A 72,089-nucleotide genomic window follows, 5' to 3' on the forward strand; every position below is an offset into this window, starting at 1 on the left:
TGCTTGGCATTTCAAATGTTTTCTTCTGACTTGGCTTTCTAACATAATTCTTCCAAATCAACTTGGTCATTTTTAATCTATGTTAGTAGGGTTTAGTCTGGTTATTTTTGTACTGTTTGTCTTGAAACTGGTCCAAATCCCTTTAGGAATGGAAATAAAATTAAAACACAGGCGCGTATACACACACACACACACACACACACACACACACACACACACACACACACACAGAGTTGATATTTCCAGCTCCAGATCTTTTAGATCTGGTCAGGAAGCAGGTGTCCAGAAGACTGGAGGCCAAGAGACCCCTGATCCCTGTTTCTTGCTCACAGCAATGGCGGTGAGGTGGGGTCCGGGGCTGAAGGAAGAACAGAGCTACTTTTCTTTTGCTTAACACAGGAATCAAAAGCCATAAGGCCATTACAATAAGCAAGGATAGTAGGTGCAGGGTTGCAGCAGACAGATTGGGAGATTAGAAAATCCTGAGCTGAAATCTCAGCTCTGCCACCCTGCAGAAGCCTATCAGGTTAGTGTTTTCTCTCTAGCCTTCAGTTCATTTATCTATAAAATGGATCTAGTAGTTTGTCCCTCTTCGAGTTTCATAAGAATTAATTGAAAAATGAATGAAAATAGTGGGATGTTTGTCTCTATGTATTATAGCTGAATAGAGTAGAATTCAGTGATTTACTTCAAGAAGAAAATTGGGATATGAGGGCGATCTGGCTAGACAGTGTCTCCTCACTCTTCCATGTGTGTCCCTCCTGAAGCTGCCCACTCACTGCTTTGAAGACTAGAGGAGGAGTGGACAAGTACCTGTGCTCTACTGTTAGAGCCTCCAAACAAGCTCTCAAGAAGAAAACTAGAGAGAACATATGGCCAGATAGTTTATTGTTCATTATTCTGAATAATAGGCACAATTCAAATTATTCTCTTTTATGAAAAGGTATAGGGATTATTGAAAAGGTATTTTCCTTTTCAAAAGCTGACTCACTTAAAAGAAAACGTGTGTGTGTGTGTGTGTGTGTGTGTGTGTGTGTGTGTGTGCGCGTGCGTGTCTTCATATGTATACCCATGTCTTTGAAGGATAGCTGCCCTCAACTGCTAATTTATTAGGGCAGTTGAATGTCTCATTTGTGTAATATAATACATGATCCACAACAAGTCATTTCCTTTGTTTGTCTCCAAAATCACAAGTTTATAATACATGAACTCATATAACCAAGAGGTGATATTTTCTTAAATTTCCTTTACTTTTCAAGAAACAGATTCCCCAGCAGTTTCTTCTGGAAAGGTAAAATGGTGAGTTTTCATTCTTACTAAAGGTTTTACCATAAGTAGCATTTGCTTTCCACACTGTAGTTCTTCCCAATCATAAGGACAATATTCAAACCGTGATGGTTCAATTAATTCTTTCACTGGAAGACAATGAAAATAGACATATGTTCTAAAAATGAGTACTATCCAGAGCCCTAAGCTAAACCTGCAAATCTCCAGCTTCCTATAGCTACAACTCATATGGAACAGAAAGTTACTAAGAAGCAGCATCTGAAAGACAAATCAGAAGGCCCAAAGTTCTGTTCTTACCTGTTTTCTCTTGGCTACGTTATTCGTTCTAAGATGGGAATTTTACTTACCTAAGATACAAGTCAGGCAGCAGATCCTTTGCGGTGAGAAGGATGGAGTTCCAAGCCACTGTGGGAGTTTATCCCTGACCCTGGCCTTCCCTGTAGTGTTCTAATAAAGATAGTACATGATCTAGAGCTTCAGTACCACCACTTCAGTAAGACAACAGCTACTCCAACCTGCTTGGTGCCTTCCTTGCGTTGTTGTTTTGTTTGCTTCTAGTTTTTGTTTGTTTATTTTTCATTGCATAGTGAAAACACCCTCTCTTCCAGGAAGATAATTACATTCCTCCAGCCACATGCACGTTCTGAGCTGCAGTGCAGGCCCACCATAATTGGAGACAGGCAGCTATTTGCCCTTTAATTTAAACAGGTCCCGAGGCTTAGAGGCACACAGGCAAAGGCAGATGCCTACAAGAGCTAACGAATCAAGCAGAGGGGTAGTCCCTGGCTCAAGGGCAAGCTCAAGCACAGTTGAAGCCCACAAGTACAATGTGCATTTGGCCTTGGTGGAACTAATATAGAGATTGCCGGTGCAGATGCTAAAGGGAAGGATGTTACTTATACTGGGCAGAGGTGTCAATGTCAGCTACAGGACAGGCAGACCACCGTGGCTGCAAGGGAAGGCAGCATCAGGGTTGCCAGATGGTTCTACATTTTAAGAAGAGTCACAGATCTGGTGTTTATATGAATCTTCCACATTTTCAAAGCTGCTTGGCATCTAGCTCAGATTCAAGGCAACAACAAAACATGTCTATGAAGACCTGGAAGAGAGATGTGTAGGAAGTTGGTTTCCTAACTGTGGCTTAGCGGGAAGATGTCTTCATAAAATATACACTGACACAAATGCAGTGCTCTTTTTAATTGTCTCTAGATGACATACTAAAGGAAAAATGCTGGCTAGGTATGTTTGTACACCCGTTTATTTAATCCCAGCACTGGGTAAATAGAAGTAGTAGGTTTAGGAGTTCAAGACTATCTTCATATACATAGCCGTGTCAGAAATTCAGGGTTTTCCTAACCTACATATCTAGTTCCAGAACAACCTAGAATGTGTAAGATCCTGCCTCAATTTTTTTTTCTTTTACACATATCTGAATGTAGTACTGAAGGCCCATAATTCTAGCACTTGGGGCATGGAGGAAAGAGGATAAGGAGTTCAAGATCATCCACATCTGTATAGTAGGTTCGGGGCCAAGCTGAGCCACATGAGAACTTTATCTAAAAAAAAAAGAAAAAGAAAAAGAAAAAAGAAAGAAAGAAAAAGAAAAAGAACAGTCAAACAGAAAACAATAAAAAACAAACAAGCAACATCCCAAAATCTTAATGTGGGTATGTCAGGAAGATGAGTTTAAGGCTAGCCTGGGCTACAGAAACAAAGCAGGGATGGTGAGATGGCTTGGTGGATAAAGGCATTTACCATAAAGCCTGATGACCTGAGTTCTATCCCTGGCACCCACATGGTAGAAGGAGAAAACCAACTCCTAAGAGTTGTCCTCTGACCTTCACAGCCATGTCAAGGCCCACACATCACACACACACACACACACACACACACACACACACACACACACACACAAATGAAGAAATGTAAAATTAAAATAAAATTAAGAAATGTAAGCAACAAAAAGTATCTACTACTTGCAATATGGTAACCTGCATTAGACCCTGGAACAGAAAAGGACTCACAGCTGGTAAATTAGTGATACCCAAGTGATGTCCGGAGATACCTAGAGTTCCTCTGGCTCCCTAGGGTCAGCCTGCCCTCTCTAATACTAGGCACTGAGGAATCGTAAAACAAGAAAGAGTTCCATTACTTGCCAGGTTATCTTGGATGTGTTGTTGTGTGTGAGCCTGTTTCTTCATTTGAACTGGTGAAGCAATGCCTAGCAAGGCTACTGTGAGACTCCCATATTCATAAGAAAAGGAGCTTAGCACACCATAAGACCCACAATCCCTTCTTGGGGTCGCATCCATGAACAAATGAATGACTGATCAACCTTTTACTGTATTTGATTGATATGATTTCTGGCCTTTGTATTTTACACAATATGCTTTAATGGCTTTATCTGAAGCATCTGGTATTGAGGGTCTACACAGCAGCAGAGAGGAGACTGCCGATAGAAAAATCCCTGGTAGTGGCTGGCCAATTTTTCTCTTACCCATGACAGGGTGACCTTGAAGGTATGCCAGGGAAGTTAATCATTTACTAAGCAGGGCTTTTTCCCTAAAGACACTTGAGCTGAGGCTTTTCAAGCCTGAATAAGGTCACATTAATCCTTCTTTGAAAAGCTCTAAAATGAAACTACATCTTGTTTTTCAGCATCGGTACGGAGGCAGTTTTTAGTTGGCATTCATGGGAAAGCACATTTTTTGTTGTTCACAAACTGTGGGTGCAATCCAGTTCTGGTGTGATGAGAAAGCTTCAGAGAGAGTGCATGCTGAACTCCCCTGCCTCCTTCTGAGTTAATGTTTAGAAAATATTTACCTTTTAAAAAGTAATATCATTTTTATACAAATAGTTTAAAATGTTAAGAAAGCCTTGATTTTAGTGTTTCCTCGATGACTCGGTGAAAAATATTAATATAAAAACTAGTTGTCTTTTTTTTCTGGAAACAGAGTCTCACTATATAACTCAAACATAAACTCATGATCCTCCTGTTTTAGCCTCCTGAATGTTGAGATTATAGGCATGTGTTACCACTTCTGGTTATAGTTTATGTCTTCTTCTTTCTTTCCTTTTTCTTTTTTCTTTTTGGTTTTTCAAAACAGGGTTTCTCTGTGTAATAGCCCTGACTGTCCTGGAACTCAGTACATAGACCAAGCTGGCCTGAAGTCAGAGACCCGCCGGCCTCTGCCTCCAGAGTGCTGGGATTTAAAGGCATGCACCACCACTCTCAGCCAGGTTTTGTTGTTGTTGTTGAGACAGGGTTTCTCTGTTTAGCCCTGGTTTTCCTGGACCTTGCTTTGTACACCAGACTGGCCTCAAACCCACAGAGATCCACCTGCCTCTGCCTCCTAAATGCTGGGATTAAAGGCATGTGCCACCACTGCCTAGCTAAGTGATGTCTTTTTTTTTTTTTTTGTAGGCATCTCCGGTCTTTCAGTTACAAAGGATCCTGTCCACGGGCTAATAAAGAGAAACAAGGTTATGATCTCAGTTCTCACCACCTGATGATGGTAGGAAGAGACAATGACAGTCTAAGTATTTGAGTCATGAATAAAGCCTCAACAATGCAGAACTCAAACCCAGCTAGATGGGGTGCTTTTCAACACCGACCCATGCCATCCCTCTGTTTGAGATATGAGAAGAGACAGTTCAGGATCTGGAGGGACAAAAACTTGTGATAGAACTTGGCAGGCTCCTGCTGTTTTGGTTGTATGTGCCTTTTTACACAATGATCAGAAAGGTGTGCTTTGCTGCTGTTAGCACTTACTGCTCTAATGAGTTTCTAGGGATCACTCAGTCCCAATGATGCTTTACAGCTAAACTATTTATTAGTGTGGGTGCACCTGCAGGGGATGAGAAGTGGGTCTCAAAGGTTCCAAACTCCTAGCAAACTCCTGCGTGCTGCCTACATCACATCAATTGCATAAGAATCATGCTTTCGTGTAAACATGTACTATGCCTCCTCAGAAAAGCAAGGTTAAGGAGTATCTGATGGGGAGCATTTCTTATTTTTAAGCTCTTGACTACACACATTCTTTATTTTACATGATTAGTTATTTATTTATTTAGAGAAAGGGTTTTGCTATACAGCTGAGGCTACCCTAAAATTCACAATCCTCCTGCTTCAGCCTCCAGAAAGCTGAGATTACAGACATGTACCAGCCTGCCCAGATTTGTATGCCTTCTTTATTTAAAACAGAAACTACTTTGTGTGAATCTGCCTGCCAAGGTACTAAGTGAGAGGCCAGTAAGCTACTTATGGTTTACTGGCCAAATTCTGCATGTTCCACTTCCATACAGTCTTTCAGCTAAGAATAGTATTTAGATTTTTTAATGATTAGAGGAAATTCCACAAAGGAATAATACATTTAAAAAACAGATTTCATGGCACATTAAAAATGAAATGAAGTTGTAATTTGGGTATTCATAGATAATGTTAGTAACACAACCACAACCATTGCTTTATGTGTGCTAAGACCGAAGACTTGGATAGTGGCAAGAGACCCTGTAGCCTACAAAGCCAAGCATATTTACTCTCTTAACTGCCACTGTGCATGGGACTCTGAAGATCAAACTGTGTTCAGATGTACTTAATCTCCAGACTAATGCTCCCCACCTTTCAGTCACAGTGGTGAAGACAATCAATATGTGACGAAAGACAAGAGAGTCCTAACTTAAGATAACTTTTACAAAGACAATCCACACAGAGAACAATAAGATAAAGAAAAGGCGGGGCAGGAATGGGAAGAAACGAGAATTGTGTGCAGGGAGAGTAAGGACGTGACATTACTAAGCCAAGATGAGAAGATTAAATGTGCTAGAGGGGGCCAGTGAAGCACAGATTGGAAGCCTCCAGGCCAGAAAGATTTATATCCCCAACCTATCATCTCTATCCTGGTGGCATGAGCGCAGTCACAGAAAATATGTGGGTGAGCAGGTATACACCTGTGTAAAACTCTGTTTACAAAAAAAAAAAAAAAAAAAAACAAGGTAGAGGCAGGATCTAGCTCTTAGGCCATAGTTTGCTAGCCCTTGTGAGTATAGTTGTATGTTCAACTGTAACCTTCAGAGAAAAGTTGTAAGCTAGGGACATAAACAAGTAAATCATCAGGATTAAGTAATGGGCTTTGATTGCATCAAAGAGACTGTAAAGGAGCAAAATTTAAAAAACCAAGGCTAACTGGCAGTGTGGATGGTGTGGTAGTGGAGCACCTGTCTAGCATGCATGAAGCCCTAGGTTCCATCACCAGAACTTGAGAGGGGGCAGTAAAAGGGGGTGAGCAAAGCAGCGTGTTGAAACACTTTCCAGCATTTCTTGGCTTGTAGGGCAGTCTTCATCCAAACTGCATCATTGAGGACTGGGAAGATATCTCAGTAGGGAAAGTGCTTTGGATTCAAGCATAAGGACCTGAGTTCTAACCTCAGAATTTATGTAAAGAAGCTAGATGTGAGAGCTGGGAAGCTGAGACAGATGGATCCCTACCCATTCTTGGTGGGCCAGCTCAGGCTAATCATCTAATCATTGAGGCTGAGGACAGTAAGAGACTGTCTTAAAAAAAAATGAATGGAGCCTGAGGAAAAACAGCCATGCTTGACCTCTGGCCTCAACACACATGTGCACACACATGCATCCACTTGAGCATCCAAATATAACACAACACACACACACACACACACACACACACACACACACACACACACACACACATTGAATTATTAAGATTATTTAGAAGCTGAGTCCACTGCTGTGAGGCATCAGAAATCCTCTTTTTTTTTTATCTCAATGATGTCAAATTGCTTCTGTTGCTTGTACTTACAGGAAGTGAAGGAGACAGAGAGCCATAACACAGAGCTCTCTGACATCACAGGGCTCTTAATTGTTCCTCCTCTTAAAATCCACTTTATTCAAGAAAAGATTTGAGACAGTTTGTTTTTATTGGTTCTCACTTACCTTAGACCCTCCACTTCTCTATTCGTTTGTCTCACACTAAAGTTAAATTTGACCAGGTGGTCTGCACTAAGTTCATGGCAGATAGCATCATATTGGAGTGAGCCCATGTGGCAGGAAAGCCAACTCAGGGTCTCAAAAGAACCACCTTCCTCTTCCCAGAACATTGCTGCAATGACCAACCACAAGGCTCTGCCTCCTCGTGTTTCCACAGTTTCCCAACACTGCCATGCTGGGGACCAAACTTCCAACACACAAACTGGTGAGAGAGTCCCTGCAAGAACCTTCTACCTTGGCTGTTATACACGTTGCTTACACTCCCATTTGTATGCAGATTGTAAATTTCTATACTACTTGTCTTGCCTCCACTCCTCTGCGTGAATTATGCATACTGCCATCCTGTATCCAGCTATTTGCAGCCAAAAGAGGCCACCAGACTCCTTGTGTTTGACCTTATTTCCAGAAGTGCCTGACACAGCTCACATGAAAATGACAGTCTCATTAATACCATCCGATTTCATGGAATAACCAGAGATACTGGTGTCATTCCACCTTCACATTGTCTCTCAAGAAAACAGGCTTTAATGAACAATTTTCATGAAAATCCATTAGTTTGAAAGTAACAAAACTAGGTATCACTTGAATCTAATGAAAATCTCCACTTAGTTTGTTCACGTTTTTGTTTGAGTGACTGCACTTTGGCTTTTTTGGTTTTTATATATTTGGTATGTTTTAAGCAATTGCAACTTAATTTTTTTACTCTTTGAAAATGTCATACATGTATACACTTGAATTTATTTTTGCTCACATTGTCTTACTTTTGAATCATAGTAACTGACATAAACTGGCATTTTCATCCTTTTGATCTATTTCTTTTCTTTGAGATAACTAACAAAATATGTCCTGGTTCACATCCCATCCATTCCTGCCCCAGAACTTGAATCAACCAGATTTCCAAAGAAAGCATATTCCTTTAAGGAGAGCATATAAACCTTGCTGGGTTAAAAAGTAAACCTGCATTGTGCCTTTCTAATCCAAACCAAATATTAGGGTAATCAACTGTCACTAGAAGAGAAAGGGAAGCACCTTGCTGAGCAGTTTCAGCTAATACCTATAGATAGGAAGGAATGGCAAGATTAGAAAGTTTGCACTGGGGGGGTAAGGTTCAAAACACCTTCACAATGGAAAGAAACTCGTTGTCGTTACATGAAAACCAGCAATGGATTTCACTGTCTGTAACTGCAGGAGAGTTTGATGTGTTATACTCTTTGTGATCAATGGTGTTGGAGACAAAAATAATGTTTATTCTGTCTTAATTACTTTTCTATTGTTGTGACAAGACACCATGACCATGGCAACTTATAAAAGAAATGGTTTAATTGGGGGTACGTGGTTCTATAGGATTAGAGTCCATGACTATGATAGCTGGGAGTATGGCAGCAGGCAGGCAGCAGGCATGGCATGGAAGTACTAGCTGAGAGCTTACATCTTGATCCACAAGTACAGTACAAGGCACAGAGAGGAAATGATGTGGGCTTTTCCCACCCCTAGTGACACACTTCCTTGAAGGCCATACCTCTTAAAACTCTCTAAATACTTCCACCAACTGGGGACCATTTATTCAAACACTCGATCTTATGAGGACTATTTTCATTCAAACTACCACAAGTATCTTTGCTTTTGACAACTTTACTGAGATACAATTCATTTCCTGTCCAATTTACCCAACTAACATGTAAAATTTGATGGCTGTTAGCCTATTTGCAGAGTTGGCACCATGATCAATGTCAGAACACTTTCTTTACACCTCACCAAGTACTCATATCCCTTTGCTATAGTTCCACCTTCCTCGATCTTGCCAGGCTCCCAATCCTAGGCAACCTCTTATTTACTTTCTTTCCATACATTTGTAAATTCTAAACATTTGATGTAAATGAGATCATGCAGTATGTAGTCTTTGGTGTCTGGATCTTTTTTGCTCACCTGATTTTGGAGTTAACCCATACTGTAGCATGTATTGGAACTTTATTTCTTTATTGGACATGTGCATTGTTTGCACTTGTGACCATGGAGGTACCTGATGGCCACTTGACAATCTCTAGTGTCATTCTTGAGGTACCATCCAACTTGGATTTTGTTCTTCTTGTTGTTTTGATCAGTTTGATGAGACAGGATTCCTCACTTGACCTAGAATTTGACAGTTAGTCTAGGTTGGCTAGCCAGCCAGGCCTAGGGATCTATCTGCCTCTACCTTCTCAGTACTGGGATCATGTGTCACCATGCATGACTTTTTTTTAACTAGCCTGCAAAGCAGCATATTTCTTTATGGCATTCTCATACATACTTAGTTTTGGTTGACCCCTCCCCCTGCCCAGGTTTCTCCCATCTCCCTGCTCCTCATCCCTGCTTAAATCCTTCCTATCCTATTTCCCTTCCAAATTTATGTCAGAAGGATTCTATTATCTCACCACTCTCCGTGGAAGCATCTTTCTTCTCCTTTCATGAATCCCTGTTTCATTTCCTGGGTTCTATATACACCCATTCCTAAACAAATACAGATAAAAAGAAAATAGAAACTACAATCTACATATGACAGAGAACAAGCACTACTTTCTGAGCCTGACTTACCTCACTTAAAATAATATTTTCTGGTCTCATCCACTTCCCTTCTGATTTAGTAATTTTTTAAGGTCTTAACCAAATTGACTGTATATATGTATCACATCTTCGTCCACCAAGTGATGGAAATCTAGGCTGATTCCAACTTTGGTTCTCATGCTTACTTGGCAATCCCTTCACTGACTTATCCCTCTAGCTTTTCATTTATATTTATTGCTGAAGAATAGTATATTGAATGGTGTTTTAATTAGGGTTTCTATTGCTGTGAAGAGACACCATGACCACCGCAAATCTTCTAAAGGAAAATATTTAATTCAGGTGGCTTGTTTACAGCTTCAGAGGTCTAGTCAATTATCATCATGATGGGAAGCATGGTGGCACACAGGCAGACATGGTGCTGGAGTTGAGACTGCTATACCTTCCGGGCAACAGGAAGTCAACTGAGACACTGGGCAGTATCCTGAGCATAGGAAACCTCAAAGCCCACCCTCACAGTGACACACTTCTTCCAACAAGGCCATACCCACTCCAACAAAGCCACACCTCCGAATAGCATCACTCCCTATAAGCTGATGGGGACCAATTACATTCAAACTATCACAGATGGTTACATGACATTTCATTTATATGTTCATGATGGTCATTTGGGTTGCTTTCCTCTTTTTTTGTATTTTTGTATTTGAATCATGCTGCTGAGAGTATTCATGTAAAGTGTTGGAGTGCCTGCTTTCAATTATTCTGGGTATATCCCAATAAATGGATTGCTAGCTCATACAGTAACTCTGTGCTCAATGCTGAAGGAGCAGTAAGATTGTTTTCCAAAGCAGATAAACTTTTTTACATCCCTGCCAGCTGTATAGCAGGGCTCCAGTTGTTCCACATTCTCACCAACATTTGAGATTAACTGTCTTTTTGATGATTGCTACCCTACTGGGTAGCTTAGTAGTTATTTGCAGCTGTTGTTTTCAGGTCTTTTGCCTATGTATTTTCCTATTGTTTAATGGAGCTTATTTTTAGAGAAGTTTTATGTCCACATCAAAATGAAGTAAAAAGGTAGACCCCTTGCTCTCACATATGCACAGCCTTCACCATACCCAATACTCCACTTCATGATATGTACTTCTGTGGCATATCATGGTCAGAGTTGATGTTAAAATCCACTCTTGATGCTGTACCTTCTGTGGATTTAACAAATTTACACAGACATATATCCACTGTAAGAAATAGTTTCCTCACCCTAAAAACAATCCTCTGTTCATTCATCCTTCTTTTCTCTCAAACTCTAGGCAGATTCTGATTTTCCTTTTACTGTATTTATAGTTTTGTCTTTTTGAGATTGTCATGCAGTTGGAGTCGTGCACCTTGATGATATTCACTTGGTGATATGCATTTGAATTTCCTCCATGACTAATTTTTCAATACAGTTTCTCATACATCACACACTGATCTCTGTCTCACTATGTAGCCAAACCAGGTGGTGAACTTCCGATCTTGGTGCCTCCTTCTCCCAAGTGTTGGGATTATAGGTATTCCATACCATGTCCTGTTTGTGTGATGTTGAGGATGGAACTCAGGGCTTCATGCTTGCCAGACAAGCTCTCCACCAACTGAGCTGCATCCTCAACCCTGTCTTCCATGTCTTTTCATAGTTTGATAATCTATTTCCCTTTATCCACAAATGGTATTCCATCACCCGGACAAATCATAATTTACTTAGCCTTTCACCTACTGAAGAGTATCTTAGATGTTTCTGAGTTTTACCAAGTGAAACAAAAGAACAAAACTTTTGAAAAAAATCCATGTGCAGGCTCCTTTGCCCATTTTTAAACTGACTTCTCTTTTTGTTATTGAGTTGTGGTCATTTTTCCATACCACCTTGTAAATATAAATTTCTTATGAGATACAGGATTTGTAAACATTTTCTATCACACTTTGAGTTCTCTTGTGCTTTCTTAATGCTATCTTTTAAAGCACAAATTCTTCTTTATTTCAGTTTTGATGTCCAGTTTATACGTTTTTATAGTGGCAGCTGCTTATAGTTATGTAACATGAATCTTAAAAGGTCTTACAATAAAAAGCCCAGAGCCAGATACTGGGGTGAAAGCTGAAAGATCAGAGAAGCAGAACAGCCAGCCACTAGTTCTTACCTCTACAAAATCCTCAGCCTCAAGAGAGTGAGTTCCTGTTTGTTCACACCTTATATACCTTTCTGTGTCCTGCCATATTACTTCCTGGGATTAAAGGCATATGTCACCACTGCCTGGTTCTGTTTCTCTCATGTAGCCCAGTGTGACTTTGAACTCACAGAAATCCAGACGGATATCTGCCTCCGAGTGATAAGATTAAGGGTGTGTGCCACCAGTGCCTGGCCTCTATGTCTTATTTAGTGGCTGGCTCTGTCCTCAGATCCCCAGGTAAGCTCTATTGGGGTACACATGTATCACCACATAATTGTCATGCCATCAAAGAAACCATTTCTTGAGCCACAGTCATGAAGACTTGTACGGGTCTTCTCCCAAGGGTTTTATAATTTTACCTCTTCCATTGAGGTCTTTTATCTATTTTGGACAAGTGTGTATGGTTTGATGGTCTTATCCTTTTTACATACACTAATTAAAGATTAGAAGAAATAGGTGAACATCTGAAACAGCTGGAAGAAAATATGGCAACAACTTTAACAGTTCCAAAAGCTATATGTGGTGGATAGATTTAAAAACTCCATTGGAAAAAATCTGTAAGTAGTAGGTAATAAGTAAATATGTAGAAATTAAAATCAGAAAACCACTGGATTCCAAATGAAAATGTCACTAATAGAGCAATAAAGCTGAAAAGTTGAGCCTGCTTTAGGATATCCAAGAGATATGCAGGGGTGTGTGTGCAAGTGCTCATATGTGGTGTGCATATATGTGTACAGAGGAGAACTTAAGATGTCCTGGTCTGTCACCTCCTCTTTCTCCCATTGAGACAAGGTCTCTAACTGAGCCTGGAGCTTGACTGGCAGCCAACAAGCCCCAGAGCTCCTCTTGTCCCCACTCACCCAACTCCCAGAACTGGGTAATAGGCATGTGGCTACATTAGGCTTCTACCTGGCCTTTATACATGTGGTGCTGCAGATCCAAACTCATGTCTTCAAGCATACTCAGCAAGCTCTCTTACCAACTGGGCCATCTTCTGAGGCCCCACTTTGGGTTATTTTAAGAAGTAATTGTAGATAAGCTTCAGTGTTTTATAGTTAGCTGTGCATTCTTTGCTAAGAGAACAGACTTGTCAGGGAAACTTGGCTTTGATTGCTCTTAGAAATCATAACTGAAAGGTAGCAGCTGCTAGCCATCCCTGGCTGTCTGGCAGTTCAGGTGTGGGAAAGTCACATTCCACATTGCAATGTGTAATTTATAGGTATAATATATACATCACAGTTTGAGGGATTGCAACCAACAAGACAATGAAATGAACATCTCATTAATTCCTTCTTGTTAATTACATGTTGCAATAATACTAGTTTGAATATTTTATATTAAATAATGTGTATTATTAAAATGACTTCACCAGTTTCTTTGTGCTATTTGCAAAATGTGAATTATCTATGAAGCTTGTAGTATATGCACTTGGGGCAACACTGTTCTAAAGTGAAAAAGAATGTGCTGGAACACTCACATTCTGATTCCTTTGCTAACTTTGAATAGCCATGCAACTTTGAGATATTTATTCCATACATTAATACATATATTTCTCATCCTAGGTGAGAAATAAATTCATTCAGAAAACATGCAGAAAACTCACTACATGAAAAGAAATCAGATAAATGAAGTAGAAAATACAAGTTATAAACCTGTCCCTAAGTTTGAACATTTCATTCTTTTCCCATTTCAGTCCTCTCCATTCACAAGTGAAGTCACATACTAGCAATGGGAATTCTCACCATTTAAATTTTTCCCGAGAATATATCGATCTTAAAATAGTAAACGTTGTGCAATATGGGTAAGGACTAAAAGCCCATATGCACAGAGTATGTAGTCTTTGCTTGTAAATTTAAACAGTAGCAGAGGCTGTGCTTTCCTGGAGCCCCTCTCCCCACAGGAATGAAGATGATTGTGGTGGAACTTTGGTGGACATAACGTGCAACTCTTTTGTTCATTCACACCACACTGACTCTGATCTTGACCATGTGACTTGCTTTGGGCAGCAGGATATCAGCAAGCAAGATACAAGCAGAGTATTAGTGTTTGCTCACACGGATTATCTTATTTTTAATTAATTTGATGGTAGAGTACAAGATGAATCTCAATACGGTTCCATTCATGTATTCATTTATTCATTTATCATTGAGGATTGTCTTTTTGGATGACTCTTTCTTGCAACTCTGAAGCTACATTGTGAGGAAGCCTGAATGACCACCAGGAAAAGTCCACATGGAGGAGGAAAGGTCCAGGGGCTCACTCAGACAACTGGTTCTTAACCTGGGGTCATTTTGCCCTGCCAGGGGATATTTTATTGTTCCTGGAGACACTTTAGTTGTCCCAACAGGTAGAGAGGGGCTACTGGTTTATCATAGGCTGAGACCAGGGCAGGATGCTTCTGAGTATCCTGTATAGACAGGAAAGCTCCACAACAAAGAATCACCCAGTCTGTCAGTTGTGCTGAAGTTGAGAGACAGTTGTAGATGAACGTTTTTCCACAATCCTGTGGATCAAAGACAAAGGTGCTTGGGAAAGAAAGTGTTTTCTTTCTGTAGGTGTTTTCTTAAGCCTGTATATTCCTCAGTGATGGTTTTGTGCACAGCCTGCTTCTTAGGATGGCTTTTGCTAACTCCCATTAGTATCCTCATCAATTGTAAGCACAGTTTGCCCCCTGTACACTCAACACTCAAGCATAGTCTATTAACAAGCATTTTCCTCGTCATGCCAACACAGATATTTCATCTCATGCTATTATCAAGGTTACAACTTAATCTTAGCTTCTAGAATCTCATCTATGAATTAACCTAGAGACTGGGAACTTCAACATATTATTTTACGCTCCGTCAGTTTTGTTATCAAAGAATCCTAGGACCCCACACTGATCAGAAACTACTTTCCCCCTGATAGCATGTATATATTTAGAGACATGTCATGATTAATAAATTTGGTCTATGAGACAAATATTTAAGGACAGAAAAATTACAGTAACATTGCTGGTAGTAAATTTTATTAGGTGAGTTTAAGTATAATTATGTTAGCAGATTCATTCAATAAAATTTTTAGACATATGGTTGAGTATGAGTATAAATCTCATTTCTATGGCAATTTATTATACAAATTTAATTTGTTATGGAATACAGTCATATGCTACTTACCATGTGAAATGTTTTGAGAAACACATCATGAAGTGAAATCATGCTCCTGTAAGCATAGTAGAGTGTACATAAATGAACCAAGACAGCTGTTACATCGTTAAACGATATAATCTTAATGGTGTGGTCTGTCATCTGAATCTTTATGCAGCACATGACTGGGTGTAGCTTAAAACCCACTGTAGGTAGATTATTATTGCTGCAGTTGTTTTTGAGACAAAGTCTCACTATGTAGCACAGGCTGGCCTTGAATTCTTGATCTCCATCTTAACTTCCCAACAGATGTGATTACTTATATCACCATCACCTTGGCTTTAAAAAAAAAAAAAAACAATAGGACATATACACTTTTGTCAGCAGAATGTAAGGGGACAGAAATTCAACTGTAATGGTGCTTTGGAGAACTTTTTGGTAAGCAGGTCATTGGAGTTTCAAAAGAAACCCTTTTGTAAATCTAATTTGCTTCGGTTTGTGGAGGGGGATGGTGGGGAGGAGGGGCGGTAGGAGTTCTGAAAGACAAGGTTCCACTAGACCAGGCTAGCCTTGAATTCACAGAGATCCACCTGTATCTGCCTCCAGAGTGCTGAGATTTAAGGCTTGCGTCACTAAAGCAGACATCTAATTTACAAAGTACGAGGAAGGACCCAAATGAAAACAAAAACAAAAACAAGGATTTGAACAATGTCCCTAATCCCAGTAACACAGGATGTACCTTTAGAGTAGGCTACAATTCCAATTCAGCTGCAAGTGACCTTGACTGTGGATGGCAAGCCAATTCTCGGTGGACATTAGTAGTGCCCAGCTATTTATCTGACAAGGTTAATCTGTCTCTCTAGGCTTTTAAAAAACGGTAATCAGGATCACCAGTGCCCCACTCCTCCATGAGCTCAGGAGGCATCTCCTTTCCTTACATTTGGCTTTGGTTTGTGCCCATTGATTGGCTCCGATAATGCATTAGCTTCTTCCCCCTAGCCCCGGACCTCAGCTTTTGAGGAGTTAGGCTCATGAGAATCCAAGAGACAGTGTTGTGAAAGGAGCCAGAGGACTAGCCTATCTACATAAAAATGAGGACTCAGAGCCCATTGGGTAGAGTCAATGGGCCACCTGAGAACAGGCTTTCCCCCTTGCACTTGAGCTTAGGGCTCAAATGGTGGCTCACATCAGTGGTTTCTTTACGAGCAGCACACTTAACTATTAAGAACCAGACGCTCAAATTTTCAGGGTTTGTGGACCAAGAGGCAAAAGAGAAGTATGTGTAGGCATTTATATAATAAGAAAGAAAACGAATATTCAGCTATTACTGAAAAAAATCGAAAACAAAATAATACTTGAGCTTATTTTTCAAAATACACATCTAAATTTATGAGAGATAAGGAATTCTCGTTGGTGGGAAAACCTTTTTCCTAGTCCAGCTTCAAAGGTAGTGTATACCATCACATAAAGTGAAACATGCTTCACATTCGGGTGCAAATGCAGGTAGCTGTGTCAGTCTCTCCCACATGGACGCTGGGTGCACTTGAACTCCAAGTATCACCTCTGAGTTCTGAGCTTCCGGGTTGAAAGGCGGCTCTTGGCTGCGAGGCACCCCTATGGCCCCTTCCCGCAATCGCTTGCCCTCTCTCTGTCCACTCCATCTGGTTCGTTGACCTCCCCACTTAAAGGCAAGTCAGAGAGGTCAAGTGTGGAGCATCGAGCTCCCCTACCGAGCAACGGCACCTGGGTGTTTCTGGACCACCCAGAGCTTCACAACCTGCTGCCCAGCCAGCGTGGGCAGCAGCCGCTTCCCAGCACCCTCCAGCAACTAGTCGGCTGCTCCTCCTCTCTGGCTGGCTTGCTCTCTCTCTGGCTCCTCCCCCAGCTCCTCCCCTCCCCCTAAGTCCCGCCGCCGGGTTTTCCCGCTCCACCAGCAGCAGCGGGCACCGCAGCAACAGCGGCAGTGGCAGCGGCAGCGGTAGCGGTAGCGGCAGCGGTAGCGACAGGGGCAGCGGCAGCGGCAGCGGCAGCGGTAGCGGTAGCGACAGGGGCAGCGGCAGCGGCAGCGGTAGCGGCAACGCAGCAGCAGCAGCAGCAGCGGCAGTGGTAGCAGCAGCAGTCTGCGTCGCTATCACTTTCTCCTTCGCAGCGCGCCCATCAGCCACCCTGCGTCACCATGCCCAACATCGTGCTCTTCAGCGGCAGCTCTCACCAGGACCTGTCGCAGCGCGTGGCCGATCGCCTGGGCCTGGAGCTGGGCAAGGTGGTCACCAAGAAGTTCAGCAACCAGGAGACCAGGTGGGAGCCACACCAGGGTTGAGGCAGGAGCCAACGCTTGCCCGGGCAACCTCCGAGGGCGCTGTGCTCTCCCTTCCGGGGCGGGACGGCAGCAACGCGGCTTCAGAGCCACCGCGGCTGCGCCCGGGGAGAAAGAAGTCCAGCAAGGGAGCCCCCCACCCCCACCCCCCAGTCACCCTGGAGTCTTTGCGCGCTGTTGTCCCTCTAGTGGCTGGGCCTCCAGCACCCGGACTTCGGCGACCTATGGATCCCTAGGCACCCCAGGCCCCTCTTTTTGCACTGCCTTGCCTGGTGTCCTCAGTCCGGAAGGGCGACATCGGTGCAGTCACTGCGCGTCTGAGAGAGTGGGCGAAGCTTGTGGGCATCACATTGGTGCCTGGAATGGTGGGGGTAGGGAGACATCTGTGGATCCGCCCGCCCCAGTTTCCGAGTCTCTGCCAGGCGGAAACCCAGACTCAAGCGTGGTCGGAAAGGTTTTGTACAGGTCCCGGGCACTGGGTTTACTTGGGGAACTTTCGAACGCTACTTCCAGCGGCTGGCGATCAGAGTGCTGCCAGCCGCTCAGGTGACTCTTCCCAGCAGCTTGGGTGTTGAGTACTGCCTTATCCAGAAGGGTGGGTTTGTGTGCGAGTTGGAAAGAGCCTGGGAAGCTGGACGCACGTGTTGAGCGCTCCTGGGCTTCCTTTAACTTCGCTGCATCGAATATTGCGAACTAATAGCTTCTTTGTGTTTATGGAGCTCAGCTGCGCACAGCCGCAAGAGCCTAGTTTGGCAAAAATTCTACCCATTTCTCTCGGGAGCAAGAGGTGGTCACCAGCATTCAGTGCAGCCAGGCAGGAGGTAGCCCTCCTCTGAAGTTGGACTGGGAGCGCTCCTTATCCCACTTGCCCGAGGCCAATTACTTTTCCTCATTCTGTTTAGTCCAGTTAACCAGCTATACAGTCCACAGTGACAGATAACCATTCTACGTTCGGCAGTGTGGCAATTCATCCAACAAGTTTACGGGACGGGGGGGGGGGGGGGGGGGGGCGGTTATCGACCCTTCTCCATATTCACAAAAATTAACTTGAAATGGATCATAGACAGAAATGTCAAATCTAAAACTTTTAAATTTTCAGAAGAAAGCAGAAAATCTTGACAACTTTGAGTCAATCGAGAATTTGTGAAGTTAAGGGCATTTTTTTTTTTTCTTTTTGTTGTTTTATTTTGGTTTTCTGAGACAGGATTTGTCTATAGTATCTAGGATCTTATTGAATTCACTGTGTAGCCCAGGCAAGCCTCAAACTCACAGGAGTACTCACCCCTACCTTGAAAGTATTAGAATTACAGGTGTCACCAGACCCAGCTAAGAGTTAGGTTAATGTCGATGACAAAGATTATTTTTCTAAAGGCTATGCGCATCCCATGTGACCTTTTCTAGGTGGTAAACTCCATTTATACACCTTGGATGATAATAGGAGAAACAGATGGCAGATAGTATTACTGTATAGACAATTCAGGCTAAGAATGCCCCTTTGGGGTTGGGGATGTAGCTCTGTTGCTAGAGTTGCTTGCCAAGCATGAATAAAGCCCTGGGTTTGGTCCCCTGTACCACATCAAAACAGGATATAGTCGCATACACTACAATCCCAACACTTGGGAGGAAGAAGCAAGAGAAGCAGGAATTCAAGAGCATCCCTGGCTACATAGGAAGTTTGAGGCCAGCTTAGCTAAATATAAAACAATGTCTTTTTTTAAAAGATCACTTTGCCTTTGTTTGTTTTCAGTACTGAGGATGGTTCTCAGGTCCTTGTGCATGCTAGACAAGTAGACTGGACTACTGAGCTACATCCACAGCTCCCTTTGTAGAGTTTAATATATGGAGGGTGCTCTAGGACTTTGGAGAATAGATCTAGGTTTGACTATTGCAGAATTTTCTCAGTCCTGTCCAAGCTAAGAGAACACTAGTAGAATAAGAGTCTTTGTCCACAAGGTGTTGTCATGTAAATAAAGGAGACATTTCTGGACCTTGTGGGTTTTGAAAGTAAGTAAAGCAACTCTTCCTTGTTATCTTGGTGCAGAACAATTCTTTGCTGCAAAGCATAGCTAATCTAGGTGAAGTTCATTGCTGGGTTAGTATTGGATTTCTGCTACAAGTCCTATATGGGCTGTTGGGTGAAACTTACTGGGATGTTCAAGTGTAATTGTTCATACATTTATTTGAAATGGAAAGCAGACTTGTTTTTATTTCATTTGGGTTCTCTTTTAACCACTTTTGACCATTAGAAATTGTAAGGTATCCAAGACCCCTCAGCTCCATGTTATGTTTCTTGTGTTTTGTTGGTTGGGCTGGGTTTTTGTTTTGTTTGTTGTGATTGTTTTGTTTGCTTTTGCTTTCTTTGAGTCAAGGCCTCATGTAGTCTAGCCTGGTCCAGAGCTCACTGAGTGAGTCTAGCCTTGAATTCCTGATCCTCCTGCCTTCACCTCCCAAGTGCTGGGATTACAGACATGCACAACACCTAGCTACATTTCATGTTTCTGTCACCTAGAAGAATTTACAAGGTTAATGTGCTAATTCTTTTCATGAACTACAATGGGACAGAGGTCGATTTTTACACACAGTCCTCAAATTGGCTGTAGAGATGAGAAAACAAAGGGCAAAAACAAGAGAAAATGGACTCAGTTTATGTAAGGTACTGTTTCCTCAGTGCCTCTTGCTGAGTGAAGAGCAGAAGTCTGGATGCTGTGCCCTGGCCCTCAGCACCTGGATTCCTAGTTCCTCTTAAATGCTACTTAATGACACAGGCACTCTTCCACTTTTACCTTCACATCTCTGAATTGCTTCCATTTTTCAGGGAGAAGTATACTCCAGCTTCTCTTCTGACCCCCACAAACCCTCCATGACTTGGAGGGCAGTGTTCATGATGGTATCTCAGGTCTCTTGTAATATTTTACCCTGGTTAATTTACTGCTGTCAGGGTCCTTACCTGTACCATGGGACCCAGTGTTCTGGTTGCTGACATTTAACAGATCACCCAGAACTCAATGGCTTAAAGCAATCTGTTTACTTGGTTCCCAGACCTGAAATTTGTGCAAGTCAGAGCAAGGAAGGTTTGTTTCTGTCTCCACTGGTGGCAGCTAGGGTGGGCACTGGGACCTTAGGACCCATTTTTGAAGATAGCTCACTCATGTGGCTGATAACTTTGGCTAGCTTTTGCCTGGATGCTTGTCTAAGAACTACTCCACAGGGCTGCTTAGGTTCCCTTCTAGCACAGAAGCTGTGTTCCAAGAGGGAGAGTTTCAAAAGACAGGAAGTAGTTAAGTACCAGTCAGGTAAGACCTGGGCTTAGAAGCTGGCGTATCATCACTTCTATAACATTGTATTGGTCAAAGCCTTCTTAGGTCTAGGGAAGGCATCTAGATTCTAGGGAAGAGACTTAAATCCTATGTCACAATAGAAAGAAATGTTATAAAATACGCAGCCACCATTTAAGTTGCTATGGCCATTCAGCATTGCTTCAGTCTTTTTGTCTGAGGGTCTCTTGTCCTTGAGCTGATCCACACAACCCATTAGAGATCTGCACTACAGATTGGGGTGGGGATGTCTTCATTGTAAGCAGAAGCAGAACTGGCTTTGGAAGAAATGTTGCCATGGTGTTTTCTGTGCTCCCCTGGACTGCTAGTCATAGGATTGCAGTGCCTTGGTGAGGAAAAGCAGGCCAAAGAATGTGATCTTGTGGGGATAAACAGTCATAAGACCAGGAGATCGGAGACTTTCTGTAAAGAGCCAGATCGTAAATATTTTAGGCATTGCTGGCCACATGCCGTCCCTGTTACTGCTATGTCTTACATGTCTATCCACTACAAGTCCTGCATAGGTCAACAGGGCTGGCTTTCCTCCTGAAACTTCATAGGAAACTCTATTTATTCTCTTGCCTTTTCCAGCTTTCTGTTCTTTTGCTTACAGTCACATGTAGCCTAGGCTAGCCCTGAACACTCTCAATATTGCTGATGAGGACCTTGGACTTCCGATCCTCCTGTCTCTACCTCCCAAGTACCAGGATCACAGGAGTGTGTCACCATACCTGCTTTTACCTACTGGTGGGGACCCAACTCAAGGCTTCATGCATATTGGGCAAGCACTCTAGCAAGCTAGAGTCCCAGTCCCCTTTTCAGTTTTGTAGGCACCCCACAGCCCTGGGATCTGGAGACCTTCGGCAGTAGAGGATCTCTCTGGTTTGCTTTAGTCATCATATCCCTTCTTCACTCTCATAGTCTTCCTCTTTCAATTTGAAGGTCAGCTCTGATCATCTGGGACAAATTTAAATAGTCCACTATAACCTTTCTGTTTTAAGATCAGCTGATTAGCATGCTTGATTCCATCTGCATATATACATCCCACTTGCCATATAATCTACGATATTCAAAGGATTCGGGTATAGATGTCTTTAGGGGTATTCATTACTGGGACTACCAAACCATTCTTATTGTGTGTGGGGGCTATACGAAAAGAGGTTGTGTGCTATATTCTGTCAGCCCCTGAGCTAGGTAATACTTGCTTTCCAAATTAAATTAGTCCTATACTTGATGTAATTGTGTTACATTTTAAGTTATTTGTATGTATGTATGTGCACATGAATGCCACGACACACTGAGGAATCAGTTCTCTCCTTGCACTTGTAGAAGTAGTACCTCTGTGTAGGAGGAGTTCTGGGGTTGCAGATACATGCCAAATTAAATTAGCTCTATACTTGAAGTAATTGTGTTAATCCAATAGTTGGAACATTCAGCTTCTTATGTGGATTTCAGGGACTGAACACAGGTTGTCAGGCTTGGGTAGCATCTGCTTTTATCTACAAAGCCACCTCATTGGCCCAAGAATTGTGTTCATTCTTTAGCACTCAAAATAAGGAGATAGATTTCAGTTTCTTTCTGTTCCTTTCATTTCTGGGTTTACAGTGCACTGTTAACATCCATAACAGAGAGCCTTATGCAGGAGGACTGTGAAAAAATATCAAAACTCATTTTCAGAGCCCAGCATGGTGGCACATGCCTGTAATTCTAGCACTTAGAAGATGGAGGCAAGAAGAAGAGTTCAAAGTCATCTTGGCTGGAACTCTAAGTGTGTGCCATCACACCAGATTCTGATGATGTACTTTTAAGTAGCTGTATTCAGGTGGGCTCAGTGAAGTTTTCTATATTCGTTTTTCCAGTATAGGGGGTGGAACCCAGGGTTTCATGTTTGTTTATGCAAATACTCTACCATTCATAGCCCCAGTTTTCTGAATCCTATCTTAAGATAAGTTACACAGAAACAAAATTCACATGATGTACATAGTGTCCCAAATATATCAAAGTTGGCTAACACTAACTCTCCAGGAGTACAGGATGACAACTAGCAAAACAAGGAAGTATACCATAATAGGATACAGAAAATGACCAATGGAGTGTGGCCAAAAGGTGGAGAGAATCCCTATGGCATCTGGGCCATTCAAGTCATCCAGCTGTGGGTAGGATATTGGCAAAATGGGAAAGTGGAGATGGACTTGAAGGCTGACACTAGGAGATTGAAATTGTTAGTGGACTATGTGGGGTGAAATGTGAATGTGTAGTAAATAGAAAATTCACCAGAGGAAGGCTAAGGTAAAAGATACATACACACATCGAAACTTGTGCATAAAAGAAAAATACGAATGTTTGTTTTAGTTTACTTCACAGCTCAGCTCTGATCATGGACAGAGTTCAAATGTAGCAATCAATCTTTAGCTTGAATACTGATCTGTATTGACATGATGGTGAGGTTGGAAGCATTCATCTGTATGATGGAGTATCGATGAAGAGATGTTAAATCCTCATCTTCCATAGTGAGAAGTCAATACCTGATGCCTCATGAAAAATCAAGACTCAGGTCTCACATGGTAGCTGGAGACTTGAAAATAAATCTCTATCTAAAAAGCCATCAAAGATTGAAATTGGTTGTCTCCAGGCTGTTTAACTGTTAGAAGCCTTAGAGAGAGACAGAGACAGAGACAGAGAGACAGAGACTAATTCTCCCTCTGTAGTCCAGGCTGGCCTGGAATTCAGGAATCCTCTTATCTCAGCCTCCTGAGTACTGGGATTACAGGCTGAATCATACTTTGATCATGATTTGATTGTGTATGTGGTATATGTACATGCTTCTGTGGTCATGTACATGTAGAGTCCAGAGGTCAGAGGTCAGTATCAGATGACTTCCTCCATCCATCTCTGCTTTACTCCTTGAGATAGGATTCTCACTGAACCTGGAGCTCATTTATTCAGCTGCCTGGCTGGCCAGCCAATGAGCTCCAGGGATCTGCTGTCTCTGCTCCCCCAGAGCTGGGGTTATAGATGTGTGTGCCACTGTACCTGGCCTTTTTTTTTAAGTGTTGGTTCTGTGGAGCCAAACTCAGGTCCTCTATGCTTGTGCCAGTAGGCACGTTACCAACTGAGCCATCTGTTTAGCCTCTGTGATTTGAATTATCCATGCTTAACTTTAATAATAGAAAAATTACCGCAAGGAATTCTCAGAGAAGGCCTGGCACTTACAAAGGTTCTTTGCGAGGTCAGCTCTTGGCTGGCCTATGGGAACTTAGCTCTTACAGGGATTCCCACACCATTCTTTGGTAAGAATGGCTCGTTGTATGTGAACTATTAATGACCAGGAAACAATGTGGCTTGCACTGAGCTCCCGCCTGCCTGGTGCAAAGCTAGCATTTTGGTATGCACTAGGCAGTGGGTGACTACATTGACCAGCTTCCAATAAAAAGCCTGGGCTCTAAGTCTCTATGTCCACCCTAGTAGGTAACCCTTCCTTCCCAGTTGTCACAGTTCATTGCTGGAGACTTTGAGCTGAACTTCTGTGACTCCCCTGGGAGAGAATGCCTGGAAGTTCACACCTGGATTCCCTTGTGTACTTTTCCCTTTGCTGATTTTGTTCTGTGTTCATGCCATCTCATAAGTCACAGTCAGGATAGAGACTCTGTGCTGAGTCCCATAATTGGACCCGCTGGATTGCTGAAGTTGGAGGTGGGTCTCAGGGAGTCTTAGAGACGTTGACATTAACCAATGTTGTGATGTCTGATTGTTCATTGTCAACTTGACAGAATCTAGGATCACCTGGGAGATGGGCCTGTGAGCCAGCTTGTGGGAAATTATCTTACTTGTGTTAACTGAGGCAGAAAGGCCCACCCACTGTGTAGCGCCCTTCCCCGGACTGGGCCCTGGACTCTATAAGTGGGAAGGGAGGTGAAAAGCAACATAAGTTCATATTCTCTGCTTTCCTATTGAAGAATGCAGCATGCACAGCTGCTTTGCGGTCCCTCCATTTTAACATCAGCCATAATGGGATGTACCTTGAACTATGAGCCAAAATAAGCCCCCATTCCTTAACTCACCTTTCTAGAGTGTTTTTAAACAACAGGCAAAGAAAACTAAGATGGCGTTGTTCTTTTGTAGCGTTGAGATTGGTGAAAGTGTGAGAGGGGAAGATGTCTATATCATCCAGAGTGGCTGTGGGGAAATTAATGACAACCTGATGGAGCTACTCATCATGATCAACGCGTGCAAGATTGCATCCTCATCTAGGGTAACTGCTGTGATACCCTGCTTCCCGTATGCCCGGCAAGATAAAAAGGACAAGGTAGGCGAGGTGTGTCTTGCCCTAGAAACCTGTTGTGCTCACCACAGTTTCTTTACTACTACCTTCATTAGACTAACCAGAAATATTGGTTTTCCTCCTCAATGATCATGTAAATATGTGCCCTCACCTTGTCTATTTCAGATCTGTCATTGAACTCACCATATGTATCAATATAGGCAATGTATGTTTTCAAGGCATTCAAATACCATTATCCTTGTCATGATAGAGTTTTGTAAGGTGGTAGACAGAGCTAAATATACACATACACACACACACACACACACACACACACACACACACACACACACACTCCTCAATGAGTACAGGTGAACTGAAGACCATCCAAATTAACTCACAGCTTTGCATCAAGGTGAGGACTTCAGTTTCAATATTATGTTCTTGCAAGTGGCTTCCATTGTAAAGCAAGGGGCCATAAGGACATCTGCATTGTTGCTTCCAACTGCATGTGAATCCACAGTGCCCCTTAAAGTTTAATTAAAATCAATCTTCTATCTCTTTTTAGCCTTGTAAGGAGAACAGCATTAATATTGCTAATTATTTTAGCGAAATTCCCATTAGTGGAGGCTCTGTAAGTTTCTAGGAGAAGTTGAAGAAAATACAGTTGTTCTGAGCCTTTATGACACATTAGAAAAGTTGGAATTGAAACAAGCATTGAAGGAACTTATCTTGGTTGGTTAGGGGCACTATCACAAATTACCATGAGCTGGACAGATTTACAGAGCAGGAAATTATTCTTTATAAGTTCACAGGCCAGATGTCTGAGGTCAAGATGTGTCAGTGCCATGCTTGTTCTAGGGGGGAATCCTTCCTGCCTCCTGCAACTCTCCGGGCATTCAGGCTTCTCTTGGCCAGTGGCCCCATTGTTTCAGTCTCTGCCTTTGTCTTCAAGACACTTCTCTCTATGTGTGACACTGTCACTGCATTTAAGGCCATCATCACTCAAGATGATCTTATCTCATGATCCTTTACTAATTACGTCTTCAAAGATGCTACTTCCAAGTGGCATTAATTGGTTCTGGGAGTCAGGACATGGACATACTTTTTGCAGGTCTCCACTCAGTCTACCACAATTTCATCTAGTTTCCTCTAAGACCCTAAGGGAGAATCTTCCCCACCTTGCCTACTTCACTGGGAGTTTTAGGCATCCCTTAATTCTGGCTACATATCCCAGCCTCTGCCTGTGTCTTCCATGCCATGGCTTCTCCTCCAGTTCTGTGTCTCCACTTCTATCCTCTACAAGGACACTATCATTGGATCTGGGGCCACTCTTATCCAAAATGACCTCATCTCCTTTTCTTTACATTAATAGCATCTGTGAAGATCTTTCTACAGTGAGGTCCCATTCCAGACTTGTAGGCAGGTATGAATTTGGGGAGACAATATCATTCACTTCATGACAGTGATGACTTGAAGCTATTGTTTCAAAAAAAGTACTCAGGATTTCCATGGATTTGAAAAATAAAAACAAAATAATAACCTGTATAAACATGAATTCATGTCCTAAGATCTCCTTGAATTTTAATCCCATCATCTTTAGGAATGGTTTCCAGAGTCTGTACCGAACACAGCTAGTCACTCAGTGCTCATTAAAATGTGATATGAAGAATTACATTCAGCACTCAAGACATGATTTATCATATATGGATAGAAAGAGTCAGCCAATTTTTTTCTGTAAATGACTGATTTTTATTGCAGCTACCCAACTGTGTACCTCAAAAACAGAGACAGAGGACAATATGTAAGTGACAGATACAGGGAGGAGGAGGGTGGACACCGGTGGTGGGGTAGGTTTCAAGGTGAGAGTGGTCAGTATGTAAAGCATGCATTGTGAAACTGTAAAACAAATCAGAATTAAAATGTGTAGACACATGTGACTTACTATTTTATATGCCATGAAATACTATTTTCATTTCCTCCCAATCATTTAAACATGCAAAAGAAACTTAATAGCTCATAAGTAGTACCCAGACATGTAGCAGGTTTGGTTTAGTCTAACAAGTCACACTTTGCATTGGAGTGCTGCTTAGTTTTATAGTCAGTTTTATGTTACTGTAACTAAAGGATCTGTGCTGAGTAACTTATAAAATAAAGGGGTTCATTTAGTTAGGCTGGAAAATCCAAACAACTCAACTCTGGCATCCTGGCAGGTATTCACAATATGGCAGAGAAAGGAACTAGTCACACGTAGAAGGGATATGTATGAGCAAGGAACAAGAGAATGGGAACGGGCCAGCTTCATTCTTTTCTACCAACCCACTCTTGTAGGAAGTTGCTCACTGAAATGGTTAATTTTATTTGTCAACTTGACACAACCTAGAATCACCTGAGAAGAAAAACCTAATGGCGGATTTCTAGGTCAGGTTCCTTTGTGGGCATGTCTTTGGGAATTATCTTGGTTACATTAATTCATGTCGGAAGACCCAGTGTGAAAGTGGGCAGCACCATTCCTCTGGCTTGGGTTCTGGGTTGAATAAAAGAAAAGTGAGCTGACTATAAGCATTCACGCATTCATTTTCTCTGTTCTTGACTGGGGATGTGACTAGCTGCTTGAAGTCCCTGCCCCCTCAAGTTTTCCAGGATGATGGACTGTATCCTAGAATTGTGAGGCAATTAAACTCTTTCTCCTTTAAGTTGTCTTTGTTTTAGCACAGCAACAGAAAAGAAACTGACTGGCAAGGCATTTGTCAGTGTAATTAATTTGAATCAAGTTCATGTCTTGTAGGTTTTACGTTTTGTGTTTGGCTCAGGAGATAGTGTTATGTTGTATCTTCAGTATTTTCTTTAGTTTTTTTTTTTTTCCTTTCAAGGGTCCTGTCCACTTGGAGGGGTAGCATTTATTGGAACTCCAGATTCTTCTTTAAGGAATACAAATATTGAGACACATTTGGTGGTGGTTGTTGACATAACTGATACATGATCGCATTTTCTAAAGTGGTATTTACTAATTTCTCTTCTTACTTTTATTCTCAACTTACGATAGAGAATCTAGTTCTGCCTGCCACCTGCCCCTGGCATTGCAAGAGATGTGTTGGTCTTTTGGTCTGTGTCCCCTGACTGCCATGCACTATGCCAGCAAAAAGAGCTCTATGAGTTTCTCAGTACATCAATGACTATGTTATATTTTATTATATTTAGTGTGGGGGGTATGTTTGCTTGTGTTTGGGTGTTTGCGTGCATATGTGAAGGTAAGAAAACTTGTGGGCATTGATTTTCTCCTCCACCATGTGAGTCCCAGGGATTGAAAGAACATGTCATTAGGTTTGGTGGCAAGCACCTTTACCAACTAAATCACCTCACCCCACCTTCTCCCGCCCCCAGGGGCTCTGTTTTTCCAGAACTGCATTGTGTGGCCAGCTAGCTACCAGTTTCCCTGTTGTTAGACATTTAGATATGTTTTCCATATGGGGCCATTTTGAGCATGTGTCCCATGCCTTTCCAAACTTAGCTGCTAATAAGACCGTCATCAAGAGGTGGGGATATGATGACATTTGAGAGACGATGGGTACAGCTCTGGAAACTGACGCTTTCTGTTAGAGACGAGAAACAACCACAGCAGTGTTTTATTTCTTCACACCCCTGCAATAAATGACTACAAACGGGAATGGCTTTAAAAAGCAGCAGTGTATTCTCTTTTAACTCTGAAGTTCAACAGTCCCAAATCAGGCACCAACATTCCAGCTACACCAATGGGTATTAAATGAAGTCGCTGATGGATGGGGTGAACATTTTTCAGGCTTGGTTAAGCTTTGACATAGTATAGGTTCCCTATCATTGATCACTTCAGACAGGACACACTAGAGCAGTGGTTCTCAACCTTCCTAATGCTGCAGCCCTTTAATATGTTGTGGTGACCCCTAACCGTAAAATTATTTCCGTTGCTGCTTCATAACTGTTATTTTACTACAGTTATGAATCATAATGTAAATATCTGACATGCAGGATGGCCCTAGTGACCCCTGTGAAAGGGTTATTTGACCCTGGGGGGGCGGGTGGTGGTGGTGGTGGTGTAGCAACCCATAGGTTGAGAACCACTGCTCCAGAGATTAAAAGGAAGCCCAAGGCTGATTGTGCCAGAAAACAAGTGTCCACTCCTCACACTGTTCTCAGCAAGTCTGATACATGACCACTCTTGTATAAGTATGTAGCCTAAACTGACCTTTAAGGAGGCCAAGACCCATGGATTGTTCTGGAGCCATGACTTCCTTTACTTTTAATCTTACTTTTTATTTGTGTGTGTGTGTGTGTGTGTGTGTGTGTGTGTGTGTGTGTGTGTGTACATGCCATGGCACACACATGGATGTCAGCAGGCACCTTTGTGGAGTCAGTTTCTCTTTCCACCTTTATTTGGGTCCAGCTCAGGCTTGCATAGCAAACACCTTCACCAGCTGAGCTACCTGGCTGGCCCCTACAGCCATGACTTCCGATGGATCTGTGTAGTCAGTATGACTCAAGCTATCGTGAGGAAACAATTTTGTTCTCTCATCTGGTTTAATCTGTTCACCTGTCCTTTAAGGTGTACCAATTGCATTCTGTAGAGTTCTAACAATTCACTTCTTCCCTTGGGCCATGCAGCTTAGCTTTGATAATTTGAGATGGAGGAAGGTACTTCTATTTTTTTTTTTCTTCACTTAGGCAGACAGAAAGCAGGTGGTGTTTGAATGTCATAGAAAGTCATGTGCTGCAGTTAGTCTCTGGAGCTAGACAGAGCATTCTTGTTGGCTACAGGAGGAGCTCTGGGCAGCCCTCCCAGGCGGCCTATTGTTCTTTTCTCTTCCTTTGGGACTGTATTGCCCATAACCTCTAATGGCACAGAGAAATTCTGTGTAATTGCCTCTACCAAGAAGTACCTGCTGAAAAAGTCCAGAAAAATCTTGGGGCTTTAAACCATCTTCCAAACTTGTTTCATGTGTTTTTACCCTTTGCCCTGTGTATGTGGAACAGTTTATTTAGCTTTGATTTGTAAGTACCAGAAGCCAAGGGCAGCTTCTCACAGGAAAGAAACTGTTTCATAAATGACCACTTAACACAATGGAATATTCACACAGGAAAGTGACGATGATGTCACCGTAATTGTCCAAGGCGTGATGTGAGCCCTGGAGTTGCAGCTTTACAATGAAGCGGGCTCAGCTTTGAATTCCAACACCATGATTCACCCAGTTTGCCCTTCGTAAAAGCTCCTTAAACTCTGCACCTTCAGTGTCCTCACCTGTACACCAAGGACCGTCTGAGCTACTGTGGATGAAGCTCCTGGCCTTTCATACACAAGAGGACGAGCTTTCTGAAAAGAACCAAGTGTTAATGTTTGGGGCTTTGTAGCCCAATTGGATGGTTGTTGTGACAGCTCAACTTCTACCATTTTAGTGTAGAAACTGCCATAGTCAATATGCAAACAAATGGGTATGACTATGTTCCAATGGAGCTTTATTTATGCTCACTGAAGTATGGATTTTATGTCATCTGCAAATGCTACAAAATCTTATTTTTGTCTTTTTCCCAATGCTTTTCTAAGTGTGGAGACCATCCCTAGCTCCAAACCAGGTATCAGGCAAGTCTAGCCCATAAGCTGACGTTCGCTGGCTCCTGTAGTAGACACTCAGTAATTGCTAGTTCTCTTCCCTGGAGAGAACAGTGGGTTATGAGCCAGGCAGGGCATAATTACTTCTGAGAGAGTGAAGGGCTGTCAACTTGGATTTTTTTTCTTCTTTTTTTCAGAATCATTTGTAAGGCCATGTTCATATTTGAATGATAAAGTAATTGACACAAGTCTCTGTAATCTTGTAGTCTTTGTATGTATATGTGTGTTTCTGCTCGGGGGAACATGTATGTGTGCAATTCCTGTACATTTATGTGTGCATGAGTAAGTGCACAAGCTCAGATGTCATAATTCTGGCGTTCAGTGCTGTCTTTTTGCATTTGGTTTTGGTTTTGGTTTGGTTTGTTTGTTTTTGTTTTTATTTTTGTTTCGATGAGGTTTCTCACTGGCCTGAAACTAGTCAGATAGACTAGGATGGCCAGTGAGCCCCAGGGTATATGCCAGTCCCCGCCTCCCCAGCACAGGGACTATAAGCACCTATCACCACACCACAACATTTTGATGTGTACTCTGTGCTTGAACTCATGTACTCATGCTTGCAAGGTAAGCACTTTATCTGCTTTTTAAATGCCACACTGATTTTTTTTTTCTGTATAGACTTGTGATGGTTTAAATGAGAATGACCCCTGTAGGCTCTTATGTTTGAATGCTTGTTCTGCAGTTGGTGGAACTGTTTGGGAAGGATTAGGAAATGTGACCTTGTTGGAGGAGGTGAGTTGCTGGGCATGGACTTTGAGGCTTTAAAAGCTCATGTCAGGCCAGGCCCAGTCTCTCTATACCTCCTGATTGTGGGGGAGGTAAGCTCTCAACACTGCTCCAGCACCACACCTCCCACCTGCTACCATGCTCCTCACCATGATGGTCATGGACTCACCTCTGAAATTGTTAACAATCTGCCAATTAAATGCTTTCTCTTAGAAGTTCACTTGGAAGCCATAATATATATGCTGAGGACCTGGTGCAGACTCATGTTGGCCCTGTGCATGCTTAAGTCTCCGTGAATTCATATGAGCTTTGCTCATGTTGATTTAGAGGGTCTTGTTTTCTTGGTGTCCCCTCTGGCTCCTAACACTCTCTCTGCCTCCTCTTCCATGGGGTTCCCTGAGCTCTAAGGGGAAAGAGTTGATAGAGATGACATTCCATTTAGGGCTGAATGTTCCAAGGTTTCTCTCTCTCTCTCTCTGCATAATGTCTGGCTGTGGGTCTCTGTATTTGTTCCCATCTGCTGCAGGAGGAAGTTTTTCTGATGATGACTGAACAAGGAACTGATCTATGAGTACAGCAGAATATCATTAGGAGTCATTTTATCACTGTATATTTTTCTTTAGGGCTATCTAGTCAAAGGTTCTTGATCAACCAAGTGTCACCTCAGAAGAGAGGGATTATTTCTGTAATTCTTATGGGCACTTAAAATTGCAATACTTGAGCCAGACCTTGAAGGATCAAACACACAGGTATAGATGGAGTGAGATAGGGGCAGTTGAGTTTGTAACACAAGGCTATGGCAGTCTCTAGAGAGAGTGAACAGACCCAGTCTACTCTGCAGGGAAGGGCGCAGGAGCAGAGGCAAGGGAGAAGAGTTAGGAATTGGCTACAGCCGGATTGACCAGAGTCATTTGGATATTAAAGATGAGAAAATTTGATTCTTTTCCAAAGGTAACATGAAATACCATACAGGGGAGTTAAAAAAAGAACCAAAAATGTAAGTTATGATGTATAGTTAGTATAGAGAAAAACAAAAAAGCCACCTTTTAAAAATAAGAAAAAGAGAGGCTGGAGAGATGGCTCAGTGATAAAGAGCACAGGCTGCTGTTGCAGAGGACCTGGGTTCAGTTCCTAGCGCACACAAGGTGGTTCACAGTCATCTATAACTCTAGTTCCAGGGAATCTAATGCCCTCTTCTGGCCTCTGAAGGCACTGCATGCACATGGTGCTCAGACATACATACAGGCAAAAACCCCACACACCTAAAATTTAAAAAAGAAAAAAGAGAACAACAAAACAAAAACGCTTCCCCCTGTAACCTCAGCACTCTGGAGGCAGTGCCAGGTGGGTTTCTGTTAGTTCAAGGCCAGCTTGTTCTACAAAGCGAATTCCAGTACAGCTAGGACTCCCTAGCGAGACTCTAGCTTAGAAAAAAAGGCAAGAAATACTTCCCCATAGTTTCACTTTCTAGGAAATCTGCTGGTAATGTTAGGAATGTTTTTTTCTGATTTTTTATGTGTGTGTAATTAATGTAAAATTAATGTATAAATGAATGTTTATATATTAATAACATACTATTAATATTTATTGATTATATTTATAAATGTATAAATTTTATATATATTTATTATAAGGTGATATGTATTTTTTAAAAAACAAAATGGTGTTTGAAAGGAAATAAATGTAATAATATTTTCCTTTAATTTTAAGATTGTACTTTCTTTTTGTGGCTTGTTTATAAGCATGCAATGCTGTTAATAATTGATCTCCACCAACGTCATGTCTGAACTATGGCTAATGATATCTGTGTAGTCTCTTTGGTTGCTTTCATGTGGGCTTTTTCATTGCCTGTGATTTATGATGTGGAAATTAAAGCTAAAAAGAAGTTAGGTAACTTTAGAAAAATCATAATGACAGTAACGACAATGAACTTGTTTTGATGAATGTTGAATTCTTAATCACCTGTAAGTGTTCTTTCTTTATTGGCTTTTTGTTTGTTGTTGTTGTTGTTGCTGTTGAATTTGTAACAGGGTTAGCTTTCATCTGTCAGGACATGGCACTTCTTTTGTAGCTGGACTTCTTTGGGGCCTTAGATGAGTTGTTTTCATTGTTTCCTTCTAGAGCACTCTTCTGCTAGCATTGGCTGGCCTTGCCTTAAAAGTGATCTCTTAAACCATCTTGTTGAACCTCTTCATGCTTTCTTACTATTTGAATCATAGAAATTGTGACGTCACATGTACACAGTTTGACTTTATTCCTTTGATATTTGCATTATACTGTAGTGTCAGGTACATGGCCTCACAGTAGGTTACATAAGGCTAGAAATATAGTTTAGTTGGTAGAATGCTTGCCTAGGATACAGGAAGCTCTAGGATCCAGCCGTACTACCACAGAAATTGAACATGGTGGCACATGCCTATAATCTTAACATTCAGGAGATGGAGGCAAGAAGATCAGGAGTCCAAGGTCATCCTTGGCTATATAAGTGAGCTTGAGACCAATCTGGGCTTTATGAAATCCAGGCTTAGAAACAAACAATGCCAACCAATAGTAAATATTTAGTAACCAAATGCATTTAATATATCTTTTGTTCTCATAACTTGTAATTTTCCTTATTGGTTCCATCCATGATTTGGTTTCCTCATGAATATCTTTGTGAGAGGAATCTAACAGTTTCCATCTTTTTCTGATATTAAATCCTTGTTTCTAATTTTTAGAGTCGTGCTCCAATTTCTGCTAAACTTGTGGCCAACATGCTGTCAGTTGCTGGGGCCGATCACATCATCACCATGGACCTGCATGCCTCTCAGATCCAGGTACCAGCACTGTTACTCTGCCCATGGTTAGGTCCTAACTCTCTGTAACTAATTTTGAAAGGTTTGAGTCTGCACAGCTCTTCTCTGGACTGTTTGTCTTTCCTGCTGATGCCTCTATCCCTAACACACTTTGCCTCCAATTCATTTCAGAGAAACAGGAATGCTTTTTTTTATGTGCTTTATGATTCCATCTAAACTTGTGTAAAATAGTTGAAATGGTAGCATTGTAGTATGCATTATGTGTGTTTGTGTGCACAAAGAGGTGAAGGCCAGGGGTCAACACTGGATGTCTTCCTCAATCACTCTCCACCTTAGTTTTTATGACAGGATCTCTCACTGAACCCAGAGCTCATCAATTCAGGTAGGTTGGCTGACTAATGAGCTCCAGGGATCTTCCTCGGCACTTGTGTTATAGAATGTGCACTATCATACCCAGCTTTTACATGGCTTTTGGGGATTCCAATTCAGGACATCATGCTTGTACAGCAAGTACTTTATATATTCACACACTGAGCCATTCCCCTGTTCCTGCAATACGCATTTCTAATTTCTTCATAACTTCCTTCTTTTTCACTAAAACAGGCCACATTTCATGGTGCCTACTTACAATATATTATGAATTTGTGGTAAGTGCTAAGACAACAACAGCAACAAAGCCACCTGCTTTCCCCTCTGTCCTGCAGTGCCATTCTTTCCTTCGGGGCACTGGCCATCACGTAACTATCAGCATACCCAGAAAATGGATTGGACCAAAAGATGTCTTATGACCTCTGTATCATTAGATTTAATTCTGTTACAAGTAGCCAAGGGGAGACTGTTATAGAAAGGTATCTTTTGAATAAATAAGTCAAGTATTATTTAGAGATTGCAATTATCTTTTTAAAAATCTGCATCCAATTAAGCTAAGTTCCTTTCCTCGTGGGTCCTGGTGTGCCCTGGCTGCAAATAGCATCCTACCTGGGAGGCTGCTTATATGGGTTTCTCTAAGGGACCTTAGAAACAGAATTTTCTGGTAGATAGTCATGTCTGTTATCTCATGTTGTCTCTAGTCCAGGCTTCAGATGGGTGTATGTATCACCTTAGAGAAGCTCCAGGGCACAGTGGCCAGGCCATCATGTCTATCTGTACCAACCTGCAGAAAAAGGAACATGTGATTGAGACCCTGCACAGGGTCAAGTTCAAGTTCTCTGGCTGCTGGAAAATCCACATCTCGAAGAATTGAGACTTCACCAAGTTTAATGCGGATGAATTGGAAAGCATAGTAGCTGAGAAGCAGCTTTTCCCTGGTGAATGTGGGCCAAATACTTCTCCAATCATGGTCCTTCAGACATGTGATGGTTCCTGCACTCCTGGGGGTTTCCACTGTGCTGAACCACTGACCTCACCAATCATGTACTCTAATAAATCTCATACTCAATCAGAAAACAAACCTGCAAAGTGACATTGATTTCTCTCCTTAGGGATTCTTTGATATTCCTGTGGATAATTTGTATGCAGAGCCTGCAGTTCTTCAGTGGATTCGGGAAAACATCACTGAATGGAAAAACTGTATCATCGTTTCCCCAGATGCTGGAGGAGCCAAAAGGTACCATACAAACAATACCATGCAGATTTCTCTCTTTCCCTACTGCTTTCCTGCTTTCTGTATTTCTCTGTGTCTCAAAGGAGAAAGCATGCTTTGTGCACTGGTGAGATAGATCAGTGGTTAAAGCTATTGCCCCGCAAGCATGAGGGCCAGAGTTGAGTCTTCAGAACTTATGTAAATGCCGAGTGTGCTCAATGGTCTGCCTGTGATTTCAGCCTTGGAAGGCAGAGTCGGGAATCCTCAGAGCTATCTGACTAACTCAGGGTTTAATTGAGAGACACTTCCTCACTGAATAAGGTAAAAGAACAATCAAGGAACACTCCTGACATTAACCTGGGACCTCCACGTATATGTGCACACCACACATGAAGAACTTTTTATAAAAGTGTGCTCTGGCCGGGTGGTGGTGGTGCGCGCCTTTAATCCCAGAACTCAGGAGGCAGAACCAGGTGGATCTCTGTGAGTTCAAGGCTAGCCTGGTCTACAGAGCAAGATTCAGGACAGGCACCATAACTACACGGAGAAACCCTGTCTCGAAAAACCAAAAAGAAAAAAGAAAAAAGCATGCTCTGTGTGTGTGTGTGTGTGTGTGTGTGTGTGTGTGTGTTTCTGTGTGTGTGTGTTTCTGTGTGTGTGTGTGTGTGTATGTTGCTGAGGATAGTACTCAATGCCTCCTAGATGGTAAGCAAGTACAGTACCATTGAGCTATATCCCTGCCCCCAGAAAGCTTGCTTTTAATTATATAACACTTTATTATACAAATGAGCCACTAAGTAGGTCTCAGGCTTTGCCTTCAGCACAGAAGCCCATCACTCTCTCAGCATTTCACATCATTCGTGAAAATAAAAAATGAACACACATATGCACTCTCTGTAAAAAGCGTTTTAATTAACACAATTGACTGAGTTTGTCCTTCTAAATCCCAACACTTGACTGGAGTTGCCAGAATAGAACTCAGTTTTTCAAAAGAAATACATGAATGTGGAACGACAAGAATGGGAGCTAGCTAAAGCCTGCCTGCATACAGACGGTACTGAGAGCTGTACTCTGATGGTCTAGGGGATGGGGCTGGGATGGGGAAGGGCTGGCAGCTTGGCCTCTCCCACCTATGCAGGGGCCTCCATAAAGCAGGGTGCTAAAATCCAGACCCTGGCCAATAAGCAGAGCCTTTGGATGAGGGAGAAAGTATTCACCCGTGAGAAATCCAGCCACAAGCCATGCCACAGGCGGGTGAATATGCAGTGTCCCTGGGGTACTGGACTCCCTGGACGAAGAAAATTAATGCAAACATTAGTCCCAGTCTACAGTTCATTCCCCTATGGAGAAAGACATGCACAGTTTGAGTTGGTCAGGGAGCAGTCACTGAACCATGTGACCTGACATCTGATCATCCAATGCCAGCCAGCCCTGAGGGCCTAATATGCCCAGACTCCGTTCTGTATAGCCATCAGGACACAGCTAGCCAGTACTTAGGAGTGGCAGAATGACTGACAAATGAGCAAGTTTACAGACAAACTGGCCGGTGCCGTAATGGCAGCCTAAGAAAGTAGCACTGAGTGGCCAAGTCACGCAGCTCTATGGAAGAGTTTCAAGGAATGTGCGAGCCATTAGAGCATGTGGTGTTGAGGCTGCAACAAGAATAAGAAGGTAGTGCTGACCTGACACACTGCGTTCTACAAACTGAGGCTAAAGACCCTGAACCTTGTAGACCTTACCAGCTGCTATGTGGGAAGACAAAACGTAGTAGAGTGGTGTTGTATTGCCAAGGTATGGAAAGGTAAGCGAGACCTCTACCCATCAGCTAAAGTAAAAGAGAGTAAATGTGAGTCAACTGTTTGAATCCAGGGTCAAGGGTCACCCTCGGGCTTCAGAAGGACTCAAAAGTACAGTGACCTTGGCTGTGGCTCAGGGGTAGGACATTGCTAGGCATGCCTACTGCCCTGGGTCCCATACACACACACACACACACACACACACACACACACACACACACACACACACATACACACTTGAGTATACACATACACACACACACACACACACACACACACACACACGTGTGTGTGTGCATGCATGCAGCTTCTCCCCATTTTTTGATATCTTCATCCACCTGCAACTCAGCTGCAGACCTAGAGTCACAGTCCTTAAAAACTTAGGAGTGGCCCACAAAGCAGTCCCAAAGCCCATCCAGAACAATGCAGGCCCTGGTTCTCAGAAGAGCACATTTTTTGTGCTCTCAGCTGCTGTCCAGTAGCCACTTTGGCTCCCTGCACAGAAGAGGAGGAAGAATGAGGGCCAGTAACTGGAGAGGGGCCTCTGACGGAAACCAGAAGTGTCTCTGCACAGGAAGGAGACACACAAAAGACAGTAGCAGTTAGGTTATCAAGTCCCCAGCTAGGCAGGGATGGGCTTGGAGCAGCACTGCATTATCTAGCCCACAGTTGTGACCTTGGGCAACACATTGAGGCTTGCCCATGTGATGTTGCCTTTTTAACAGTGTGAGTGACATTGCAGAGTCACTTCTTCCGGAAATGCTTGCAATTAATATGGAAGCTTCCCAAAGTCATGAGGTGGAACATACATTTACATCTATCAGATGTCTCCTAGGCCAAGGGGTCCAGGAGTATTAGATACCTTGGGTTATAATATCAGGTGTAGGTTGTAATTCATATGACTGTAGTTCACCCATGTAAAGTACAAAACTCAGTGGTTTTCAGTATATTCTCAGATGTGTGCAACTCTTACCATTATCCATCTCCAGAATATTTTCATCACATGAAGAGGAAACCCCATGCCCATTAGCAGTTGCCAGCCATGTTCCCAAATCAACCTTTGGCTACACCAGTTTACTTGTATGGGACTGCTGTTAGAGACATTTTCATATCAATTGATCATACAGTGAGTGACCATTTTGTCTGGCATTAAGAAAAAAAATAGAACTTTGGTCCAAGTAAATCTAAAGAATAATAGATTCCATAGTTCTTTTGGCCATTTCCTTTTTCTTATCCCAACTCTCTATATATACATATATATCTATATATATATATATGTGTGTATATATATCATTCGTGCTTTCAGAAAAAAAATCAAAGTAGGATTAAGTGAGATGGCCCAGCAGCTAAAAGTTCCTGCATCCAAGCCTGACTACAAGAGTTTGATACCTGGGACCCTCATGGTAGGAGGAGAGACCTGACTTCAACTTATTCTCTGATGGCCATACATCGGCCCTGGCATTTGTGCATGTTCATACACAAACATACACACACGTATGCACACAGTAATATTAAAATAAATTGAAGGAATGGTACAAAGCATGACTCAGCTTTGTTAAGCACTGTTGTTCCTTCCAGTGTTAGGATGGCGTTCAAACACAGATCGCCCCTGTTTCATAGACACAGATGATAATGCGCTGCTATGGATTGAACATGGAATGTTTCCCACAGCCTCCTGTGTCTGCACACTTGCTCTCCAGCTGCTTTGGGAGGTAGCGTGAGACTAGAAGAAGTGGGTCATTGTGGGGTGGGCCCTGTAGTTTATAGCCCAGATCAGCTTCTGCTTGCTTCTCTGCTTCCTGTTCCTCTAAGATGTGGCAAATATGAGCCACCTGCACCTGCCACCAAGAGGCTGCCTGCTACTAGCCATTTCCCACCATGGTCTGCTTCATTTCCTCAAACAATGAGCCCAAGTGAAGCCTCTCCTCTTTGAGTTGTTTTCTTTTGGGTGTTTGATCACACCAGTAAAAGTCACACAAATGCTGTACACATTTCCCCACTGGGATTTTTAACAAGGGTACTTGCTATATTTTAGCAGCAATCCCGTAGCTATATAACAGATATTCTTGATGATTTTTTAAGGGAGGAGTGATTTAGTTTGGCTTGTGATTTGAAGGTACAACCTATTATGGCCAAGAAGGCGTGGCAGCAGGCATGTAAAGCAGCTAGTCACATTGCATTCTTGGTCGGGAAACAGACATAAATGCTGGGTCCTGATATTCCTTCTCCTTTCTATTCAGCGAAAGAAACCACTCCATGGGATGGTGCTGCCTGCATTCAGGGTTACGTGGTTGTTGTTATAGCTATGTAATAGTCTCTTGTGTGTATGTATCATCATTCTCATCATTTCTCTTGCTACTCATTCATAGGCACTGTAGTTTGTGAAGTCCAGAGGCAGCATACTTGCTTGGACATTTTGCACACTTATCTAAGAAAGATATACTCCTAGAAGTAGAACTGCCAATCCAAGTAGACAAGCCATTTGAATTTTGATGGACAATGCCAAAAGCAGGTCTTTCAGAAATGATACTCCAGATGGCATTATCCAATATGGCTGCCAGTATCTGGGTACGCAGCTTTGCTCACATAGTGTATTATTAGTTTCATTTGACATATCAGGCAGGCTACCTGTGGTATATCTTCCTGTGAGCTCAGGTTGTTGGAAGTGAGAGCAGGCATCCTTTCTGGCATAATGGGTTTTCCATGACAACTGTCCTTGTCTTGACTGGAGACTTTTACCTGTGGATGGGCAAAAGTAGGAGATTAGGAGCTCCGCTTTTCATGAATGTCTCAGATATTTTCTCAGAGTTTAAATGTCCTTCCCCTTTTATATTCTTATTCCCTGAAGGACTTTGAAAATCATCTTACAGTTATGCTTTCTTCACATTCTCGCTTCTGGGCTTATGAAGCACTTGGCTTTATCTTAAAATTTTTCTTCTCTTGTGATTTTGGATATTTTTAAAGACCTCTTTTTCTCTTTTAATGTTCTGATTTTTCTTGCATTTGACATTTATTGAGAAATAAAAAGTAAAATAAAAATCTAATTCCCCTCTCCTCTACCAGCTATCTAGTCATTCAAGAACTATTAAATTATCCATCCTTTCTCTATTGGTTTAAAACAACATCTTTTATTATATACCAAGTTCTTCTATTTACTTGCTAATTCCTCCTTTCAAAAATCACAGAAGAGGGCTTGGGAGATGCTTAGTGGGTAAGCACTCTTTCTGCTCAAGCATGAGGACCTAAGTTTAAGTTCCCAATGCCTGTCTAAAAATCCAGGCATGGCTGCATCCCCCTGTAACCTTAGCATGTGAGGGGTAGAGAATAAATAATCACTGGAGTTGCTGGTTGTCAGCCTAGCTCCAGGTTCAGTGAGAGACCCTGCCTCAAAATATAAGGTAGGAATTGATAGAGCAATAAATTTGATGGCTGTCTGTAAGCACTAGGCATGTATATGTACATTACATCACACACACACACACACACACAGAGAGAGAGAGAGAGAGAGAGAGAGAGAGAGAGAGAGAGAGAGAGAGAGAGAGAGAAAGAGAGAGAGAGAGAGAGACTAGACCAGAGTAAATAAGTGTAAGTAAGTGAACAAGTTTAAAATGCTCTTTTGTTTACAACTTCCCAGAGCATTCTCATCTGGCCACCCCTGCTCCCTCTGCTGGGAAAGACCAGTTCTTTAGGAGGGAATTTGGGTCACCTCCTTTTTCTTTACCTTAAGTGTCTGCTATACTTCTTTGTCATCATCCTATTTTGGAATGAGCTATTCTCCAACTGACAGTCCTGTTGGAACACCCTGGCAGGTAGTGTGTGATATATATATTTATATATAGTGGATGATATCTTTGGTTTCTTTGCCTAATGCAAAAAGTCATATTTCACTAGAGAAAATATCGTCTATCTGGGAAATCTAAGGCTGATGTTTTAAAGAAAGCTTTGGGGCCAAATTCTTTTCAAGTAAAGCTTTGTCTTTGTCTTGCCACAGGAGGTCACTCTTGGGTAGTCTTTGGAGCTTTATTGAGTTGATCACCTATAAAGCATAGACCAATAAGAAAGAAGCATCCCATATATATATATATATATATATATATATATATATATATATATATATATATATGTGTGTGTGTGTGTGTGTGTGTGTGTGTGTGTGTGTGTGTGTGTATATATGTGTGCGTGTGTATATATATGTATGTATGTATGTATTAAGCACCCAGTTTCATCCACTTCCTACATCACTTTACAGTTAGTTGTATTACTGGGTGCTTAATATGTAAACGTTTTCTAATTATGTGCTCTTTGATCATGTGCTATACAAATTTAGAGTTGGAAGGAAAAAACAATTTAACTATTTTATAACCTTAGGGACACAAGTATGAAGAATTTAGTGTATTAGCTATCCTGAAAATTCATATGCACACACAAAGAGAAAAGAGTAGAAATATGTGACTAGAAGAAATCAAAACCACATATATGGGTCTGGAAATGGTAGTGAAATGGCTCAGCAGATAAACGTGCTTGCCATGCAAGTCTGTCTAGTGACCTGAATTCAATCCCCAGAATCCACAACTTCCAAGAGTTGTCCTGTGACCTCCACAGGCATAGAGTGATCTGTACATGCCTGTACTCACACTCATACTACTAATAAATAACATTTAAATGTGTATATGGAAAGATTACTCCGTGAATAAACGTGCTGTGTAAACATATTTCCCTGAGTTTGTATCCCTGGCACCAACATAAAAGCTTAGGTGTGGCAGTGTGTGTCTCAAACACTAGTAAGGCAGAGACACACAGATTCCAAGGACTTGCTGGTCAGGCTGTCTAGCCAAAACAGTGAACTCCAGGTTCAGTGAGAACCCTGTCTGCAATGATAAGGTGGAGAATGACAAAGGAAGACATACCCAACACCAACCTCTAGCTTCCACACATACATGCACCAATCAAACATAATGTTTATCCTAACTCTTTCCACCTAAGATTTCAGTGTGATTTGTTGTATTAACTTATTAGGGGCATGTATTGAGTCTCCATTGTGTGTATGCAATTAGTTACATGTACCTATCTCAGGAAATGATAATATTACAGTGACCCACGGGATTGGGGGCTGGAATCTTTCCCTTTCTCTTATGCTACATGAACCAGCAACTAACCTACATGGCTGGAACTCCACCCAGATCCGATGTCCATGTGCCCCAGTGCCAAGAGCCACATAGCTCACTTTCTTTCCCTGGCCTCTCTGTCTTTCTGCCTGCCTATTTGCAGTGGGATTCTGAGCTTATACCTGGACTTCATGGGCTTAGAACTTCAGCCACAAATGGTAGTATCTCCCATTTCTATACTGTGGGCCAGGGCCCTTCCTGTTCCTTATGAAATAAATACGAATTACTCAGTATCTACATTTTACAGAATCTGCTCAAGTGCCTTTTAAAAAAAATGCTGTCTTGTGTTCTGAGAGACCACCTTTCCCTAATCCGAGTTTAAAAGGTTTATCATGAAATTGGCATGTGCATAGTATATACTTGAAGATGATTATGGGGCAAAATTTTTGCCTGCCTTCAAATTACAGGTTTCTTCTTCCAAGCAACTGTTTAAGTAAGGAAACTGTTGGTAGATGGACACCTTGAGAAAGGAAGGATGTCTGCTGAGATGACTAGAGTTTTGGTTCCTATTGTGGACTTTTAGAATTGAGTTTTCAGGCTGTATAGTTTGCCTGAATATATCTTCATGCTGCCTTTACAGTGAAGTACAATTTTAATGTCTATAAACTCATAGCCAGACTTCGTGGTAGATGCTGAGAATTTGGCTGCTAGTCTGACAGCTATTCCTTTCAAGGGGACCAATTTTATCTCTTTTAAGATGTCTGTTCTTCTGTTATTACAATTACTTGAGAATTCATTTACTGCATTTATTTATTGGTCAGCGTAGCATGTCTTCTAGTAGTTATGGAAATTTCTCAGGTGTTATTTTCTTGAAGTGTGTGTGTGTGTGTGTGTGTGTGTGTGTGTGTGTGTGCACACGTGCGCGCGCACTTGAGGTCAGCCTTGAGTGTCATTCTTTAGTAGCTATCTGCCTTGGTTTTTTTTTTGTTTTTTTGTTTTGTTTTGTTTTTTTGAGATAGGCTTTTTCACTGTGACCAGGAGTTACCAGTTAGTCAGCTTGCCTGACCAGTGAGCCCCAAAAATCCTCATCTCTACCTCCCCCAGAACTGGGATAACAAGCACACACCACCATATCCACCTTTTAGGTAGCTGCCGGGGCTCAAATTCGGGTCTTTGTGTATACATGGCAAGCACTTTACCAGCTAAGCCATCTCCGCGGCCTCCTTTTTTTCTCTTGACAGACTACAGCTACTCCTGTCACATTGTCACTCTGCTGTTCATGACTTTGAGCTCCGTTTACATGTTTCCTTCCTCTTTTGTTTTTTTTATTTTTGTTTTTGTTTGTTTTGTTTTTTTTGTGTGTGTGTTACATTCTGGACTATAACTTCATCTCATCTTTAATCTACTCTATCTTAGATATTTTCATTTTGTTAGCTACTGTGTTTTGATATTCTTGGATGTCTTATGTCCCCCTTTTTTGCAGAAATTTCTTTGTAATCCTGAGAGGACTTGCACATATTTCTTTTGGTTCCCTTGGAGAACTACCCCTCTGCTTGAGGGTTTTCATCATATGTATAATGGGAACTGAAATAAGCAACCGTCAGGAGAGTGGAGATGTGGTTTAGAGTGTTCTAAAAAGAACTGACCTTCACCCAGAATCGGAAATGAGGCAGGGCTAATGTCCTTCCTGTTCCCACTGAGGTAGCCGGATGGGATTTCATTGCTTGCTATGCTGGATGGAAAATGGGTGGCATCCCTGTATTACACGGGACTTTCCTGTTAGATTCTTATTTCACCTGGTCCTAGGTTTATTCTCTCAACACCACCACCCCAACAATCCCAGCAGCGAAGCAGAAGCTTAAGATTATTAGGGGCCTGGAGAGATGGCTCAGTGGTTAGAAAGCACTTGCCATTCTTACCTGGTAGAGGACCAGAGCTGGATTCCCAGTACTCACTCGTGTCAGGCAGCTCACAACCACCCGTAACTCCAACTCCAGGGGATCTGATGCCGAATTTTGGCACCTGTGAGCACTTGTGTGCATGAATGCATGTGTGTACACACACACACACACACACACACACACACACACACACACACACACACACTTGTTTAAAGACTATTAAGTCTCCTAGGAGAGCTTCAGTGGTCACCTGCTTCTCCCATCTCTGCCGCAACTGTTTTGTTCTACCATTTCAGCTTCGGGATACATTTGTAATGATAGTTCCCTCAAATTCCTGCATTATCTACCTTTGTGGTTCTTTCCATTAGGAAGGATAGTCAAGCTGCCTAATCTTCCAGAGGGCCAAAATGCAGCCCCAAATGTCATGGAGACCTGAGTTTAAATCCTTAGCACCCAAGTAAAAGTTGGGCATGGCTGCACCTGTGTAATCTCAGCACTAGGAAATAGAAAGAGGCAGCTCCGAGGAAGTTGCGAGCCAGGTACCCTAGCCAAAGTGGCAAGCTCTAGGTTTAATGAGAACTCTGTCTCAAAGTGATACAGTGGAGAATGGTAGAATAGGACACTCCATATCCTTGTCTGGCCTCTGCACATGCATGAGCATGTGCACCTACACACATTTACACACACACATACACATACACATACACACACACATAAACACACACACACACACACACACGCACACACACACACAAAAGCAAAAAGAGGTTGTCTCATTTTCTTTGGTCATATTGAGTAAAAAGTATCTTGAGGCTGTGAAAATATTGACTGAATAAGTTGTGTAGAGTTCCGTATGTTCAAGCAATTCTACTCTCTGATTAATGCTCAAAAGATTTGAAGAAAGATACTCAGGGCATAGCAGCACGAGTTAATAGGTGTGGGGTTTCCTTTTGGTTTTGTGGCATGTTCTGGAACTAGACAGAGCTGTGTATCATTGTGAATACACTTAATGCCATGAAATTGTACACTTTAAGTGGTCTAAAAGGTAAAGTCTATGTTATATGTATTTTACAATTTTCTGAACTACTTGCCATGTTGAAAGTCTTCAGACTTGGGGCATGGTGATCTGGATAGAGTACCAACTATGTCTGCTTCATGCTGCCTTCTCAGTGACAGAACGTGGCTTTTCTCCGACAGTTATCCACTTACTTTGTCCTGATGCAAGTCCACACTCCTTTCTTGGTTGTCATCTGAGGATGACATGATGAATAGCCCTATATTAAAAGGATATCCTCCATGCACTGCTTCCTAAGTTAGGGTGTATTTGTGTTAGTTCTTCCATTTTTTTTTTAGCCTGAATTGTCTTGTGACTGATTATTATTATTTAATGTCACATTGTATTTATGCATTGTTTTAAAAGAAGCTTCATCATCAAAGTTTATTTTTCACCGACAAATCCAAAATCCCATGGGCTCACTCACTATCACTTCTCTTTCTCTTGTATACTCAGGTTCTCCTGAGTTGGCAACAATGAACAGTCACATTAGATGGCAGAGGAACTAGATTTTAGGTGGGCGTGGCCAGCCTTCTGACATTATAGCACCTCATTGTCATATAGAAAGTTTACACTTAAGAACCGTGCAATGGAAGATTATTTTTAAATCTCATTTTTGTAGTGTTTGATAATTCCACACATGCATATAAGGTTTTGATCAAATCCTCATTCCCCTCACCTCCAATTCCTGCCCCATTTCTCCCACCACTTTCCCCTCCCAACTTCATGTGCTCTTAAAAAATATCTCAGACTTGAGAGATGGCTTAGCTGTTAAGAACACTGGTTTCTCTTCCAGAGGACCCAGGTTCTTTTCCCAGAACCCACATGGTAGCTCATAACCATCTATGAGTTCCAGGAGCTCCAGGACCCTCTTCTGGACTCCATAGGCACTGTATGCACATGCTACACCAGGCAAAACATCCATATGAAACAAAAATAAATAAACCTTCTTTTTAAATCTCATGTTTTGAGTAAGTCTACAATTTTGTGTTGGGCCATATTCATAGTTGTCCTTGGAAACATGCAGCCTACAAACTTCAGGTTGAGCACACCTGGACAGAGTCTCCTTACGTCTCAATGAAGCCCCTCCTCACAAGCCTACAAATTGCGTGGATATGCTAACAAAGACTTTTGTCCCTACCTTCATTCCAGAAACCAAGCAAATAGTTAAGTCCTGAGTAACTTGTCTTAAGTTGTGCCTGTGAGTTTTAAATGGACTCCCAAATCCTAACAGTTCGAGGATCAGTTTCTTAACCAGCAGTCTTAGTCAACTGCCAGGGTGCCTTGACATTTGTGGCAAGCTATAACAGAGGCAGAGGTCATCATTGGTGTCTTTTTCCACATGGATTGTGCAGTGTATAGTCTCGACTATGCCTGGTGTCACAAGTGTGACCTAATCCTTTTCAGTGAGTTCCTGATTCTAATTTCATTATCTTGAGTATCCTGCATTCCTAAAATATTTTTTCAAATACAGATTTTATTATTTTTGCACTGCTAGAGATGAAACTTTGGGGCACATACTTGCTAGGGAACAGTCTATGACAGGGTTTCTCACTGAGGGCCTGCCTGGAGTTCACTAAATAGGCTGACATGCTAGCCAGCAAGACCCAGGAATCTGCTTATTTCTACCTCCCAAAGGCTTTTAACTTGGGTTCTAGGGATTGAACAGGTTCTTATTCTTCCAAGGCAAACAATGAAAAATTGAGCTATTTCCCCAGCCTAGTGCCCAATAATAAATTCTTAGATGGATGGTGTTGGCATGTTCCTTTGCATCTTTCCACAGGGTTACATCAATTGCAGACAGGCTGAATGTGGAATTTGCCTTGATTCACAAAGAGAGAAAGAAAGCAAATGAAGTGGACCGGATGGTTCTGGTGGGCGATGTGAAGGACCGTGTGGCCATCCTGGTGGATGACATGGCTGACACATGTGGTACCATCTGCCATGCTGCAGATAAGTAAGTGATCCCAAGAAAGACAAGAAAACATCTCAGGAAAAAAAAATCATCCATGTAAAATTTTATTGTATTTATTTCTGTGTGTGTGTGTGTGTGTGTGTGTGTGTGTGTGTGTGTGTTTGTGTGTGTGTATGTGTGTGTGCACGTGCGCGCGCACATGTGCATGTGTACACGCATGCGCACACAAGTTGAGGCATGCATGCTATGGTATAGTAGTGGAGGTCAGAAGACAACTTTCGTGCCTCAATTCTCCCTTTCCACAATGAGTCACAGGGATTGAACTCAGCTTGTCAGATTGGTCACAAGTGCATTTACCCATGGGGCATCTATTATTTGAAATTTAACCTATTTTCTTAATTATTGCTGACGAGTTGACAGTAGAGTTTTAGGCCACAGGAGACTCTAGGCTCATTTTTTTTCTCAGTCCTCTTTCCCTGGTAGGAAAAACAAATACCACCAATCCATGGGCATTTTCATTTTCTAGGTTGGACTTTCAGGTCATTTTTAAGAGGATCGGAGAAGGTGTTTCCCTAGAAACTCGGCCCAGAAAAACAGGGATTTTGTTTGTTTGTACCCTTGCTTCTTACAGCTCAACGTTTGGGTTAGCCTCATAACTCATGTGGCTTTCCATAGGCTATACTTGGCAGGATAGGAGCACCCCACCCACTCCCTTGCCCCACATAGCTGTGGAATACAATTGGAGATGCTCTCATTCTCACTGGTAATGTTCTGACTTGATTACACATCACATGCTTTGGCACTATTGGTTGAAATCAGTGGTTCTCAACACAAACAGTTCTTTCCCTAGACAGTGTTTGACATTGTCTAAAAATATCATTGCTTGTCACAATTAAGGACATGAGAATGTTGCTAGTGTGTGAACCGGGGATGCTACTGAACTTTCCCATGATAGACAAGATAGCCCATATGACAAAGAATTATATAGATCCAAATATCAGGGTTGATAATCCTGATTTAATGGAACACAGAGCATTTTGCTAACACATACATTTAAAAGACCCTAGTTTGGGCTAATAAATGCAAATGGATTTTGTCCTATTTTTTTTTATAGGTCACACTTCTCACTAGTAATGTAGAGTATTTCAAGAATATTTGAATATTTGTGGACACTTCATTTTTTTTTTGAGACAAGACTTTGCTCAGTAGCTCTGGCTTGCTTTTAACTCACAGTCTTCCTAGTGCTAGGGTTACAGGTATGCAATGCCCCTCATAACTTTTTGTCTTCTGTTTTGAAGGTTGCTCTCAGCTGGTGCCACCAAAGTCTATGCTATCCTTACCCATGGAATCTTCTCTGGGCCAGCTATTTCCAGAATAAATAATGCTGCCTTTGAAGCTGTTGTTGTCACCAACACAATTCCACAAGAGGACAAAATGAAACATTGCTCCAAGATTCAGGTACTATCTATATACCACAGGCAGAACCATGCATCAAGGCACCTGCTTCAGACCTTTAACATAGTATCCAGCTTTCTGTTTGCTAAGGCAGATGCTAATAGAAACTGAAGCTTCTCGTTACAGAAGGGCTATCAGTCATATTAGATCCGTGAGAAAGGCCAGGATTAAGAGGTCAGTGGTCACTATTTGGAAATAGCAAAAAAGAAGGAAGGAAGGAAGGAAGGAAGGAAGGAAGGAAGGAAGGAAGGAAGGAAGGAAGGAAGGAAGGAAGAAAATGGAGGATAGGGAAGGATGCTAGGGATGTAATGCTGTTGGTAGAGTGCTTGTATAACATGCATGAGTCTGGGGGTTCCAGCCCCAGTACTGAATAAAGTAGTCATGGTACATACCTATAATTCCTGTACTTGATGAGGTAGATGCAAGAAGATCAAGCACTCATGGTCATCTTCAAATTCAAAGCTATCCTAGGAAGGATGAGACAGTATCTCAAAAGAGGATTTAAAAAAAAAAAAGGAAATGATCTATGTATGGTACTTGGAAGGTAGAAGCAGGAGTATCATGAGGAAACTAGCCCAAGCTGCACGTAATCTTGTCTCACAAACAAACAAAAAGAAAGAGCAAATAGCACCCATGAGACGGCTCAGTGGGTAGAAGGACGGAAACAAAAGAAGTAGCAAATGAATAAAATCACAATATAAAACATTAAGAGCATTGGGGAAATAGCTTGGTATAGCACTTGCCTAGTATACTCAACACTGAAAAACAAAGTTAAACACAGAATTACTATGTAGCACACTCCACTCCTGCATCTATAATCTCCTAAAATGGAGTAGGGGAGGCAGAAGGCTCTACTAAGCATATTTGGGGACCTACTTCTTCATGTCCCTCCTGAGAGCTGATGGTAGACACTTGACACAACTGCAGCTTCGGTTTTGAATTGATCTTTCAGTGACCCCTGGCCAGTCACTGTGGTCTTAAGAGGAAGCCCTGGTTCCCTCATTAAGCTTGAATGTGGAACACAGTGGTGCTTTTCACAATTTCTGATCCAAATGAGAAAAAAAAGAGGTCATTTGAGCACAAGGAGACAAGTTTGAAAATTATCAGAGTAGTCATCCCTTATGTTTTTATGCATGATTAACAGTAGTGTAGTAGCTGCCATCCAAAGGCCAAGTCTAGCCCACTTCTATATTTTAAATAAAGTTTTATTGACACATACTCATGTTTCATTCCTATGTTATCCATGACTGTCTTTGCACCAACCACAATGCAGAATTGAGTGTTTGATACAGAGATAACTCCAAACTTTTAACTTTGTGATATTCTACAGGAATGTAGATAGGTAGGTAGGTAGGTAAAATGATCATGGATATGCTTTTACCATGATAGACACTCAATGTTTTTAAAATTCTTGGGGTCAGTGAGATGACTCAGTAGGTAAGCACTTATTGCACAAGTCTGGTGATCTGAGTTCCATCCCTGAAACCCACTCACCTAAAGGTAGAAGAAGAAAACCTGAATCCACAAAGCTGTCTTCTGACCTCCATATATATGCCATGGCACATGTGTGCTTACCCACACATCACACAAACACAAACACATACACACACATAATAATAATAATAATAATAATAATAATAATAATAATAATAAATAAAAGAGTTTTAAAAATCATATTGGGTTGGCATTCCAAATTGAAATGTAGCCAAATAGAAAGATAGGTCATATAGGATTTGCCTTATAATATTTTATGAAAAACATTGCCATGTTTTATAAATGGATGCTTGGATTATAGCAAAAACTTTAGAAGTAAAATGAAAGTTGTAACTTAAAAAAAAGATTATAGTCGCTATCTTTTCTAAATAGGGAAAAACCTCTGCCAATGAATAAAGAAAACTAATTAAACAACCAGTGTCCCAAGAAGGGACCATCTGTGGGTAACAGCAGCCCTGAGTATCCATGAAAATCTTCCTAGGAACTGATAGTAGTCACCTCAGCTGGTTGTGATGTCTGTAAAGCTAAACTCCACAAACAGCTGAAGATTTTCAGTGTGGACACTCCCAAAGAAATGGCTGGAGGAGGTTTGACCAAAATATACTGTATGTGTGCTGGAGAAAACATTTGTAGGCTTTCTAGCTTTTTGACTTTTAGAGAACTAGAACTCACTGCTGCCTTTTGTGTTTTCCCCTTGCAATTCAGGTGATTGACATTTCAATGATCCTGGCTGAAGCCATTCGAAGAACCCACAATGGGGAATCGGTGTCCTACTTGTTCAGCCACGTCCCACTGTAGTCCAGATTGGAATACTGAAGGTGGAGCAAGCCTCCTCCAACTTCCTACTGTCTTTGTCTGCCTGCTGTTTTAGTGTTAGGACTCAGCAATTCTAGGATGATCACTGGCAAAAGCATCCGATCTATGTACACTCTGAGATTCCTTGTCTCCCCTTCTAAAGTTCATGACTACTTCTTCTCAGTTTTGTGGGGGCAGGGGAAGGTGGTGGTTACTTGGTCTTTAAGTGAACTGTGGTCAATGAGAACTAGTATTCTCCCTTATTCTTTTTAGTACTTTGAGGCAGCAACTTTTAAGCCTAAAATCCCATTGTGGAAATTTGTCATATATATATTTTGAGGTTGCGAATGGTGACTTCAAATGAAAGCCTTCTGTGTAAATATATAATGACAATGCCTGTGGACATTTGGGTAAAATCCTAAATAGCCTTTACTTCAGAGTGAACCTCAAAAAATTTATGCTATCATGCATTTTGAATTTTTGTTTCTTGTTTTTTAGGGAAAAAATGATAACTGAGTTTATTTTATTATTGCCCTTAATTGGGACTGAATTTTATTGAGCCTAAGATGGTCACTGATATATTGACTTTTCATAGTAAACATTAGACATATTGAAGACAACATAAGGCTATCACTTTTAATTTCCACTTTGAGGATATGGCATAACTGTTAACTTACCTGAAACTCCCAAATGATGATCAGTGATCACTGTGATTTGGATACCACTTGAGGATGTAGTCAGTGAGTTCATGGTCACATTGATGTGCATCTTTGTTTATCCCAGAGGAATTATTATTATTTAGGATGCACCTCATCTCCTATCATCTTATTCCCAGACTTTTAGCACTAGCTTTTACTTTTCATTTTTTCCAATAATTTCTTGGTGTAGATATCCACCAAAAGAAAAACTCCTTGAAATCCCCTCACATTTTTTAGACTGTTTATTTTTTTTTTTGTTTTTCACATAAATAAAATGGGGAAGTTTTAAGAGTACCACCAAATGTGTTTATTCAACCACTGTTTAATGAGCTTGGATTAAATGTTCTTGGCCCTTTGTAAGCAGAAGTACTGAATCTCTAATGGCTATTATCATCTCTAAAGTTGTTAAAATGTAGAGATAGAAGAGGCCTGCAAATCAACAGATGCAAAAGTAAATAGGAGCCTCTTGAAAAAATGGTTCCAAAAGCATCGTGAAGAAGAATTTCACTGAGGGTGGTATTCTTAATAAAATTGTCTTTTAGCAAGGTTTAGAGGTTCATGCCTGTAATCCCAGCACTCAGAAAACTGAAGCAGGAAGATTACCACAAGTTTGAGGCCAGCCTAGGCTATATAGTGAGTTCAAACTCAACCTGAGCCCATGTGTCATGAAACAAAAACAAACAAAAGGCAGTCTTTAAAAAAGGCATCATTTAAAGTGGCAAAGGTCACCCATTCACTGACTGATTATATGCATGTTGGTGGACAACCTATCAAATTTGCCTGACCCCAAAGAAAAGGATTTGCCTGTGTAACTAAAGATTTGGAATGCTAAACAATCTCTCTCCCTTGCTGAATCTTAAAAGTGGTAGATAAATTCCTAGCCCTAATTTTTTTGGCTAGAAAAATCTGATCCATCTGAGCAACATACTTGACCAGCACTCTAGAATATCAAACTTCAGGGCAGCAGAAGTCAAATCAATGTTAGAAAGTATCAGTTATGTTATTATGGAAACTAGCATTTTGACGATACTTTATTTGTAACTGTTCTAAAGAAAGTGGTCCAATCACCTGGGATGCTCGGATCTATGGTACAAACTGTAAAGTCTTGACTAGACATGTGTAAAAACCTTATTTGACACTATGCAACTGTTATTTTTGATAAATGTGTGACATATGTATTTCTTGGGGTTCATGTCTGTGCTGAATGAAGATATCCCTGTGCACATCCACATGGAGACAGCTTGATATGTGTGTGCACATGTCTCAAAGCATTGGCATGATAAAAGGCAGTGGGTAATCATTTTATCTAAGGTATTTAAAGCTTAGGAGTGTGTACAGTGGATCTTACAATAATGATCTTCAGATTTAATCCCCTATATAAAAGTCTGCCTGGCTGTCCTCTGAATTGAGAACTGATGGTTTCTGGCTTTACTTGGCCTGAGGAGGTGTTTTAAAGGACCTCTGAATACACTAATGAACTGATTAGACTGAATTGAGCCTTATACAATAGAAATACAGATTTTAAATTTGTGATTGCTCCAGTTTGGCCAAAATGATGAAAGCTGACTCATGAGCAGTCTAGACCCAGGACTTCCCTGTTCCTTGCTGCTTGCAGAAAGGAAATGAAGGGGAAATCACCAACAGATCAGCTCTGTCCAGCTCTACGACAGGAGGGCTAGAAAGGGGAGTCAGGGAAACAGGAATATACCAAAGTTGTTTAGCCTCCAGCTAAAATTTTCTTAGTCAACTGGTAGATGTTAATATGCTGACTTTCCTTTGTTAGAGACAATGTCAACTAAGTTCAGGAGTCTGTTCTTTGCAGTGCTTGCCCTGGTTTTAGAGACTAGAGAATTTTGAGATCCTGTGACATTTACTAAGGCATTTCAATAAAATCATGCTGACTACTTTGTTTCATAGTTCCTATCATGATTTTAGAATAATTTGTTTTTTGACGAAGTGACCTATTGATGATGTAGCTGAGAATGTGTGTTACTATATCATTAAGACCGGGTTTGCAAAATTAAAGGAAAGCCAGAAGCTAATTAAAGTGTAGTCTTCACCATTTTGAAGGCTTTGCTTTGAGAAGGACTCATTAGCTATCTTCTTTCAGAAAAAGCATCATAGCTCCTCCGCATAATGATCAGTCTAGATATTAACCTTTCAAAGTAAAAACCAAGATTGGTGAGATGGTAAGTGCCACCAAGTGACCTGAATTCAATCCCTGGGAGCCACATGGTGGAAAGAGAGAATTGTCCTCTGACCACCACATGCAAACTGTGGTGTGCAAACATCTACCCCTACATACATACCCATAATCATGACAATGTATTATGCATCAAAGTAGTGAAATTCAGTACCCATGTATTGGAGCAGTCCAAACAAGTACAGGCTAGATAGAAGTTGTTCATGTGCTTTGTTTTAAAGAATGCCAGAAAGGGTTCCTGTCCCTTTAGAACACCTCATCCGCTTCAGTGATGGTTTAAATTATGCTTGTGGGAACAAAATAACTGCATGTCTGTGTTGTGCGAGTGTGTGTGAGCGTGGATATGAACACCAGAGGTTTACACTGGGTATCTTCAATTGTTCTCTGCCTCATTGTTTTTTTGGTTGGTTGGTTGGTTGGTTGGTCGGTTGGTTGGTTGGTTGGTTTGGTGGTTTTTGTTTTGTTTTGTTTTTGAGATAGCATCTCTCACTGAACCTGAAACTCACTGGTTTGGTGGGACTAGCTGGTCAATGAGCTTCAGGGATCTTCCTGTCTCCATCTCCCCAGCACTGGGATTACAAGCAACCGCTGCCATGCCCCACTTTTTATGTGAATCCTGGAAACACAAACTCAGGTCTTAATGCTTTGGAGCAGCAAGAACTTTATAGGCTGAGCTACTTCTCTAGCCCCAGAACAAGATATATCCACAATTATTCTCTTGTAGTGAAGCTCAGCTTTAAAGTATAGAAAACACTGCGTGAGAGTGACAACCAAAGGCCTTAAAATCCCCGTGCAGCCAGGCATGGTGGCACATGCCCTTAGTTCAGGCACTCAGGAGACAAACGCATGTGGATCTCTAAAGTTTAAGGCCAGCTTGGTGTGCATAGTAAGCTCCAGGCCAGCCAGAGCTACACAGTGGAACCTGGTCTCACACACACACAGACACGCACAAAAAAAAAAAAAATCACCATGCAATGTCAAGAACTTCAATGTGTCTGAGGAAACTGAGGAAGAGCACAATAGGAATGATGGGATTACTTGAAAGGAAGAGTGGAGCAAAGGAGAAGTACAAACAACACACCAGCTTTACGGTGGCACCTGATAATGCTGTACCCTCTTGGAAGTGGTTCTTTTCTCATGTATGTCCCCTCTAATCCACCCATGAACTACACGCACCAGGCCAAGTGGGGAAGAGAAAGATGAAGGCAGAGAAATTCAGAGCATTGAATCCACAGGAGCCCACAAAGAGCTTAGTGAAGGGACCACTGCTAGAGGTGATAATTCACCACAGAATTTTCCAGAATGTAACAGCCATCCTCCAGCACATACTTGTTGGTCCATCATATGTCAGAAGGAGGGTAGTCAGTGCAGATGGGGGATCAGGATAGAAACATCACCATACCCTCCATCTAAATTGTGTTCATAAATCATCAGGTTACCTAGAACTGATCACTTGTGGGGCTTTCGGGGCTAGGGAGATGGCTCAGCAGGGAAAACATGCTAGGCAAACAAAAACCCAAGTTCAAATTCCCAGCTCATATATTAAAAGTCAGAGGTGGCTGTTCACATGTCTGTAACCCCAGCACTCTGAGGAATGGATACAGGAGGGTTGGTGGGGCTTACTGGCTGCCAGCCTAGCTCTAGCTCCAGATTCAGTGAGAGACACTGTCTGGAATAAAGAGGAATGATACAGCAGGACACTTGATCGATCTCTCTCTCTCTCTCTCTCTCTCTCTCTCTCTCTCTCTCTCTCTCTCTCCCCACAAATGATCAGCTTATATGTTAACTTTAAATCTTAGAGCAGCCATTTTAAGTATTCCTTTCAAATGGATGTAAGCCAGAAGACACAAGACAGTCATGAGTTTTGCAGGTGTTCAGCCTTAAGGGGGATACAACTTCTTTGCCTACTACTGTAGAAGGAGTAAGTACATGTTCTTCGCACATGCCTGTCTGAGTCAAAGGTAGCACTGAGGCAATAACACACAGATGCATGTAGGACATACTCCGAAGTGGGCTGCAGAAATGGCAGGTAGGAATGAATGCCTCATGGCCATGGTGATGTTGCTCCACTGAGGCCTTGTTGGGCTCCAGCCCTCCACCACAGTCCCATCAGAAGTATAGTTGAAAGTGGTGCCCAGTTGAGTTCTGTGGCCAAAAGATAAACCAGCTGAAGTCATTTTAAATTTTAAGGGCATGATAAAATAGGAAATGAGAATGCCCCAAAATGGAAAGCAGTGGGAAGTGCCCTCAATCAGGAATGTGGCAATCTGGAGTCTGGTCCTGACATGCTATAAGCATATTGTGACCTCGTGACAAATGTCTGTACTTCTGTGAGGTTTAAATGTCTCTGCAAAATTCACATAAGAGAAAATAGTTACTGTACCAGGCTTTTTCTTTTGGGCCACCAACCTGCGCCCAAATCATGTCACAGAAATGTATTATTAGTTTTGAATCCTTGGCCTTAGCTTAGGTCTTATTTTAATCTTTCTTTTTATCTATGTTTTGCCTCAGGGCTTTTTATTTTTCTTTCCTTCTGTATATCTTACTTTCCTGCTGTCTCCATGCCTGGCTTCTTTCTCCCTCATTCTCTTCTCCTTTCTTCTCTCTGCCTAGATTTACCTTCCTACTTATTCTCTCTGCTTGGCAGCCCCACCCATCCCTCTCCTGCCTAGCTATTGGCTGTTCAGCTCTTTGTTAGACCAATCAGGTGTCTTAGGCAGGCAAGGTGAAACAAATGCAACACATCTTTTCATAATTAAACAAATGCAACAGAAACAAATATAGCACATCTTTCCACAGTTAAAGTAATATTCCACAGCATAAACAAATATAACACACTTTTCACTAGTTAAAATAATATCCCACAACAGGCTATCAATGTTCCAGCAATTTTATCATTCTATATTTACCTGAAATAGTTGGACCCATTGTTGACTGTGGTTCCAATGAGGGAATAATAGAAAGTTGCTTGTCTATCTTCCTCTATTGAGTGGCCAACTTATTTTGGTTTGCCTGGGACTTTTTTTTTTTTTTTTGGTTTTCCGAGACAGGGTTTCTCTGTGTAGCTTTGTGCCTTTCCTGGAATTTGCTTTGTAGACCAGGCTGGCCTTGAACTCACAGAGATTCACCTGCCTCTGCCCAGCAACTGAAACTTATTCTTAGTCTCAAAAATGGAGGTCTGAGCCGGGCAGTGGTGGTGCAAGCCTTTAATTCCAGCACTCAGGAGGCAGAGGCAGGTGAATCTCTGTGAGTTTGAGGCCAGCCTGGTCTACAGAGCAAGTTCTAGGACAGCCAGAGCTACACAGAGAAACTCTGTCTCAAAAAGAAAGAAAAATGGAGGTCTAACCTCTGGAAACTCTTCAATCCTGAGCAACCAGGGGTAACCATAGTTCCCTGTCTTCTAAGGCAGGAAGTCATGGACTCCCAGCCCTATTGTTCAGATATGGAAGTACATGTAGCTGATGCAGATGGAAGCTGGAGGGGATTCTAAAGTTGGAGGAGGATATATGTGCACAGCACATGTAAGTGAAGGAATTAGGTTGTCAAATGTGCACTTACAAGGAGTGACTGTGTGTGCGCGTGTGTGTGTGTGTGTGTGTGTGTGTGTGTGTGTGTGTGTGTGTGTGACTCAATTTGAAAAAGGAGTCTGAGGTCACCAAACTCTCCTATGTTTGCATGGCTCAGTAGTAGGCCTTGTGGTGGTTTGAATGAGAATGGCCCCCAAAGGCTTATGTATTTGAATGCTTGGTCCCCAGGTGGTGGAACTGTTTAGAAAGGAAGAAAAGCTCTCTCTCTCTCTCTCTCTCTCTCTCTCTCTCTCTCTCTCTCTCTCTCTCTCTCTCTCTCTGTCTGTCTCTCTCTCTCTCTGTCTCTCTCTCTCTCTCTCTCTCTCTCTCTCTCTCTCTCTCTCTCTCTCTCTCTCTCTCTCTGTCTCTCTCTCCTGCCTTCATAATGGTCATGGACTCACCTCTGGACCTGTAGGCTCCCATTAAATACTTTCTTCTACAAGACGCCTTGATCATAATGTCTCTTCACAGCAATAAAATAGTAACTGAAACAGCTTTCAGTAATCATATTTTAATAAATTTGAGGAAAAGTAATGTAACAAATGAGCAATATTAACAGTGACAAAAAGATGATTTATATTGAGATGAATACTTGTTCTAGAGCTTTTTCTTTCTTAGCATATTATGCTTTTTAATGCCATTTAATATTCTAAAACTATGGACTGTAGTATTGTTCAGTTGGTAGGTGTTTGCCTAACATGCACAAAGCCCTGGGTTCAATCTCTATAACTGCACAATCAGGTACAAAAGGACATGGGAAATGCTTTTAATCACAGCACTTAGGAGGCTAATAAGGGGATTAAGTTCAAGGTCATTTTTGCTTACATAGGAAGTTTGAGGTAAGCCCGGACTACATGAAACCTTGTCTCAAAAAAAATTCTAATAACACAAAATTTAGAACTGTAGTATTCTTAAAAAGAAAAAAATTCTACATAGCAAGTTCCAGGATAACCAAGGCTACATAGAAAGACCCAGTCTCCAAAAAATAAAAAAGTTCAATTTTATGTGTATGTGTGAGTGCCTGCAAATATGTGTGTGCACCAGCTGCCTGATGGCCTTGGAGGCCAGAAGAGCTCATCAGATCCCCTGGAACTGGAGTGAGGGGCAGTTTTGAGCTGCCTGATGTGGGTGCTGGAAGTTACACCCAGATCTTCAGCAAGTGCTCTTAACCACCAAGCAATCTGTCCAGTCCCGCCACAGTATTCTTCTGCTTTATTTTTGTTTCCTGAGAAAAGGTCTCACTATGTAGTCGAGGCTAGATGTGGACTAGTGAACTTCCTGTCTCTGCCCAGCCCAGGCTTCATGATGTTTGCAACCCAACATCCTTCAAAGAATCAGAAACAAGCAAACAAACAAACAAAAGAATCAGAAACAACAGATCTTGACCTACTTATTCCTTTACAAGGACATTGTAGCAACCCCAAGAGATGTGCTATTACCTGCATGTCTCCTAATGGATTATGCTTCTCAGTATTCATGTCATTGTGGACTGCCTTTCCATGGTGAGTTTAGCCTTGGGCAACAAATGAAACACTAGCAAGAATGAGGCAAGCAAAGACTTAGTATGTACTGGTCTACCAGAGATGGTTTCTCTTGAAATGCTTGCTGTTAGGATCTAGCCACCATAAAAAGAAGTCCAGTTAAATCACATGGAAAAAAAGAAAAGTGATCGTGTAGACCAACCAGGCCTCAAACGCAAATAGCTGGAACTTCAGGTCTGCCCCACCAAGCCCATCTCCTTGCTTCTCAAATTCCTGCACAGAGGCAATAGATAGAAGCAAAACCATCTGATTGACAGCCTTGTGGGAGAGGGTCTCCTGAAAGACCACAGATGTGAACAACTGAGAAGCTCCCCAGCAGAACTGCAGCCAACCCTGTGGGATTAACAGCAAACTGGTGCTGTGTTAAAGACACTAAGGTTTGTGTTGGTTTTTACACAGCAATAGATAAGCAAAACATGACAGTATCTAATATGAGTAGAAACATCAAATATGGGGCAGAAATCCATAAAATCATAACTCAGGATATGTCAAGTTGCTAAAAATCCTGGCTGATTTCATAACTTATAGTAAAATACGAGGGTGAGAAGTTAATCAAGACTTGAGGTCCTGGAGAGATGGCTCAACACTGAAGAGCACATATGGTCTTGGCTGGGTGGCTCACAACCACACATAACTCCACTTCCAGGAGATCAAATGCTCTCTCCTGGCCTTCACACATACTGCACTCATGTGCACAAACTTGACATATATTCATATATACACATATTTAAAAATAAAAAAGAAGCCGGGCATGGTGGCACACACCTTTAATCCCAGTCCTGGGGAGGCAGATGCAGGCAGATCTTTGTGAGTTCAAAGCCAGCCTGGTCTACAGAGTGAGTTCCAAGAGAGCCAGGGCTGTTACACAGACAACCCTGTCTCAAAACAAATAAACAAATAAATAAATAAAATTTAAAAAGCCAGGAGTCTGACTTATTAATAAATATATGATTTTTCAAGGGTTAGCTCCCTTGTGGGTAAATTAAGTTTAATATAGCTGCCTCCCAGGTATTCTGTTGTTAGATTTACATGGGTGATGAGGTACCTCTAATTCTATGGAGTTGTCAACAGAATAAACACATTGCTTGAAAGGCAAACTGAGGCATGACAAAATTTTCAAAGTGTTTATGTCACCAAACAAGATTTTGTTCATCAGAAGCTCCAAACCAAAGTGACCCAGGAATGTAGATGAATTTCTAAACAGTCTTAGTAAATAAGAAACACAGAGCCAGATACAGGGGTAATAGCCAAAGAGATCAGAGCAAGAGCCACGACTACCTTATCTTACCACCAGCAGTAGCTTCCCCAGAGAGAGAGAGCTCCTTCCTGTCTGACTTGTCTTTTTATTGCCTTTCTGTTCTGCCTTCTCATTGGCTCTAAACCCAACCACATGACTTCCTTGTCACTGCCTGTCTATACAGACCTCCAGGTCTCTATGGTTGGTACTGGGATTAAAGGTTCCTGTCACCATGCTTAGCTGTGTCCTTGACCACACAGAGACTCTGCCTGCCATGTGATCGGATTAAGGGTGTGTGCTACCACTGCCTGACTCTGCTTATGGCTTACTATGACCTCTGATCTCCAGGCAACTTTATTTATTAGCATACAAATAAAAACACATTTCAGCACAAATAAAATATCACCATACAGGAACTCTGCTGAGGAAACACAAAGAAAAGATGAACCTTCTACAGGATGGCCACCAAAGGAAAGGGAAGCAAATGGTTGACTGCTTATAACAATGTGTTAGCAAGCCCTTGCATTAATTAGAAATGTGTTGACTACTTCTGACTGTATGAGCTTAAGTTCTGAGTTTGGGGATTGTGGCTCTGATCAATCTAATCCACATCCATGTTCATGTTAGACAATTGTTCTGTCACTGAGCTATGGCCCCAGCCCCTGATTTTCTTTAATATATGCATTTTCAAAAACTGGCAGCTAAGTTTCACCTGTTTGTGATTTCATCTCAAAATGGCCTTTCCTTTCTTTGAAACCAAGTCATCTACCCTATGATTTGGATGAGGGGCCTTCTTTCCAAACATTTGCCCCTTCAGACTCATACGGTGAACTCCAGTGTGTATTTTGGACCAACCTTCAGCCCTAAAGAAGATGTGTGTCACATTAATTTGCATGCTCTGCCACAGTTGTCTTCACAGCACTTTCATTTCTTAGTAAAATGAAACTTACAGAAAAACTAAGCAGCAGGGTATTTCATATTTCAGTTTAAAGGGGGAATGAAAAACAAAAGAAAAAGTTAATTATGGCAGTGGGGCTTTACAATGCTAAAAATGCATTATACATCAAGACTTTCATAGTTTGTGTTTTTTTCCATATGCTAGCTGCAAAGAGAATGCTCAAGGTATCTGCAGATATATCACATAGAAGATTGTTATGTTTTAAATGTCCAAAGTTATATCTAACTAAAGAGGTCAAAACTCTGGAACTGTTGTAAAAGCACTGTGATGTGTGTTTTTGTTTGTTGTTGTAGATAGACCCTCACATTGAAACTCAGGCTGGCTTGAGCACACTATGTTGAAATTAGAGGAGAGCATCATCATGCCCAGGTCTGATATTTGTCAACAAACATCTGGCTTATATCATCAGAGAGTAGAGACAACTGCAGGAATGGGAGATCATTAAGAATGTTACCTGCCTCTCACAGGCTTTCCCAAATCAGGCAAGGAGTGTGTGTGTGTGTGTGTGTGTGTGTGTGTGTGTGTGTGTGTGTGAGAGAGAGAGAGAGAGAGAGGGGGGGGGGCTCCTATACATTGGAACACAGCACTGAATGAACTTGAGCAATTGAATTAGCAAATTTATGTAGTTCACCATCAGTAAAGAATTTCTCTAGCTTTAAGAAAGCATGTATCATGGTAGTTCTTTTCTTTCTTTTTCAAAATAATTTTTAATTATATAACATTTATACAACATTTCCTCCTTCCCTTTCCTCCCTCCAGCTCCTCCATGAACCCCCTGTTGTTTTCTCTCAGATGCAGAGTCTATTTAAAATTCTTGTTACATATATACCTAAATACGTAAATACAACCTTCTCAGTCTATAATGTTACCTCTATGTATATAATCTCTGGGCTAGCCACTTGGTATTGAATAACCAATTAGGAGGTTTTTCCCTGGGGAAGACCATTTTTCCCACTCTTAGCATTTCCCAGTTGCCCATAGTTTTTGACCTAGGGTTGAGGCTCCACAGTTTTCTCCTTTCCATATTAGCATGTCTATTGGTATCATCGTAGTTGTTTGGGACTTATTTTCATCTCTCTCTTTTCCATCCAATGACTTCTTTTGAGTTAACTTCACTGCAGAGGACTCAGCCAATGATACAGAACCCATCATCATTCAAACTAGGGGTACCAGTTCACTCCCCAGAAGGCCTTCCCCATGCCTAGGATTTTTGTTGCTGCTGTGAACTCTGTCTTCCAGGCATGACATGTCTGCTGCTGTCTTGAAATCAGAGCAGATGTAAATACCCACATGATGTTCTCAGAAGACTAAATCCATTGTAATTCCCTCATCAGAGAGGGAGGTTCATGAGGTACACAAGGCACTATCTTCCTCAAGGACCTGTAAGTGATTAACAATTGCTGGAGGAGGGGAGACACTGTAGCTGGAAATTTTCTGTGTCCCACCTAATCCACAGCTGCTCAGACCCAAGTAAGCACACAGAGGCTTATATTAATTAAAACTGCTCAGCCATTAGCTCAGGCTAATTACTGACTAGCTCTTACACTTAACCTCAGCCCATTTCTGTTCATCTATATGTCGCCACATGTTTCCATGGATTTACCTGTGTGCCATTACATGCTGTTCCCTGGATGGCAGGATGGCGTCTACTGACTCAGCCTTCCTCTTCCCATAATTTTCCTTGTCTGCTTATCCCGCCTATACTTCTTACCTGGATACTGGCCAATCAGCATTTTATTAAACCTGTGTACAAAAGCATTATCCTACAGCATTTTCTCTTTTCTGCTTAATTAAAAAGGAAAGTTTTAACTTTAATATAGTAAAATTATATATAACAAAACAGTTATCAAGCAAGAATTACAGTTACAATATCTAGTCTCTTTATTTGTCAAAATTAAAAAATATATTTTATTTATTATATATTTGTGAGTCCAAGGTTTCATATCTACCTTATCTCTTATCATTACCAAGGAAAACCATAATTATAACTATCTAGTCTTCAACTACATCTAAGACCTCAGAAGGATATAATATTACCTAAGTAAACAGGAAGAGCATTGTAAGAAACTTCCAAAACTCTGCAAACAACAGAGACAGCTGCCTGCCTAGACAGTCATCCAAAGTTCCTCTGCAGTATTGGGGCATCCATCTTCAGCCCATAGGCCTAAAGTCTCTCAGTCACTTTTCTCTGTGTCCTGTATAATGTCTGGCAGTTTGTTCTGTGAAGCAAAAACCTGAAGGACCATTTTGCCTTGCAAAGTTCAGTGGTCACCTTTCTATGGTTCCTGCATGTACAATCGATACAACAGTTTTTCAAGCAGTCCAGGCAAGAACGGTTTCTTGCCCAAATGGCTGTTTTTGACAAGAAGAAGATAAAGTCCATATAGAGTGTTTTTGATGCCCATCTTTCTCTCTGAAGTAAATCAGTGCTTCCAGGAGCAGACATGTCTCATTGTCCAGAAAAGTCTAAGTTTTTAAAACATTTTAAATGCCATATTCTGTAGGTCTTTGAAGTGTTTGAAGACTATCTACCTAATTGAAATGTATCTATGTATACCTAGAAAACTTAACTAACATGACTATAAGTTTGATTATCATAGATGACTAATTATTAATCTTTATTTCTCAACTATACACTACAATTTCAAATGAGTTGCACAAAGAAAATACTTTTAAAAAGAGTGGAAATATACATACAGTATAACAAAATTAACTTTAAATTTGTATCAATAAACTAAAATCTATACCAATGTAAAACATTTTAAATAAGTTGCTCTTTAAATGTAGGTTCAACAATCCACCCTTTTATCCTATCATATCTATATCCTACATTTTCATATCATATCCCCCCCCCTTTTTTTTTAGAAAGAGATTGACTGTGACCAATAACAATTCTTAACCAACGACTTAAACAAAGACAAACATCCATAATCTATTTTTTTGGGTGGGGTATAGGCATAGTTTTCTAGACTATTTCCTGCTGATAGAGGGTGCTGGTAGTCTTATGGGGATCCTGAGAAAATTAAGAATTTTGGTCAAGTACTGACTGGAATAGTCTGTGAGCCTGTGTTCTCTGAGCCAGTTGCCTTGAAACCATTCTGGATGTTGGATCATCTGGGCCATGGTGTCATCAGAGACCTTTCGGGGGGCTTGGCTGGTCAAACCTGATTCATCTTAATCTGGAACAAATCCAGAGCTTCCTGTGGAAACAAAAGCAGAGCCTCCTTTCCAAAGCAATATATCCTTAGATCGAAATTTTGAAGTCAAGATATCTTTCAAAATATACATATTGGTTTAACTAAGCACGCTTTACAATCAAATGTCTCTCTGTAGTTAAAAATCCCAAAGACAATATAATCCAGACTCTCTGTGTGATTTCCATCTTTATGTGGCTTATTTTTTATAATACCTTTACTGCCTCTTTAAAGACTTTATTTTTTAAAAACTATTTCTTTATATAACTGTCTTTATTTATTTTCTTCTCTCTTCCAAGCCTACGTACATTTTTACATACACTGTAAACTATCCCATCTGAATCTGTCTTATTGTGAACCCATTGCTTTGAACTGCAGTATTACTAGGACTAAAATGGCAGCTTTGGCTGCTGGCTCCACCTACCTCAGCTTTCCAACATGGCAGAACTAGTTTACCACCAGCTCTGGCAAACAGGCTCACAGCTGACTATGGGACGCAGTGGGTCTATGCTTCCATCCAGCAGCGTGTAGCCCAGAAACATCTTTTTTTTCTTTTCTTTTTTTTTTCTGTACTAGCAAAAGCTAAATCTGTCACAATGCAGTACACTGTGCAGCTTGGAGACGCCACTGTGTACCATGGCAGAAATCTGCCATGCACACTCAAGCCCACATGCCACTGTGAACCCACCATACTGTAGCTCATGACTGGCCTGAGAGACACAACTAGGAAGCCGTGTTTAGCTCTGTTTTAGAATCTTTTTTTAAAGGTTTCTCAGGTTCTAGGTCCCATGTTTTGGCACTAAACACTTCTTTAGTAGTATAACTAGAAGTTGCCTGTGCTCTAGTAAGAAACTCCTAACCCGTGTTGCTGTATGTAACCCATTACACTTATTCATTCACCAGGGTGGACTTGAGTTCAGTGGTTGTTTTGGTCTGACATCAGTGCCCTATCTGGAGTGGCTAAACTTTTGTGCCTAGCTCCCCAGGAAAAGCCATGCGATAGTTGTACTATGTGATTTGTAATACCAATCATAATTAACTATCTGCTCTAGCTCCTTTTCTGTTGCTGTGATAAAACATTGTGACCAATAGTGAGTTAGGGGAGGACAGGGTTTATTTGGCTTAAACTTCCAGACCACAATCCATCACTGAAGGATGACAGGGGAGGAACTCAAGTAAGTATTTGAAGCAGAAACCATGCAAGAATGCTGCTGGCTGTGTTCTCGCAGGCTTGTAGCTAACTTTCTTATATTAGCCCAGGACCACATGCCCAGGGAAGGGTGCTGCTTACAGTGTCCTGGTCCCTCAAACATCAATTAATAATGAAGGCAATATTCCACAGACATGCCCACAAGACAATCTTATCTAAAAAAAAAAAAAAATCAGTAGAAACTCCCTTCTCAGATAACTCCAGGGTGTCAAGTTGACAGTCAAAGTTAACTAGAACACGACCCATATGGCCATACTAGAGGAAACATGAATTATACCGTGGACTACTCACGCCAAGGAATATTTGGTGGCTGTGAGGAAAGGCTATATATAATTTGCAGTATAGATGCTCTCCAGATTGAAGTATGAAAGGAGTTTCAATTACAAAGCCAAGGACAGAACAAAGTATGTATTAACAAATGCAGTTGCTAGGGGAAATGGAGCTATGAATACATCTGAGGGGCTGGGGAGATGGTTCAGTGGGTAAGAGTGCTTGCTCTCCAAACACAAGGACCTGAGCTTGAATCTCCATCACCTACGTAAAAATTCAGGCATGGCTGTGCATGCCCATACCTGCAGAAATATGCGACCGAGACAGGCAGGTTCCAAGAGCTCCCTGGCCAGCCTGATAAGCAGAAATGGTGAGCTTCAGGTTCAGTGCCTTATCTCAGGGAGATATGGCAAAGGGAAACTGAGGATAACAGCCTATGTCCTGGTCTGGCCTCTGTGAAAAAGGTCATTGCCTTCTTTTTTGCCAAAAGGTCCCATTCAATCTAGTATTCTTTCTGTCTCTCTGTCTCTCGTTTCTTTTTTATTGTTTATTTACTTAAATATTTAACTGATGTATTTACTATGAAAGAGTTTTTATGACTATTTTCTATTAAAACAGACACAAACCAATAGAATAGAATGGGAGACTCAGAAATAAAGCCACACAGCTACAACCACCTGATTTTGGACAAATATACCAAATACATGTAGTTTAAAAATACCTCTCCCACAGATGGTGCTGGGAAAGCTAGATCTCTATCCCTCACCTTGTGCAAAAATCAACTCCAAATGGGCCAAAGACCTTTATGTAAGAGCAAAAATTAAAACTGGTAGACAAAAAAGTGAGGGAAAAGGGATTAAAACATCTTGTTTGTTTGTTTTAATTTTTGAGACAGGATTTCTCTGTGTAAAAGTCCTGGTTGTCGTGGAACTCACTCTGTAGACCAGGCTGGCCTTGAACTCAGAGATCTGCCTGCCTCAGCCTCCCAAGTGCTGGGATTAAAGGTGTATACCACCACCGCCCAGCTTAAAACATCTTTGTAGTCAAGAAAATGACAGAGTGGTTCAGAGCACTGGCTGGGCTTTCAGAGGACCCAGATTCAATTCCCAACACCCACATGGCAGCTCACAACCATCTGTAACTCCAATCCAGGGGAATCTGACACTCTCTTCTAGACTCTGTGGCCACCAGGCATGCATGAAGTATACAGACATATAGGTAGACAAGACACTTATATACATACAATAGAATTCCAGTTGATCAAGAAATAGAGCCAACAACTGATAAACAGGAACTTGTGGAATTAAAAAAAAACTGCACAGCAAATGAAAGAATGAAAAGACAAAACAGCCCATAGAACAGGGAGAAATCTTTGCAAGCTAAATGTCTGACAGAGGATTACTATCCAGAATACACATAAAACAAGAACTCAAACAAGCCACGAAATAAGTGCGCTAATTAAATTAGAATACAGTTCTTAAGAGCTGGAGTGCAAACAGCCAATCAACGTATTTTTTTGAAAAAGTGCTAACCTTTGCTAGCCACCAACCCCCCCCCCCCCAAAAAAAATAGGATCCCATCTCACGCCTGCCAGAACAGCGACTAGCAAGAAAACAAATAAGAGCAAATAGTAGGGAGAAGAAGGGCAAAAGGGAACCATTATATACTGCTGACGGGGATGTAAACTAATACAATCACTATGGTAGTCACTATGGAGATTTCTCAAAATACACTAACTAGAACTATCATGGGGCCCAGCTATACCACTCACTCCTGGATATTTAGCCAAAAGACTTCAAGTCAACATATTATGGAGATACTTGAACATCAGGACTTACTGCAGTACTGTTCATAATGGCCAAGTTACAGAATCAATCAACATGTCCAACAATAGAGGAGTGAATGGGTAAAGGAAGCATGGTATATATGTACAGTGGAATTTTTTCAATCATAAAGAAGAATGGAGTTATGTTATTTGCAGGAAACTGGATGCAACTGGAGATCACCATATTAAGAAAATTGTATCAGCCTCAGAAAGACTATTATTGCTTGTTTTCTCTCCCTTGTGGGTCCTAGACTTTATGGACACACAAAATCGCATGTGTACAGATAACTGAAATGTAGAAGTGAAACTATCTGAGGAACAAGGGGAATAACAGGAGGGGGAGGAAGGAGAAAGGGGAGGGTGATGGAGGGTGAGTGTGAGTATGATCAAAGTACCTTACACACTTGCACCAGAAGTGAAGAAGAAAATAGAGTCCTTACTGAATATGACTGAGTCATAAGACTGCACTTGACTCAACTAGTTAATTCAACCAGGTAGTGACTCCAAGAAGATTACTGGCCACTTCAATCAATGAATCTGCCTAATGCTCTTCTTCTCAAAATTCACCTAATTAATTGAATTGTTTTGATTTTCACAGTCACTTCCATCATCAATAAAGAGAAAGTTCTTAAGTACCCACAATGAACAAGATTTGGGGTTCTGCAATGCCATTTGGTTAACTAAGAGATGTGAATCAAGGAGAAATAGCAATACAAGAAAACAGAATATAATATCATAATCTCTCATGACCTTGGCATGTAAGTCCTAAACACATCTTTTCTGATTGTATGACATTATCCTTCCCTTTGTGGATAAGGAATTAGATTTGATTTTTAGTCATTTATAGAGTCATTTTTTCTTCCTTCCTTTCTTCCTTCCTTTCTTCCTTCCTTCCTTTCTTCCTTCCTCTCTTCCCCCTCCCTCCCCTCCTGCCTTCCTCTCTCCCTCCTTCCAACATTCCTTTCTTTTTTGAGACACATCTTTGCTATGTAGCTCTAGTTGGCCTAGAACTCTTGATCCTCCTGCCCCTGCCTCCTAAGTGCCAAGATTACAGGAATGTGCCACCAATGTCCGGCCACTCCATGTTTTCATTAAGACACTGGAGAAGAACTTTCACACTTTAAAATTATAATTTCTCTCTGGTTTCATTTTTATTTTATTTTATTATTTTATGTGTATGAGTGTTTTGCCCGCATGCACGTATGTGCACCACATGCATGTCTGGTGCCTGAATAGGTAAGAGAAAAGCACTCTGGATACCCTGGGACTGGAGTTACAGATGGTTGTGAGCTGCCATATGATTACTGAGAATCAAACCCAGGACCCCTGAAAGAGCAGCCAGTGCTTTGAATCACTGAGTCAACTCTCCAGCCCTCCCTATGGTTTTTTTCAGCACTCTCAGTGTGCTGTGTCTTATGTTTTGGATTCTAAGAAAGTAATTTGAATGTGATAAATATCTTTACTGTTTTCTAAACTCCAAGCCAGTTGCCCAAGATTATTTGAATGATCCCTTTTGCCACTGAAGTGACTTTCATATCCCTGGGAGTGTTTTCACCTAATTCTGACTTTTCTGTTTCCTTGCTAAGTTTGGTGTCATGCTGCTTCGGGACTGCAGCATTGTGGAAATACATTCATAGATCTAGGGGAGAAGCTTTTGCCTTGACCCTTCTTTATTCACAATTACCTGGCTGTTCGCAAAAGTGATCTTACCCTATCAGATTCAATGCAGAGCGCTTGGTAATATGCCCTTCATTATTCAAAAGCAGATGACATTCATGGATAATGCTGCCCCATATTATTGAATAAATAAAGAGGCTTGATTTCCCAAATGTCCCCATTTCAAGTCAATCTGGCAAGTTTCTCATGAAACCCTGTTGGTATTTGACTGAGATTGCATAGCAACTACAAATCAATTTAAACAAAACTTACATTTTTTTTTTACAGTGCTGTCGCCACTGTCTCCAACACCAATATATTTCATGTCACGTAAGTGTTTTCAGCTTCCACAGCCCTGACAGGAAACAGATACCACGTTCATCTTAGAAACTGATGAGTTCAGCATAGTGAGTGTATATTTGGACTGGATTTAAGGAAATCAAAGGGATGACACAGCACTTCAGGGAAGAGCATTCCACAGTTTGAGCCCAAAGGGGCAAGGGAAAGGAACAATTACTAGAATTCAGTGGGGACAATACCACCAGAGGGACCAGAGCATCAGGAGATAAGAGTTACAACCAATGCCAGCCAAACAGAGGGAGGAAGCCACAGGGAGAAAGACTACCCTCCTGTGCACAACCAGGGCCTCTCTTTGCCCAAACCCAACCAGAAGGCATCAGCTAGCAAAGTGATGTTATTTGTATGGCCCAGGCTCCAACTCCCCAAAGCCAGATAGAAAGTACTGGGGGTGCAGGGTAAATAAACAGTATGGTAAGTATATATTGTGGTAAGCACTTTGTCATACCACCTGAGTCCCTTGCATTTCCTGTCAGTTTTTTTTTCCTCACCCACTTTAGATTCTACTGTTTCAATGGCTTCCCCCTTCCAGAACCAGTTCAGATCAGTTACTGTTTCTATGTGAGACAGCTGTTAATTTTTATGTATTGTTTTCTAGCAGAGTGCTTGAATAAGGGGGCATTTACTTCATATTGCATGCATGGTTATCATGCTGTATGATCTGAATCAAGTCCAACGTTCTTTTTGTACTAATTCCAGAGTTGTAAGAAATAGGCAATGAGGACTTTGCTTCAAGGATTGGAGGGACAGCTCAGTGGTTAAAAGTACTTGAAGGAGATCAGGGTTTGATTTCCAGCATACATGGGTTTTGATTCCCAGCACCCACGTGGCAGCTCACAACTGTCCATAACACCAGTTTTAGGGGATTATTACTACTTGTCTCAGTTGACAAGGTCTACTGTTTTGCAGGCATTATTGGTTGCCTGGGATTTGGAAGTTGATTTATCAGTTTTATGTAACCACAAATTAGAAAGTGGATCAGAGGAAGATACCCCGGGCAGATTATAAAGTACCTATCATCTAAATGAATATGGACTAGTTGATTCTCCCTTGCAGTGCCTACTCTACTTCTCAGTAATTCAGAATAATTGGAAGCAATCAAGTGTAGCCTTCCTCTGACCCCTTGTTAGGAGTCACAGTCACCTAAAGAAAAATTTAATCCCTTCACATTCTCTTAATTTCCATCATTGTTCATGAAAAGCAGAAGCAGAGGGTGCCCTCTGGGTTGTTTCCATAGTAAATTTATTTCTGATTCTACAGGCATGCTACAGAAAATGAAGAAGAAACCAGTAGCCTTACCAGAAATCAGAATTTGTATATTAAACCATCAGTCTCAAGATCTCAGCTTCTTGTCCCAGTAGCTTGAACAATACAACTTGGCTGCTCATCACCACCTGTGAGGACAACTATAGTGACAAAGGATTCAATGTCCTCTTCTGAGTTCCTCAAGTAGCAGGCATGCACATAATATACAAACAATGCATTTGAGCAAAACAATAATACATAGTAAATAAATAAATAGAAATTAAAGACATTTGCATCATTATTTTCAGTATTTAATGACAGAAATATGAACCAATTACAACTGCGTGTTTTGATATAATGATCCCTCAGCAAATATGGTCTACTTGTAGTTAATGTTTTCTCAGCTAACTTGGGGTACCAATGCAGGCCAGCATATTAACCCTGGACATTATTAGCTGATTTTAGCATGTTAATCTCTGCATCTTCTTTCTTGATGAAAAAGGTATATTAAATAAGTTTAAACACAGCTACAATAATTTAAGTGTGTCCACAAAAGGCTCCCATAAACAGTAAAAACGGAAATATTTCTCTTGGGGACCACACTTTGAGAAGCAAGTCTTTCTTTATATGACTCTTACTGCAAGTATGGCTGACCTTTGGAAACTAAAGTGAGTTACCCAACTGGTAGCCTTTCTACCAGTATCCCTTCAAACTGGGCCAAAGACAAAGCAAGGCAAATTTAGACTTGTTTTGAAGATATCTATAAAGCAATGTTTCTCAACCTGAAACACACAACCTGCTGGGGCATACTCTACAATCT

General features: G+C 41.4%; 1 protein-coding gene and 1 pseudogene across 1 annotated transcript; both read left to right on the forward strand.

Annotated features, from left to right (window-relative positions):
- Positions 1-17,216: 17,216 nt before the first annotated feature.
- Positions 17,217-51,600, forward strand: Prps2 (phosphoribosyl pyrophosphate synthetase 2). The gene is made up of 7 exons (XM_059250587.1): positions 17,217-17,459; positions 24,915-25,098; positions 34,135-34,233; positions 35,694-35,818; positions 47,434-47,607; positions 48,864-49,023; positions 51,220-51,600. Exons 1-7 carry the CDS (start codon positions 17,338-17,340, stop codon positions 51,310-51,312), a joined length of 957 nt encoding a protein of 318 aa, XP_059106570.1. The 5' UTR covers positions 17,217-17,337; the 3' UTR covers positions 51,313-51,600.
- On the forward strand, positions 35,121-35,238 carry LOC131900285 (small nucleolar RNA SNORA70; annotated as a pseudogene).
- Positions 51,601-72,089: the final 20,489 nt, after the last annotated feature.

Source organism: Peromyscus eremicus, chromosome X, assembly GCF_949786415.1.
Source record: "Peromyscus eremicus chromosome X, PerEre_H2_v1, whole genome shotgun sequence".
Classification (NCBI taxonomy): Eukaryota; Metazoa; Chordata; class Mammalia; order Rodentia; family Cricetidae; genus Peromyscus; species Peromyscus eremicus.

Bases quoted from the DNA above. Each gene is read 5' to 3' on its own strand.
- Prps2 (XM_059250587.1), top strand. From the start codon at position 17,338: ATGCCCAACATCGTGCTCTTCAGCGGCAGCTCTCACCAGGACCTGTCG. The intron at 25,099-34,134 runs GTAGGCGAGGTG...TCTAATTTTTAG, and splicing joins GGCAAGATAAAAAGGACAAG to AGTCGTGCTCCAATTTCTGC. The intron at 47,608-48,863 runs GTAAGTGATCCC...TCTGTTTTGAAG, and splicing joins ATCTGCCATGCTGCAGATAA to GTTGCTCTCAGCTGGTGCCA.